Source organism: Oncorhynchus masou, unplaced genomic scaffold, assembly GCF_036934945.1.
Source record: "Oncorhynchus masou masou isolate Uvic2021 unplaced genomic scaffold, UVic_Omas_1.1 unplaced_scaffold_1713, whole genome shotgun sequence".
NCBI classification, from domain to species: domain Eukaryota; kingdom Metazoa; phylum Chordata; class Actinopteri; order Salmoniformes; family Salmonidae; genus Oncorhynchus; species Oncorhynchus masou.
The window spans coordinates 9,392-81,297 of NW_027007293.1; the positions used below are offsets into that span (position 1 = coordinate 9,392).

At 42.9% G+C, this 71,906-nt stretch overlaps 5 protein-coding genes and 1 pseudogene across 6 annotated transcripts in view; 4 read left to right on the plus strand and 2 right to left on the minus strand.

Annotated features, from left to right (window-relative positions):
• The window catches only part of LOC135532070 (zinc finger protein 852-like), a 10,299-nt gene extending 9,385 nt beyond the window's left edge, over nt 1-914 (minus strand). The window contains exons 1-2 of the mRNA XM_064959714.1: nt 548-914; nt 1-513 (exon numbers count right to left, since the gene is read on the minus strand). The exon at nt 1-513 is cut by the window's left edge and continues 111 nt beyond it. Of these exons, the coding sequence (XP_064815786.1) occupies nt 1-513; nt 548-914 (880 nt within the window). The remainder of the gene's footprint in view (nt 514-547) is intronic.
• Nucleotides 915-11,553: 10,639 nt separating this feature from the next.
• On the minus strand, nt 11,554-15,353 carry LOC135532071 (zinc finger protein 883-like). Of its 2 annotated transcripts, none has more exons than XM_064959716.1 (2): nt 15,190-15,353; nt 11,554-14,727 (listed from the first exon to the last, which is right to left on the minus strand). In XM_064959716.1, the coding sequence occupies exon 2, from the start codon at nt 14,621-14,623 to the stop codon at nt 12,785-12,787; it is 1,839 nt and encodes a 612-aa protein (XP_064815788.1). In that variant the 5' UTR covers nt 14,624-14,727; nt 15,190-15,353; the 3' UTR covers nt 11,554-12,784. The 2 variants fall into 2 exon arrangements, with proteins under 2 accessions (XP_064815788.1, XP_064815787.1); XM_064959715.1 differs by having other exon boundaries at nt 11,554-14,733.
• LOC135532073 (gastrula zinc finger protein XlCGF17.1-like) lies at nt 15,349-30,158 on the plus strand. The gene is made up of 4 exons (XM_064959717.1): nt 15,349-15,404; nt 16,666-16,852; nt 17,985-18,098; nt 27,620-30,158. Exons 2-4 carry the CDS (start codon nt 16,720-16,722, stop codon nt 28,486-28,488), a joined length of 1,116 nt encoding a protein of 371 aa, XP_064815789.1. The 5' UTR covers nt 15,349-15,404; nt 16,666-16,719; the 3' UTR covers nt 28,489-30,158.
• Nucleotides 30,159-33,515: 3,357 nt separating this feature from the next.
• Nucleotides 33,516-34,732, plus strand: LOC135532069 (large ribosomal subunit protein eL18-like; annotated as a pseudogene).
• A 13,254-nt stretch (nt 34,733-47,986) lies between these two features.
• LOC135532074 (zinc finger protein 658B-like) lies at nt 47,987-52,369 on the plus strand. The gene is made up of 2 exons (XM_064959718.1): nt 47,987-48,266; nt 50,131-52,369. The coding sequence occupies exon 2, from the start codon at nt 50,316-50,318 to the stop codon at nt 51,618-51,620; it is 1,305 nt and encodes a 434-aa protein (XP_064815790.1). The 5' UTR covers nt 47,987-48,266; nt 50,131-50,315; the 3' UTR covers nt 51,621-52,369.
• Nucleotides 52,370-61,174: 8,805 nt separating this feature from the next.
• Nucleotides 61,175-71,906, plus strand: part of palb2 (partner and localizer of BRCA2) — a 16,332-nt gene continuing 5,600 nt past the window's right edge. The window contains exons 1-8 of the mRNA XM_064959721.1: nt 61,175-61,527; nt 61,719-61,792; nt 61,911-61,970; nt 62,153-62,336; nt 62,470-63,100; nt 69,607-70,127; nt 70,245-71,546; nt 71,597-71,906. The exon at nt 71,597-71,906 is cut by the window's right edge and continues 178 nt beyond it. Coding sequence (XP_064815793.1) covers nt 61,745-61,792; nt 61,911-61,970; nt 62,153-62,336; nt 62,470-63,100; nt 69,607-70,127; nt 70,245-71,546; nt 71,597-71,906 — 3,056 coding nt within the window. The 5' untranslated portion in view covers nt 61,175-61,527; nt 61,719-61,744. The remainder of the gene's footprint in view (nt 61,528-61,718; nt 61,793-61,910; nt 61,971-62,152; nt 62,337-62,469; nt 63,101-69,606; nt 70,128-70,244; nt 71,547-71,596) is intronic.

The window sequence follows — 71,906 nt, forward strand, 5'->3', positions numbered from 1 at the left end:
ACCCTGGTTTTTTCCTGCAGTCGACCAGCCGCACAGACACTCTCTTCAGACCCAGCAGTAAGGCATTATCAGGAGAGGACAGAGAGGGGGACCCACTCACTCTCTTCAGACCCAGCAGTAAGGCATTATCAGGAGAGGACAGAGAGGGGGACCCACTCACTCTCTTCAGACCCTGTAGTAAGGCATTACCAGGAGAGGACAGAGAGGGGGACCCACTCACTCTCTTCAGACCCTGTAGTAAGGCATTATCAGGAGAGGACAGAGAGGGGGCCCCACTCACTCTCTTCAGACCCTGCAGTAAGGCATTATCAGGAGAGGACAGAGAGGGGGACCCACTCACTCTCTTCAGACCCTGTAGTAAGGCATTATCAGGAGAGGACAGAGAGGGGGCCCCACTCACTCTCTTCAGACCCTGTAGCAAGGCATTACCAGGAGAGGACAGAGAGGGGGACCCACTCACTCTCTTCAGACCCTGTAGTAAGGCATTACCAGGAGAGGACAGAGGGGGACCCACTCACTCTCTTCAGACCCTGCAGTAAGGCATTACCAGGAGAGGACAGAGAGGGGGCCCCACTCACTCTCTTCTCCCTCTGCTCTGGTGTGTCTCTCTCTGGTGCTGGTTCTGCCTCCAGCCCTTTGCTAGGCAACGAATCCCTGTCCTCCTCATCCCATTCTTCATTGCAGTCTGCAGCGTTGTCATCAAAGGATTGGCTGGGACTCATGGGTTCCCCCTCCAGCCTTTTGCTATATAACCAATCCATGTCCTTCTGGTTCTCGTCTTCATCACAGTCTACAGCGTCGTCATCAATGGATTGGCTGGGACTCAAAGGTGCACCGATACCCTCCTCCTGTATCTTCCTGATGTCCTCTTTCAGTTGGAGTAACCAAGACATTCCCTGCTCCTCCGATTCCATTGAATATACACTTTTCCCAAGTTCCTCCAGGATTTTACGGCACAATGAGTGATGGTGATTCTTTCCTTGAACATCGGAGCCATCCTTGCCACCTATTCCACTGCGTTCACACAGGCAGCGTAAATTGTCCTTGGTTAAAGTGTATAAACTCTGTTCCATTTCATCCATCAACGTTTCCCTCTCTCCACTCATATTGTCCTGCTTACGTCGCAACAGCAGCAATGAAGTCAATGTCAAGACTGATATAGTTCAGTTCGATGACCTGTAATGAAAATGAAAGATTAGAACACATTAACGATTGCGTCTGTCATTTCACCCTAAAATGTTGTTTCTTTTTACTTTGAGTGTTATATTGGTTTAGGAATATTCAGGCATGTTTAAATTTAAATATTCACATTGATATAGTCACAAAATGACATGAAAAGGTTATGCATGTCAAGATGACATGGTGGTTTACATCTATTGTGTTTTGTCTTAGTTTGATTAATTACTAGGAACTAAGATGACATCATATAGGGAGATCTGTGGAAGGGAGCCATTTCAATTACGGCAGGCATGGGGTCCCTACTTGAGGATCTTCACAGAGGAACCCAGGCAGTGGGAGAGCAGGGATACATGTTCCCTGGTTTCAGATACACCAGGGAGGCAGATGTCTGATGCAGTTTCAGTCTTCTCTGCTGTGTTGTTGGCACTAGTGTTGGGGTGGTGTTGGGCTAGTGTTGGGCTGGTGTTGGGGTGGTGTTGGGCTAGTGTTGGGCTAGTGTGTGGGGTAGTGTTGGGGTAGTGTTGGGCTGGTGTTGGGGTGGTGTTGGGGTAGTGTGGGGTAGTGTTGGGGTGGTGTTGGGGTGGTGTTGGGGTGGTGTTGGGTGGTGTTGGGCTGGTGTTGGGGTGGTGTTGGGCTGGTGTTGGGCTAGTGTTGGGCTGGTGTTGGGGTAGTGTTGGGGTGGTGTTGGGGTGGTGTTGGGGTGGTGTTGGGGTAGTGTTGGGGTGGTGTTCGGGTGGTGTTGGGGTAGTGTTGGGGTAGTGTTGGGGTAGTGTTGGGCTGGTGTTGAGGTAGTGTTGGGGTGGGTGGAAGACGTGGGGCCTAAAAGGGTTACTTTGTGTTCAGACTGCCGCTGCACTGGTCACGCTGAGAGAAGGGAAGTCTAGAGCACAACCAGACTTGTTAAATCGAGCTGTTGATGGCGCTTAATCGGGTGGAAAGCTTCTCTGTCAAATGGCACCTCCTGCTCTCTGTTACTGTGGATATTTGAAAGGTCCATTGGATTTACTCATATCTTTATCATGGACAACATGCAGCGTGTAGCTACAGCTTTCAATACCAGTGTTGTCCTGAATACAGCTGCTGGTATCAACGCAGCTCTGTCTTTTGTGGCTAAAGCAGTCTGGACTGGTTGAAGCCGAGTGGGAAGGATTCTTTTGGAAGTGTTTCAGTCTGCCGTGAATCATCATTATCCATACACCGGTAAGAGACTACAGTTAAAATGCCAAGACAGATACATAATTGTACATATGTTATTGTCTCAACTGAATCAAAACTGTTTTTTATTTTTTATTGTTAGCTATATAGCTAGCTAGATAGACAGTTGTATACAGATACTGCTTTGGCTAGCTAAGATGACCAGTTGCATTCTGCTGTTAATGTTGATTGTTGATGTGCTATGACATTATGATAATATTTTAAATGTCTGTCATGTTCAATGAGCTAGCTACCGAAAATAGCCACTGTGGTGCTAATCGATTATCAAGCTAATCAAACCCCATTTTAAGTGATTAGGTACACATGCGAAGTTGGCTAGTTAGCAAGCCACGATAAAAATGATAGCTAAATAGCTAGCTATTGGATTGTGGATTTCAAGTTTTTTTTTTCCATGTTCAACTAGCTGGCCAGCTCGATGAATACCACTTACATTTAGCCAGCTGGTAATTATGAAGCTAAATGTTTGCGAAAACTAGCTAGTAATCTTGTGTCTGCGTTGCCATTGTTGGACAGGAAGCAGGTTAAGTGTGTACAGGATGCTTTATTACAACTGTAGAGGTCAACAGGAAATAAAAATCTAAGAGATTAATTCATTGATGTTTCAACACCTTTTTCTGGAATTTGTCTTTCAGCATAAACCTTCTCTCCACCATCAGTACAAGGAGATGATCAAGGGTGAACAAGAAACACTTCAGGTATTTTGTCTTTGAGCTTATTTCTCTGACTTGGGGGGTCAATTAGTGTTATTTATGGTATGCAAGGTTTGAATGTCTTGTCTATTTTATAGTCTGCTTTCGTCCTTTACAGCTTTAATTGTCTGGAGCCTGGTGTTGTTGTGGCCAAGGAGCTTCCACTCAGATGGAACCAGGTTTCAGCTGCTGTGCAACGTTGACGTCCTTCCTACCAGAGATGTGAAAAAGTCCCCCTGGACTAGACACAACCCGGCAAACATATTGAGAAGATCAGGACTTTTGCAATGCAAATAGCATGGACACTACATGTCCTGCACCAAAAGGGCAGGACAGAAATATGCTCTCAGGCTAGATTGGTTCATGTTATGATATGGACAAAGCAAAGTTACTCAAGAGTTTATGATATAGGCCTAGGACTAGATAGTGTTTTTACCTTTGTGTTTTAAGTTTTTCCTAATTATAGACTATTAACTTCAAGTGCTACAGGTAGTAACGTATTTTATTGTTGAAATCTTTTCCGTTTTTTAAAGCACGACCTCCCTGCTTTAGCACATGGCCACAGTCACATGCTTCCAAATGAATTATTTAAGAGATGGGTGGGTCTAAGGCTTCAAATGCTAAATTGGTGCAAAACCAGGGGTGTCAAACAATCAGAACACGCCATATTAAAATAAAATAAAAATACAAAAAAATAGCTGTTTCTGCATCCCCAAATTTTGCACAAGGCAAAATAAATGGCTACACTTCAACTGCTTGTTCAGTGCATCAGCCTGCGGGTGTGTAGTGCTGCCAGAGCTCCGCCACTTCTCACAACGGTGCTCCTTTAGTAAAGTTAGATAACAGTGTGCGACCACAAGGCAGAATGTGCTTTGATTGAAACAAAATACAGGAAGGCTGTACAGTTTAACACCAGCTGTTCTAATTTGCTCACGAAACAGTCATTCAAGAAGATCTAAATGCATATGCAAATGCTGCCAAATGGTTTTATTCATGTTGTATTCACGACACCCCCAGGAAGAATGACACTTTGTTTTTTTTTCTTCACATTTGACAAGCGATCACTAAGATATGATCATTTTCCTGAATTCATAGAATGTTTGGGAACAATGTAGAACAGTGGTCCATAACCTTTTCAAGCCTAAGATCACATCCCAAGTCCAAATGTAAACCAAGATCTACCACTTGCAAAAAAAAACAAGGCCACAGTGAAGTTCCACTTTGACATTCTCTATTTTTTTTACCTGTCAATCACAGGCAAATTATTAATTTAATTATACAAATAGTATAATCAGAAGGGCAACTATCATTCAACATTTTATAACAGTCATATTACATTGTTCAATATTTCCACAGGCCTATTGCTCATTCACCATTCATATATAACCTCAATAATCAGTCAATTACAGGCCTAAGCCAATCATATATAACCTCAATAATCAGTCAATTACAGGCCTAAGCCAATCATATATAACCTCAATAATCAGTCAATTACAGGCCTAAGCCAATCATGTACAGTTCTGTTTCACTTTCTCCTTTTAAACATCATATTTCAAGACATTCAAAATAACAATTCAGTTTTTGTCCGAAATATAGAATAATTGAAACTGAAACGGTGCATTCCGAATGGATGCCGCAAACAATGTATCAGTCCAGCTGTGATTTACAACCAGATATCAATATTGTTTGGTATAGCAAGAATGTATTGATGAATTACATCGATCATGAATTGAATTGCATTCTTACTGTACGTCATTTAATTGAGTCAAATCGAACCTATTTATAAAACCTCTTATACAGTTGGTTTTGTAGCATACACTGGGAATTTGATATTTTAGACTGATATGATTGTTTGTTTCATATCTGCAAAGTAGTTAGAACGCTGTCGTTTACACTTTAGGGTTAAGCATGTTATTATCAAACCAAAGCCCTAAACAGTAGCTAATCGTTCACAGGGTTGGTGGTGTACAAAACATCAAACTGGCTCCAGTAGAAGTGCTAGTAACCTTTGCTACCTACCAGGTACAGTAGAAAGGCTAGCTAGGAAGCTAACAGGCCAGCGCGTATCTGTCCAACCTGAACAAGAAGTATACCTCGTGACTTTCGCTTGATGTTCCTTCGATAACGTTGTTCTGAGATCAGTTTTAAGCTGTATTTTGGAGATTGAATGTAGAAATTCCCACTATGTTGGAAGACTGATCTCGTTAGAACGAGCTGCTCATTCTTTGCTTGGATCCAACTTATGCTATGCCGTCATCACACAGAGACCAGACCAGTCGAGTATCAATATATCAATGGTAAACTTCTTCTTCGATGAGGTTTAACGGCGATTGGCATCCAATATGTTGCATTACCGCAATTTACTAGACTGGTCTACAACTCCTTTATACTTTGCTTGATTTTTTTGTTTTTTTTTTTAAATAAGATTTTCAAATACCATACCATCTAACACTACACTCACGAACAAATCTACAAATGAATAAAATATGCATATTTCTCTCGCACGGGATATTTCTGATCCCCAGCCCCATGGGGACACAATGAACACATTCACATACTTTCCCCAATGCTACCCATTCCTTTGTCTCATGCCCATCTGCACACTTCTCATACCTAGGAACCTCCCTCTTACACACACTGTAACAACATAATGTATTCGGTATAAAAGCTTGCACAGATTAATTTATATATCCTAACATTACTTTTGTCGGACAAAGACTCAACATCAAAACTCAAAAGAACAGACAATGACTCTTCTGTTTCACCACTCTCGCCACCCTGTCTGCCTCGCAGCAAACAACGAGCATCACAAACACCGGGAATCTTCCTCTTCAGTTGGTAAACTTTACATTTACTGCTACCCCAGTAATCACTCCTTTTAATGGCACCCTTATCTTGAGTGCAAAACAATTCCCATTTCTTGCCCCCCCCTCCCTGTTCGTTTAACGCCGAGCGCCTTCTCTCTCTGACCAGCAGAAACATAAACAATTATCACAAGACCACTTCTGGTTACCCTCACCGATTTCAAGGCACCCAGCTCCGTTTTCACCCACCCTGAAACCACAAATGGATCAGCAAAAAGGCAAGGGTCCACTTTCTCCAAAAACTTCACTCCTACTGTCATAGACTCATCTTCATCCTGACTCTGGGTTCAAGCCTCGGGCGCCTGAGAACTTCCCACACCCACCACCTCCGATACGTCAACCTCATTCACTTCCAATTCTGATCCTGTCTTCAGCTCCATCTGCTTACACGTTCTACAATTCTTCAATAAAAAACATCTCCCCTTTCCCGCCATTTTTAACCGACTCAAGCTCACCATCTTCCTCCCTCTCTCTTAGACCTCCTCTGCCTCTCTTTTCCCCTGCATTCCACCTCCTTATTCCAAGTATACGTCTCTTTATGATAATACTGCACTTCTCCTGACACATCTTGTTCTTGCTTTCTCAAGGGACGCCATTTAACCGGCTGTCTCAAGGGACGCCATTTAACCGGATGTCTCAAGGGACGCCATTTAACCGGCTGTCACAATCTCCGTACAATCAGCACAAATCCCTCAGGATGTAGTGCTCAACAGTGCGTCCCACTTATAATGCAGCTGCTTAGTCTTGAAGTTATTCTTTATCAAAAGCTACTGCGACATTTTTCCAATTTTGACTTCCTTCCACCAGCTCTGTACGTGATCCACCATTAGCTGGGACCGCTCTCTCTTTCTCCCCACCAATGGTAAATGTTACGGAGTCTAGTTGATAGGTAATCGACTAGCCGGACTGTTCCCCGGACTCCAGTTGTACGGATTTGTACAATGCACTAACAAGGCTATTGAACCTGACATTGGTGTCTGTCTTTATTCATTTATCCAACATATCATACCGAAACAGTAAACTCTATGGCTAGAGCAGATATGACTGATGATGCTTTGTGTAATCTCACTTCAGGAGACATTTTTGCTGCATTTAGGATGTTATCAAGCAAATATAAAGTATGAAAAAATGAATTTTGAAGTTCAGAGGAGCTTTTTCTGTTATTTTATTAACATTACGAGGCTTAGTTGTCTAAGGATTACAACGTACTTCTCAACATGAAAAAAGGCGTGCATTGGTAAAAATAAATAATCAAAACACTAACATATATTACTCAATTGAACTTTATAGCATACATCAATTACATAAACCCATACGGAAATATATTTAAATGAAATTGAATTAAACATAAAATGTCAATATATTATTTTTACATATGGGGAAATCTATGAAATAAGATCTTCAACGTGTCCTGTAAACCAGTGCAATTAATATTTATTTAGAGATCTGGAAACTCTTCACTAAGTGTTTTCTGTCAGGTGGATGGATTCACTTGGCAAAGGAGAAATGCTCACTAACAGCGATTTAAAAAAAAGTTGTGAACAACATTTTGGAGAAATAAGCTTTTTGTGCCTGGAACATTTCTGGGATCTTTTATTTCAGCTCATGAAACATGGGACCAACACTTTACATGTTGCGTTTATATTTCCATTCATTATACTTGCACCACAAAGTTCTTGTTGATAGTACGGATGTTTTCATTGGGTGAAGATTGGTGACCACAGGAAGTATTCAAATCTGATTGATTGGGTGCGTTGCTATAGTATCTCCTTCAGTGTGCAACCATTCTACTTCCCACAAATCTAAAAGCATTGGATTGGTGGAGACATGGGCTAGCGGGAGTTTATTTTTTTTATTTTAAATACCAATCATTACCTTTCAAATTAGCAGTGGCGATTTTAGCATGTACATCTTGGTGGGGCACTACACAATACAATACAACACTAAACAATACATTAATTGCACTATAACGGTGACAAATGGTGCCCACAAACTGTTAGGGCCTACATAAAGCTGTCCCAACAACAGAGTTCCAACACCTTACCACTGCTACACTTGGCTATCAACGGAGCCTTGTTTGGCAGCGAAACATTCAGCCTCATTTACTGCCTTTAAAAAAAACATAGCTGATATGGCTGACTTGCTTAAACAAATGTGGGTTATACTGCCAATTGAGATGTACAAACTATGGCAAAAGCGGACAACAAGTGGATAAGAGGCACTCCTTAATTTCAATTAAGACATTACTGAGTGAGCTAGGACAGACGTAGTCAATATAACTATTTGTTCAGCACTTTTGAAATGTACAGCGACAGAATTCAGAACATGGGACGTTCTTACAGTGTTCTCACTGTACACCAAGTCAGAACCATAGGATAAATAAAGGGGGCATATAAGCAGACAATGAAAGCTCTTACAATATTCAATAATACATTTCTCAAAAACAGGTTATAGGCTCCATGTGCACCACCAACTCAGCACAGTAGGCAAAATTAAGAGGTGACGATAAACCAAATTAGGGTGAGGCACATGGGCTACTAACAGCTTACTACACAACATGCAATAAGTATTACTTTCTTAGCTACAGTATACATATCTCCCTGGCATATTACATCATTTATGCAGCAGCATACAATACATATACCTTGTGTTGTGCTCACTTGAACAGGAAGGTGGCGCAGCGGTCCTTCGTGGGCAAATGTTTTCATCAAACTTTGTAATCAAAGTCTGCCATTCCCTGGGTTTATGGTGCTTTCAAGACAACTGGGAACTCGAAGAAAGAAAAAAAGGTTGAACCATGATGACGTCAGAGATCTTTAGGTCATAGTGCTTGAAAGAGCCCCGAGTTCCCAATTTAAAATTCCGAGTTGATGAAAGTTCAAAATGTATTTCCCCAGTCGTAGCTCGTTTTTCCCAGAGTTCCCAGTTGTCTTGAGCTAACTAAACTTAGATTTTGCATTCCTGAGTTAACAGTTGTTTTGAGTGTGGCACAAATCATGCTTCATTGACAGCATGGCCAATGCTGAATGTTTATAATTTTAAACTAGGAAAAGAGACCCTTAATCTTAGACTTGGGACCACACAGCCACTCCACTGAATAGCAGGCTAATGATTGCTTTGTAATGCTTGCAGTTAGCCATTGATTCCTTCCAAACCACTCATTGTTGAATTTGCGATTTCCAACTTGTTGTGTAATGTTTATGTCCAATAGCCGATGAGAACCGATACGTTTTATCTATAATTTCTCTTCATTATTTCTCTTCGTATGACAAGGATTTGCCAGTAGATTGTTGACTTGATACATGATGATGACTGCCAGCTAAGATTTCAAAAGTATGATGTTGACATGATCAGTACAATCAGAGCTATAGATATAATGTGATTCAACGTCATTATCTCTGTGGTCAATGACCTTGAGCCTTCTTGGATGGCCACTTCTAATCTAACTCTATGGCAGCCCCCAAGGGGCTTGAATTTGAGCTCTACCCTTAGAATTGGCGGTGACGTAGTGTCCCAATGAGTGACAGAACACTGAGCAACAGAACACTTGCGCCACCACCACAGAAAGCACTGAGCTTGGCTGAAACTTCTTCATTTTGGAGCTGCCTTACTCAAGAAAACAAAAAAGAGACCAAGTTTGTATGAGGTTTTATTAACTTAATTATATACAGTGGGGCAAAAAAAGTATTTAGTCAGCCACCAATTGTGCAATTTCTCCCACTTAAAAAGATGAGAGAGGCCTGTAATTTTCATCATAGGTACACTTCAACTTTGACAGACAAAATAAGAAAAAATCCAAATTATGAAAATCACCTACAAACAAAAGCACAACAAGTGGATAAGAGATTTTTTCAATGACTTACTGAGTGAGCTTGCAAATTATTTGTTCAGCACTTTTGAAATGTACATTCAGAAAATAAGTGTTCTCACTGTCACCAAGTCAGAACAGGATAAATAAAGGGGGCATATAAGCAGACAATGATTTCAATATTCAATAATACATTTCTCAAAAACAGGTTATAGGCTGGCTCTCACAGACCTGTAACTTCTTCTTTAAGAGGCTCCTCTGTCCTCCACTCGTTACCTGTATTAATGGCACCTGTTTGAACTTGTTATTAGTATAAAAGACACCTGTCCACAACCTCAAACCCCCTTTTCTCCCCAATTTCGTGGTATCCAATTGTTAGTAGTTACCATCTTGTCACATCGCTACAACTCCCATACGGGCTCGGGAGAGACGAAGGTCGAAAGCCATTCGTCCTCCGAAACACAACCCAACCAAGCTGCACTGCTTCTTAACACAGCGCGCATCCAACCCGTAAGGCAGCCGCACCAATGTGTGGAGGAAACACTGTGCACCTAGCGACCTGGTTAGCGTGCACTGCGCCCGGCCCACCACAGGAGTCGCTAATGCGCGATGAGACAAGGACATCCCTACTGGATCCCTGCGCCACCCGGGAGGCCCTTGGTCTGGTAATTTAATGTTAATTTCATTAGAATAATATCCAGCACGCTTCGAACATGCTTGTTTTTACTTTTACAGTTTGGTCATTCAGCAGGAGCTCTTATCCAGAGTGACATAGTCAGTGCATTCAACTAATGTAGATAAACACCATCACAGTTGGAAGAAGAAAAAAAATATTTCTTTAACCGTTACTGAGAATATTATTGAACACTGAACAAAAATATAAAACGTCTTCTGTAAAATTACCTCTCTACCATGGCTTATGGTTGAGAAATGAACATTCGATTATCTGGCAACAGCTCTGCCAATTGCACATTCCCTCAACATGAGACATCTGTGGCATTGTGTTGCGTGTGAAAACGGCACATTGTAGAGTGGCCTTTTATTGTCCCCACAGAACAAGGTGCAGGAGGTTTCTTTTCAGTCACTTTGTCTTGAGTCTCGGTTTTTCCTTTTCTATTCATACCATTTTTGATGTACGCATTTTGTTTAAATGTGTTAACTTTGATATTCAGCTGTATTATACTGATGTTTTGTATGTTCATGTCATTTATGTCAAAATAATTGCTCACAACAAAATGTACATTTGTATGCATTTTTCCTCTGCTCTACAATAAAACATATTTGAAACATTTTATACAGAACAGCATGCCTTCGATGTTGAAAAGCATTCAAACTCACCTGATCCATTGTGGAAGATATTGTTTCCTCAAGAGTTTATTCACATGAAAAATAAGTAAGTAGACTACATTTACCTTGTTAGTCGCAGCCTTCAGATAAAGATTAGGGGGTTGCTGGGAAATAATTCCAGGATCTCAAGTCCGATGAGCTCAAATACCAGACCAATCAAACGTTGATTTAGATATAAAAACTTGATTTAAGTAGTGACAAATAAGCGTATCGTGTAGGCAAATCTTACTTCGGAAAGATCCTGGATAAGATTTTACCGGATCTATAAATCAAGAACACGTTCAACAACAACAGCCCTTTCACTAAGAATCCTGTTATCTGCCATCGTCTACTTTTGCCTGACACCTACTTTGAACAGGAACCTCTCAGAGTCCTGATGTTTTTTCGGGTGAAGACAAAGCATGAAAAGTGCTTGACCTTGTATATTATTATGAGATGTATCCTTTATTCCAGTCGTTTCATAATTCTTTAATAACAATAATTATATTTTGTAGAGCACATTTCCCACACTCAATGCACTTATATTAAAACAGATTATATATTTAAGTGTACTAAACAATTAAGGAGATAAGCTGACTTGGTTGAGAAGATAATGGGTTGAATTTATTGATCAATTGAATACATGAATACATACCTACTATTGTTAAAACATTCTACATTATAACAATTGAATTGATAATGGGAGTACATGAAAGATACAACTCTCAACACCCCCCCCCCCCTCCAGTCACTCACCCAAACATCCCCCACTGCACACACACACAGTTCACTATGACATGTTCTATGACATTGAAACAGGTCAGTATGATGTTGTTTAGCCCATAGAGCCGGTTTCCAAGACAACACTTAATACTATTTCAGAGCAGGCCAGCCCCAGAAGAGACCCTTCTTATCAACTGTAAGCCAGAATGTCCTCTGTGTCGTCTTCACTGTGTTATTCTCCAACCCCATTGTCAGACCTCTGACAAGCAGAGCTTCTGTTGTCTTTACAGGTCTGTAGGTATGATATCTGATTGGAGGTCAGCTTTACAGTAATGCTATTGGTCAACAACTCAGATTTTGAATCCAAACAACAAGTCTGACATTATAAAAGGTCTTACATTCATTGCCTCTCTTTTTTGGTTCCTGAACTGCTGTGGTGAGATACTCTCTCAATTTCTTTCTCTCTCTCCCATGAGCCATGGTTTATTTGTGTCCCTCTTTCTCTCTCTGACCATGCCTAGAAGGATGTCTTGTAACACTAACTATAGTCTCTTGCATATTGCCATTAATCTTATGGAGTCAGATAATTAATTTAATGGGCTTTTTTTGCTGTCTTATTACGAGTAGCATGTAAGGTACACATGCACATATGATAAATATAACCCCACTACACTAGCCCTAAACTAAAAAACAAGCTCAATGGAGAATCTCTATTCAATTATTTTTTAAATGATAATCTGTGTCTGGGAAACCACCCCATATTGTCCATGGTGTTGAGCAGTGTTTCTCAAACCTCTCCTTGGACACCCCCAGACATTTCACAACTTTGTTGTATTCCTGAACTAGCTCACCAGGTTCACCTAGTCAAGGGCTTTACGATTATTTGACTAGTTGAACCAGGTGTATTAGTTCTGGAATAGATCAAAATACACGAAACGTCCCTGAGGAGAGGTTTGACAACCACTGGTGCAGAAAACAGGTCAATAAGGGGGTTTAGTAGCAGAAGGTGCTGTGTGTAGCGGGTAGCCAGTGTTCACATAGAACACTGGTGATGTGGTTTCAGAACTTGGTGTGGCTGAGGAGTCCGGCAGCTGAGTTTTGGACCATTTAGAACTTACAGAAGGTACCGGAACAGATGATGGAGAGGAGAGGGTTGGAAGAGGACACATTCCTCCTCTGGCGTGGGCTTTCTGGTGACTTTTTAGGTGCCCCGACTGAGCGAAGCTCTTCTCGCATAGATTACAACCGTAGGGCTTCTCTCCCGTGTGTGTTCGTTGATGATTGGCCAGGGTGGCTGATTGAGTGAATCTTTCACTACACTGATCGCAGCCATACGGCTTGGCTCCTGTGTGTGTGCGCTGGTGGCTCGTCAGTTGCCCAGACTGAACAAAACTCTTCCCGCACAGATCACAGCTGTAGGGTTTCTCTCCGGTGTGTGTTTTGCGGTGGCTCGCCAGGGCTCCGGCCCGAGTGAAGCTCTTGCCACATTCATCACAGAGGTGAGGCTTCTCTCCAGTGTGAGTCCTCTGGTGGCGTCTCAGGTGGCTAGAGGTAATGAACCTCTTCTCACACTGATCGCAGGCGTAGGGCTTCTCTCCTGTGTGTGTCCTCTGGTGGATTGTCAGAGATCCCGACTGAGCGAACCTCTCCCCACACTGATCACAGCTGTAAGGCTTCTCCCCAGTATGAGTTCTCTGATGATTTGACAGGGTGCCGGATTCAGAGAAGCACTTGCCACACTGCTCGCAACAGTAAGGCTTCTCACCGGTGTGGGATCTTTGATGGGAATTTAAGTGGGCCCAGTTAATGAAGCTCTTTCCACATTCGCAGATGAAAGGTTTCTCTCCGCTGTGGGTTTTCTGGTGGAGTCTCAGGGCGCTCGAGTGGGAGAAATTCTTTCCGCAGTCCGAGCAGTGGTAGGGCTTCTCTCCCGTGTGGACTCTCTGGTGGGATTTCAAGTGCGCCGACGTGACGAAACGTTTCGGACAATCCAAACAAGAGAATGGCAGCTCGCCGGTGTGCCTTCGCATGCGGTGTAGCTTCAGGGCGTTCGATTGGCCAAACCTCTTCCCACAGTCGGAGCAGCGGTAGGGCTTTTCACCAGTGTGCGTTCGCATGTGTGATATCAGATAAGATGAGCAGTAGAAACTGTTCTCGCACTGCGTACAGTGGTAAGGCTTCTCTCCGGTGTGCGTGTGCTGGTGGACAGTCAAATGACTTTTGTGACTGAAGCTTTTGCCACAGTCTGAGCAGCAGTGGGGTTTTTTCACTGTGCGTTTCGGCTGGCGTTTTTTAACACTCTTCTCTGCTGCCTCAATCAAATCTTCTTCTTCCTCCTCCTCCTCTTCTCCTCCTTTCACCGTTCCACTCAGCCCCGGTGTTTTCCTGCTTTCGAGTCCAAGTGAAGCACTACCCGGGGATTCTTGGAAGGGGGACAGGTGAGGGTTGTTCTGGTAACTATAAAGATTCCCTCCATCCTCTTTACGTTCTGCGTCGCAGCTTCCTTGTGCTCCGTCGTCCACATGCGCTGACGCTGATTGTCTGGAGGCCACACCCCCAGCATCCTGTATCCTTTTGATGTCCTCTTTCAGTTGGAGTAACCATGACATTCCCCGATCCTCAGATTTCATTAAATCCTCATTTTCCCATGTTTCCTCCATGATTTTACGCCGTAGTGCTCGTTGATTCTTTCCTTTAATTTCGGATCCATCCTTGCCACCTATTCCACTGCATTCACAAAGGGAGCGTAAATTGTCCTCTGTTAAAGTCCATAAACCTTCTTCAATTTCATCCATCAACGTTTCTCTTTCACGATTCATATTGTCCTGCTCACGAGGTATCAGAAATGATGAAGTTGTTGAACACCTGAAATTTGTTCGGTGCTCTCTAGTAAGCTACTCCAAGGTCTTTCACTCGTTGTCCTCTGTTCCTGAAGAATAAAATAATTTGATACTACTTTAATTACCATTAAATAAATACTTTGTCAAGGGCTCAACTGCAGGTGATTGTTAGACAAGATACCCCTTAGAAGTGTGTTGATCTTATAGGTGTTCGGCTGTAGCTAAGCAATATAGCCTAGTAGCTCAACTACTGTACTCCATCTCGCCCTTCGAAAGGCCAGGCTGGTGGAATTATTGCTGTATTGCAAACAGACTCCTATCCAATCCTCTCAGTTATAGCTACATAGCTAAGTGCATACGGAGCTGTGTGTTAATTCGGGATTCAGTATAGGGTTCGAGCTAGATATCGGTTATAAACGTTGGTAGCTATAGTTACCCGGACCCATTGTCGGTAGTTATAGCTAGCTAACGTTAGCTGGATAGCTAGCCAGCCTATCTAGCAATGATCTCTACGATTATATTGCGTGGCATTAAAATATTATCACCTGATTTTCGCTTTGTGGTTCTTCTGTGCGTCCAGATAAAGTTGTCTTGTTGCTCAAGTTTTTTCGTTTTACATTGTATATTTAGAGAAAAATACAGTTGCAGTCGTGGGGAATCAACGATAAGGCAACAACTTCCTGTTTGTCTGCGCTCTCAGGCCAGAGCAATCGAATGTCGACGTAGACCTCCAGTCATAACATCCGCTAGGGAAGTCGAGGTGAGTAACAGCTCGCTGGCTAGTTAACTCATTTTGTTTTAACGGGCAATTAAATGTACGCAGCTATATTGAAAAGGTGCTCACCCAAGCTAGCACTATATACCAGAACGCTAGGTGGCTAATGCTACGAAAAGGACGGGTCTGTTTCGGCGAGAGCTAGCTCAGCTAGCTAATATTGTGTAGCATCACCACTGTCCATCTTGTTTAGCGTCTCGTCTCTCCTTGTGTCTATGATAATACAATCACATGTAAACTAGAGTGTAACGGTCAAAAACCTGCATTTGTAACAAAATGAATATTTGAAGTGAGCCCATCTACGCCCCCTATTTAAAGAGGTGAGGTCATCTGGTAAATAACTAGCACTAAGCAATTGCACAAGTTCTCATCAGGGGTGGAGCATGAGAATTCAAAGATACGCTGCAGCAATTTATTTTCGTTTTTTGTTCATTCTCAAAATGCACAATAATGACCCCCAGCTTACAAATGCCTCATTCATCTCCTCTCCCCTGTAACTATTGCCCAGGTCGTTGCTGTAAATGAGAATGTGTTCAGTCAACCTACCTGGTTAAATAAAAATAGATTTTTGTAGTATGCCTATAAAGACAATGACCAAGGTTGGTGACAGTTGCTGACAATGTAAATTTGCTTTAAATCAACAAACAAGACATCCTAATGTGATTTATCACCTGCCTCTAACAGTGAAATGCTTACTTACAGGGCCCTATATAAATAGAAGTAGTGACACAAGGAATGAATACAGTGAATAACATATACAGGGAGTACCAATACCAAGTTGATGTGTAGGGATACCATGTAAAATGACTAGGCATCCAGATACATAATACTGAGCTGTAGCAGCAGCTTATGTGGTGAGTGTGTGTATAGTCGGTGAAAGAGTGTTAGTTAAAAAATAAATAAAAATGGGCAATGCAAGTAAGTCCTTATTAGCAGCCTTGACAGTGTCCACAGAAGACCGGTTCTTGGTGAAATAAGAGCATTGCTATAATATAAAAATGATTTAAATTACTACCATCAAGGGGAGCCCCTGACTGAACTCATGGCCAAACATTTATACCTGATGCCACGCCCTTAATTAACAATAAGGCACACCTGTGTTAACAGGCCATGAGCACATGCCTGTTAAACCAGGGTTTCCCAAACTGGGTCCTGGGCCCCCCCGGGTGCAGGTTTTGGTTCTGCCCTAGCACAAATACTTGAATCAGCCTCATATCATTGTGTGTATGTGTCACTGAACCCACAGATAACCATGGATCTACACTAGAATACACAATTACAAGCCCAAAAGGATTCAGAAATGGATTTTGTCGAGAACGCGGGGTCTGAGTCGGAATCAGACTACCTTCCTCGTCCCACTGCCCCAGAACCTGAACCCAATGTGACTGTGAAGGAAGAGGAAGAGGAGGGACATAGTGACATGGCTGACCCAGGTGAGTCCATGTTGCGTGAAGTTGGCCCTAGACGCTGATCTTGGGTCAGTTTTTCATTTCTCCCACCAATGAGAGAGGCTTGGGGGAGATTAGGCTAATCCTAGATCTGTACCTATGGGAGATAGAGGTCAGTAGTGTAAAAAATATAAAGCAGTGAACAAAAGGATTATGAATGGAATACTATGAAAAAAAGAGCTGATCAAAGATAACAGTAGAGGCAACTAGAGGTAAAGCTAAGGCACTGCATCTCAGTGCTAGAGGCGTCACTACAGACACCCTGGTTAGAATCCAGGCTGTATCACAACTGGCCGTGATTGGGAGTCCCATAGGGCGGCGCACAATTGACCCAGCTTTGTCTGGGTTTGGCCGGTGTAGGCCGTCGTTGTACATAAGAATTTGTTCTTAACTGACTTGCCTAGTTAAATAAATAAAAACATTATCAGAGCATTATGTTGACTTAGGGAGAATCCCAACTAGATGTAGGCCTAACCAGAGCATTATGTTGCCTTAGGGAGAATCCCAACTAGGGGTAGGCCTAACCAGAGCATTATGTTGCCTTAGGGAGAATCCCAACTAGAGGTAGGCCTAACCAGAGCATTATGTTGACTTAGGGAGAATCCCAACTAGATGTAGGCCTAACCTGAGCATTATGTTGACTTAGGGAGAATCCCAACTAGAGGTAGGTCTAACCAGAGCATTATGTTGACTTAGGGAGAATCCCAACTAGAGGTAGGCCTAACCAGAGCATTATGTTGACTTAGGGAGAATCCCAACGAGATGTAGGCTTAACCAGAGCATTATGTTGCCTTAGGGAGAATCCCAACTAGAGGTAGGCCTAACCAGAGCATTATGGTGACTTAGGGAGAATCTCAATTGCATTTCCTTGATTCCTCGCATCCTCTCTCCTTCTGAAAAATTATCGGATGTAAAGGTCAGAGGGGAGGGACCTCTGACCTCATCCAATGGGTTTTGAGAAAGAAGCAAGGAGAGAGGACAAGGAATCAAGCAAATTAAACTGAGATTCTCCCTTACTTATTCCCTTCAGTTCCTAGAGGAACATAGGGCCCCAACGGTGCATGTCCAGCATTACAGTATTAGCTGGCAATTAATTATATTGGTTTGGTTATTTCAGACCACCTCTCAGGTCTCACCGTGGCAGAAAGACCCATATTTAATATGATTATCAAAGAAGAGGAGGAGGAAGATGATGAAGCAGATGCAGAGGAAGATGAAATGGTTTACCCAGGTAAGTCCAGAGGCCTGTTCAGAGGATGTAAGTTCAGATCAGGTAGAAATCTATGGTGTCAAACAGAAATGATTGCCTCTCAGATTGAATAAGCAGGGCTATTCAACTCTTACCCTACGAGGACCGGAGCCTGCTGGTCTTCTGCTCTACCGGATAATTCAGCAGCCCTGGTTAGAGGTGAAAAATGAAAACAAGCAGTGGAACTGGCTTCGAGGTCCAGAGTTGACCTTGAGGGGGAATAGGGAATCACGTCAGCTCCTTTCATTCCATTTCTATCTGCAATGTTCAGATTGTGTCATGTCACTGAATCCACCCGTTGTAGGTGGGCCTGTGAGGTGTCGGGAGAAAGTTAGTGTCAGAATAATGTTGATATCACAACAACATCATGATCTGTCTGATACAGTGTGATTTGTGACAAAGGAAGGAAGGGTTGCTAGGATACACAATAGTAGGTGTTTGTAGATAGGTGCTCTTTGGTAGAGCGGTAAGATAGGTGCTCTTTGGTAGAGCGGTTCGATAGGTGCTCTTTGGTAGAGCGGTTCGATAGGTGCTCTTTGGTAGAGCGGTTCGATAGGTGCTCTTTGGTAGAGCGGTTAGATAGGTGCTCTTTGGTAGAGCGGTTCGATAGGTGCTCTTTGGTAGAGCGGTTTTGGATAGATAGGCTCTTTGGTAGAGCGGTTCTCTTTGATAGGTGCTGCTTTGGTAGAGCGGTTCGATAGGTGCTCTTTGGTAGAGCGGTAAGATAGGTGCTCTTTGGTAGAGCGGTTAGATAGGTGCTCTTTGGTAGAGCGGTTCGATAGTGCTCTTTGGTAGAGCGGTTCGATAGGTGCTCTTTGGTAGAGCGGTTCGATAGGTGCTCTTTGGTAGAGCGGTTCGATAGTTGCTCTTTGGTAGAGCGGTTCGATAGGTGCTCTTTGGTAGAGCGGTTCGATAGGTGCTCTTTGGTAGAGCGGTTAGATAGGTGCTCTTTGGTAGAGCGGTTAGATAGGTGCTCTTTGGTAGAGCGGTTAGATAGGTGCTCTTTGGTAGAGCGGTTCGATAGGTGCTCTTTGGTAGAGCAGTTAATAGTTCATCAAAGAAACAAGGACCAAGACACTCTTCATATCATTAAAATGCATTTATTGTTATGGCATGTTCAATAGAACAAAGATTTAATACCTCGGCGTGTTTCGGCAGCATGGCCATCGTCAGGGACTACGAAGATACAATGACAGCACAGGAGGTTGGTGCCACCTTAAGTGGGGAGGATGGGCTCGTGGTAATGGCTGGAGCAGAATTAGTGGGATGGTATCAAATACATCAAACACATGGTTTCCATGGTTTCTATGTGTTTGATGCCATTCCATTGGCTCCGTTCCAGCCATTATTATGAGCCGTCCTCCCCTCAGCAGCCTCCACTGAATGACAGTGTGATTTGTCAGTTGTATTTTCCCTTATATTTTCCATACAATTTTCATTGAAATACAAACAGCAAGGTGCTGTCTGCAATTTAAAAAAAAAACTGGTGGTAGGTTAAGAGTGTTGATCTAGGACCAGGTGCCTCCGGTCCACATAAACTTATTCATTATGATCTAAAAGTCAAAAATGATCCGAGATCAGCACTGGTACACTGAGACGCTTTGTGAATGCGGACGCTGGTCTGTGATTATCAGGCAGTTTGATGGATTTGGTTTTGGGCTGGAATCCTAACTGGATATCCGGCCATTTAACTAAAACTAGCTTGTAAATGATCAAGTTTAGTTACTTGAGCGAATTAATCTGCAGAAAAACTGGTGAAGACACAGAACGAGAGATTTGCTCTTCAGAAAAAGAGAGAAACTCCTGTGCAGAGCAGAGCAGAGCGTCGAGATCTAGGTGCTAATTTTGGCGGAAACAACTGGTATTCTAAATCAATTCTAAAACCACACAGTAAAACAAGACAGACATACCTGCCCTCTGTTCTAGTGTGGGATTGTTACACTTTTTTTTATAGAGATTTGTTCTCTCTCATTGTTAACCATGGCACTTTGACATAAACTTTTTTAGTTTGTCTTGTTTATTTTTTAGCCAGGCATGTGAATTTAGAACAAAGTCTTATTTACAATGACTGTCTGTGTGTTTGTCTGTAGCTGGAACGTAATAATCCCCTCTAGTGATGTCACAATGCCAGAATTTTGTATCATGATACTCAATACGGAAATGATACTCGATACTGAAACCACAGCAAAAACATTTTTTACAATATGTTTAACTGTTATTCGAAATTGAATTTATTAAAAAACAAACAAAGCACCATGTTTAATAACAGAATAATCTTTAATTTTCCTTCTGCAAAACCATATGAGACTCAGAGCATACTAAATGTAATTTCATACATATCAGGGTTATTTTGCTCATCTATGGTCATAATATTGGGTCAAATTACATTAATCAGCTAAATAATTGTATGTAATAGTTTAGTTCCGAAACAATATATAAAAACACTTTGACGCTCTTGTCTTGCCCTTGTCCACACACCGTAGAAATAGAATGGATTCTATGGTCCACACAGCATACTACGATTCCCAGAATGAATTTCACCTCCCATGATGCAATGCTCTGCCAAGGGCTGCTGGCTGGCTAGCAACACGACTAGCCGGCCCAGACAAGCTAGCTACGTAGCTAGTCAAAATATATAGCTGTCATAGCTAAGTTATGAGTGCATTGGTGGGCGATATAATATACTAGCCTTAACAATATAATACTGACAAAAGCACATACAATGCCATCAGAAAGTATTCAGACCCCTTGACTTTTCCCAAATTTTGTTAGGTTACAGCCTTATTCTAAAATGTATTAAACTGTTTTTCCCCTCATCAATCGACACACAATACCTCATAATGACAAAGCAAAAACAGTTTAAAATATTTAGAAATTAAAATAATATCACATTTACATAATTATTCAAACCCTTTACTCCGTACTTTGTTGGAGCACCTTTTGCAGCGATTTACAGCCTTACGTGTTCTTGGGTATGACGCGACAAGCACCCCTGTATTTGAGCAGTTTCTCCCATTCTTCTCTGCAGATCTTCTCAAGCTCTCAGGTTGGATGGGGAGCATTGCTGCACAGCTATTTTCAGGTCTCTCCAGAGTTGTTAGATCGGTTTTCAAGTCAGGACTCTGGGCCATTCAAGGACATTTAGAGACTTGTCCCGAAGCCACTCCTCTGTTGTCTTGGCTGTGTGCTTAGGGTCGTTGTCCTGTTGGAAGGTGAAACTTCGCCTCAGTTTGAGGTCCTGAGCACTCTGGAGCAGGTGTTCATTAACCTGTCTAGGACTGGGGAACTCTGTTCCCGCTAGCGGAACCCCTCGCCAACAGCCAATGAAATTGCAGGGCGACAAATACAAATCAACAGAAATCTCATAAATCTAATTTCTCAAACATACAAGTATTGTACACCATTTTAAAGATACAATTCTCGTTAATCCAGCCACAGTGTCTGATTTCAAAAATGCTTTAAAGCGAAAGCTCCACAAATGATTGTTAGGTCACCACCAAGCCACAGAAAAACCCAGCCATTTTTCCAGCCAAAGAGAGGTGTCACAAAAAGCACAAATAGAGATACAATTAATCACTAACCTTTGATGATCTTCATCAGATGACACTCATAGGATTGTATGTTTCATTATTGTGTAGGTTTTGTTCGATAACCTGCATATTTATATCAAACAATCTAATTTTACATTGGCGCGTTACGTTCAGTAGTTCTAAAACATGCGGTGATTGTGCAGAGAGCCACATGAATTCACAGAAATACTCATTATAAATGTTGATGAAAATTCAAGTGTTATGCCTGGAACTTTAGATACACTTCTCCTTAATGCAACCGCTGTGTCAGATTTCAAAAGAACTTTACGGAAAAAGCATAATCTGAGTACGGCACTCAGAAACCAAACCAGCCAAAAGAAATATCCGCCATGTTGCTCAGTCAACATTAGTCAAAAATAGCATTATAAATATTCACTTACCTTTGATGATCTTCATCAGAATGCACTCCCAGGAATCGCAGTTCCACAATAAATGTTTGTTTTGTTCGATAATGTCCATCATTTATGTCCAAATAGCTTCTTTTGTTAGAGCATTTGGTAAACAAATCCAAACGCCCGTTCAGGTCCAGTCGGACAAAAAGTTAAAAAAGTTATATTGCAGGTCGAAGAAACTTGTCAAACTAAGGACAAGTAAGGATGTTTTTATCATAAATGTTCAATAATGTTCCAACCAGAGAATTCCATTGTCTGTAGAAAAGCAATGGAATGAGAGATACCTCTCATGTGACTGAGAACGAGGTTGCTGCCAGACCCCTTAGTCAAACAACTCTCATCCGGCCCCCCTTCCCTGTAGAAGCCTGAAACAACGTTCTAAAGACGGTTGACATCTAGTGGAAGCCTTAGGAAGTGCAAAATAACCCATATCCCACTGTGTATTCGATAGGGGCTGAGATCAAAAACTTCCAACCTCAGATTTCCCACTTCTTGTTTGGATTTTTTCTCAGGTTTTTGCCTGCCATATGAGTTCTGTTATACTCACAGACATCAAACAGTTTTAGAAACTTCAGTGTTTTCTATCCAATACGAATAATAATGTGCATATATTAGCATCTGGGACTGAGTAGGAGGCAGTTTACTCTGGGCACGCTATTCATCCAAAAGTGAAAATGCTGCCCCCTATCCCAAAGAATTTAAGGATCTCTCTGTACTTAGCACCGTTCATCTTTACATCTATCCTGACTAGTCTCCCAGTCTCTGCCACTGAAAAACATCCCCATAGCATGATGCTGCCACCACCATGCTTCACCGTAGGGATGGTGCCAGGTTTCCTCCAGACGTGATGCTTGGCATTCAGGCCAAAGAGTTCAATCTTGGTTTCATCAGAACAGAGAATCTTGTTTCTCATGGCCTGAGAGTCTTTGTGCCTTTTGGCCAACTCCAAGCGAGCTGTCATGTGTCTTTTACTGAGGAGTGGCTTCTGTCTGGCCACTCTACCATAAAGGCCTGATTGGTGGAGTGCTGCAGAGATAGTTTTCCTTCTGGAAGGTTCCCCCATCCCCACAGAGGAACTATAGAACTCTGTCAGCGTGGCCCCTCCCCCCCGATTGCTCAGTTTGGCCAGGTGGCCGGCTCTAGGAAGAGTCTTGGTGGGTCCAAACTTCTTCCATTTAAGAATGATGGAGGCCACTGTGTTCTTGGGGACCTTTATTTCTGCAGACATTTTTTTGGTACCCTTCCCCGGATCTGTGCCTCGACACAACCCTGTCTCGGAGCTCTACGGACAATTCCGTTGACCTCATGGTTTGGTTTTTGCTCTGACATGCACTGTCTACTGTGGGACATTATATAGACCGGTGTGTGCCTTTCCAAATCATTTCCAATCAATCGAATTTACCACAGGTGGACTCCAATCAAGTTGTAGAAACATCTCAAGGTTGATCAATGGAAACAGGATGCACCTGAGCTCAATATCGAGTCTCATAGCAAAGGGTCTGAATACTTATGTAAATAATGTATCTGTTTTTTATTTTTAATACATTTGCAAAAATGTATAAAACTCTGTTTTCGCTTTGTCACTATGGGGCATTGTGTGTAGATTGCTGAGGTTTTTATTTATTTAATCAATTTTAGGATAAGGTTGTAACATAACAAAATGTGGAAAAAGTCAAGGGGTCTTGTTGCTACATTTGATGTGTTGTCTGTGCCCAATAATGTTTGTACCATGTTTTGTGCTGCTACTACATTGCGTTGTTGTCATGTTCTGTTGCTGCCATGCTGTGTTGTTGTCTTAGGTCTCTCTTTATGTAGTGTTCTGGTGTCATGATGTGTGTTTTGTCCTATATATATATTTAATCCCAGCCTAGGTCCTCGCAGGAGGCCTTTTGATAGGCTGTTTATGTAAATAAAAATTTGTTCTAAACTGACTTGCCTAGTTAAATAAAGGTAAAATAAAAATAAATAAATATTGATGACTTGAATGTACCCACCAAAAACATTCACTGGCACTCAGCCAACCAAGGAAGGTGAATATAATGTTACACCTGACCCTTGTTACATTTAGCCCCGGTCTAATCTATGGATTCAACTCCATTGGCGAGCGCTAACGTGCATAAATCATAACACTGCTAAAAACCATAGTTCTAAAAATGGTCCATTTTATGGCCTACTCATTTCTTGGCTTTGAGAAATTGTAGCCTAGTAACACTAGAAAGCTCAGTGATCCTCCTCTTAACAATGGCCATCAAAACTGCTTTCAAACATGTTTTCCCGTGACTGCATTAATAATGTTCTACACTAACCACGTTTCCCATACACATGTTTTATGCGCGTAAAGTCACATTCATACGGTATGAAAGTCAGTCATGACAGTTCTGATGGAAACTGGAAGTTTTGGTAAATTTGTATTTATGCAGACAGATCATTTGTTCGTTCGACATGGTGGGATCTTTTTGTGTCGGTAAAGTTAATTATGCGAGAAATGGTCGAAACGCGTTTTATGCGCAAATATTTATATAATAACCATCATATCGATTGTAAACTTTGAGTCACGTGGTGATATGGTGTGTGGTCCTCTCACTATGACTCGGGAAACCATGCAATTTATTACGCTAGGTAAGTTAGGAACAGGGTGGTGAAAGTGCACCGTGATGAGCTTGATGCTCCTTTCCGATAAATATAGAGGGTCTTATACTGGTGAATACTTGACTGCCGTTTGACAAATACAATACAACAAATACAATACTTATTCATAATAATGTATTATTGTAGAATACCCTACTCACACAGTTTATCCGCACCGTATCTAGCTGTTGGCTAGAGCGCACATGCCAATACCAGAGTAGACACATTTGCTATTTAACGCAACAGTCTTTGTTATTATCTATATTTTTCTCTCTTAAACAAGTGGATTATTTACAGTGCCCTCCACTAATATTGGCACTCTGGGTAAATATGAGCAAAAAGGGCTTTGAGAAACATCTATTTTCTGTTTATCCTCTTGGACTTTCATTCAAAATATTCACAAAAATCAAACCTTTAATTTAAGTAAAATAATAAAAATTCAAATGTGAAATTAATATTTTGCTCTGAAACGTGTGCCACAATTATTGGCACCTCTTAGATATTCTTATGAGTAAAATCTAACTGAAGGATATTCCCATGCATATGTTACATTTAAGTTAACCTGGGTGATTAGGAACACTTAAGTGGTAAGCCACGACTTCCTGTTTCACTGGAGTATAAATATGTGGTGACACACAGGCCAAGTTCCCATAGTCATCCACCACTATGTGAAAGATCCGAGAATACAGTAATGATGTGCGACAAAAGATTGTCATGCTAAACAAATCAGGAAATGGCTATAAGAAAATAGCTCAACGGTTGAAAAAGCCCATTTCCACTATCAGGGTCGATAATTAAGAAGTTTAAAGCAACTGGAGATGTATACAAATCGGCCTGGAAGAGGACGTGTTTCTATATTGACCTCACACACAGTGAGGAGGATGGTTCGAGTGGCCCAAAAATGTCCAAGGATCACAGCTGGAGAATTGCAGACCTTAATTGGGTCTTGGGGTCAGAAAGTCTCCAAAACTGTGATCAGACACCACCTACATAACCACAAGTTGTTTGGGAGAGTTGCCATAAAAAAAGCCTTTGCTGTCATCAAACAACAAACTCAAGCACCTACAATTTGCCAAAGTTACTGGAACTTTCAATGGGACTGAGTTCTATGGTCAGATGAGACCAAAATAGAGCTTTTTGGAAACAAACACCAGATGTGGGTTTGGTGTAGACAGAAAGATGTCCATGCAGAAAAGTACCTCATCCCCACTGTGAAGTATGTTGTGGGCTGTTTCTCTTCAAAAGGCCCAGGACAACTTGTTAGGATACATGATATCATGGACTCCATGTACCAGCGGATATTAAATCAGAACCTAACTGCCTCTGCTAGGAAGCTTAAACTGGGCCGTGGTTGGATCTTCCAGCAGGACAGTGATCCAAAGCTCAACTCAAAATCAACACAAATGGTTCACTGACAACAGAATCAAGGTCTTACCATGGCTATCCCAGTCTCCTGACCTAAACCCCATAGAAAACCTGTGGGATGAGCTGAAGAGGAGAGTCCACGAGTGTGGACTTCGACCCTGAAGGATCTGGAGAGATTCTAAATGGAGGAATGGTCTCAGATCCCTTGCCATGTGTTCTTAAACCTTATTACGCATTCAGGAGAAGACTCAGAGCTGTTATCTTTGCACAGGGAGGTTGCACAAAGTATTGATTGAAATGGTGGCAATAATTGTGGCACACATATTTGAGAATATTTGTTTGATGATAAGAATTGTATTTTTTCTTTCAATTATTTTACATTAAAAGGTTAGATTTTTGTGAGTATTTTGATTGAAAGACCAAGAGGATAAACAATAAAAACATTTTCACAGACCGTTTCTCATATTTACCAAGGGTGCCAATATTAGTGGAGGACACTGCATCTCAAGCCTTTCCTACTTGTATTTTATTTTATTTTAACAATTATAGATCAAACATTGGAATATATCTACAACTTCTTTTTAAATGTACAAAAATTATAACAACTTACCACAAAATCGTTTTTGTTTAAATATCTAAAAGTTGTGATGACAGAAGGCATTTTTTGTTGAGCAAGAGCAGTGGGAAAATAATTTGGTGGCATCTTATGGTCTTAATGTGAATTACAGGGGGCGGGGGCCAGTTACCCCAGGTGGCCAGTTGTCCCCTGGTACCCAAGGGTCTCAGCTCCAACTGGCTCTCATTTGGATCATCGGTGGGACCCAGCCCAATTCAACCCTGGGTCATTTTGGAACTAAACCTCCCTTGCACTGCGCTGTTTTGTAACACCTTTTGCTTAGATGTTTTGTTGGGCTGGCCCTCATCTGCTCTGTAAACAAAGTATTCTCATAGTTTGAGTCCTGTGTCAGTTTTGTCAACAATTTGTGGGCGTGGAGATACCGGTTTGATGTTTTTGTTAGAAGAAGCCATGCTGTTGCCATTCTCTCTCCTCCGCTTCTCAAAAGTGGCTTGCGTGGTGTTAGATGATCCCCCATCGCATGCGCAATTAGCCTAGCTAGCTTCTCACTGAGGCCGTGAGAAGATTCACACAAATTACTAGACTCAACCCTCTCAGTCAGAACACACGTGAGACACATGGCGGAAGTAGCGAAAGGTCCAAAAATTCTAGTACCAAACCATTTTTCATATAGTACAGAAGTTTCTGTACACCATACAACATTACCCCCCTCTGGGAACAATAAAGTAATAATCTGTGCATAGCCGTGTTTGAGTGTCAAATCTCCCAGGACCTTACATGTATGACTCCACACTGGAGACCAGGGTTTAATCCCCTTTCACTGTTCTCCACACTGGAGACCAGGGTTTAATCCCCTTTCACTGTTCTCCCCACTGGAGACCAGTGTTTAACTAGGGTCTTCAATAAAAATGAAGTATTAACCTATTTGTCTGTCTTATTCAATCTGTATAGGAGACAGGATAAAGTTGGACCCAGACTATCTTCCAGAAATGCCCGTGGCAACAGGGCAACCACAACACCAGAAGAAGAAGGCTGCGAAGAAGCTTCATCCATGTCCTGACTGTGGGAAGACATTTGACAGACCATCACACCTAGAGAGACATGAGAATACCCACACTAGAATCAAGAAGCTGGCCCCTGACTACACTTGTTCTTACTGTGGCAAGATCTTCGCTAAACCGTCAAAGCTGGCTCGGCACGAGCGAGGACACACCGGAGAGAAACCATACTCTTGCTGCAAGTGTGGGAAGTGCTTCGCTGAGCCGGGGCACCGGAAGAGTCACGAGCTGACGCACAATGAAGAGAGACCGTACACCTGCGCCGACTGCGGGATAGGCTTCTTCAACCAGTCCAAGCTGCAACGGCACCAACGCACACACACGGGTGAGAAACCGTACTGCTGCACCGAATGTGGGAAGACCTTTGCTCGTTCAGGAGGCCTAAAGACTCACTGGCTAAGCCACACGGGAGAGAGACCATACCTCTGCTCCGACTGTGGGAAAAGCTTCTTCAGCTCTGGGGACCTGAAAGTCCACCACTTGACCCATACCGGAGAGAAACCACACAGCTGCTCCGTGTGCGGGAAGGGTTTCGCTCAGAGGGGGAACATGAGGGCTCATGAACGGTCTCACTCCGGGGAAAGGCCTTACAGCTGTGCCGACTGCGGGGCCAACTTCGCCCATTCTAACTATTTAAAGATACACCGGCGCATTCACACGGGCGAGAGACCCTTCCCATGCCCTGTCTGCGGGAAGAGGTTTATTCTATCCGGGCACCTCGGGAGACACCAGAAAACACACATACCCAAAAACAACACTTAGGAGAACACACATATCCAAACACACACGGGACACACTCATGAGCTTACTGAAGTATATTTTATTTGCGTATAATCATGAACTACAATGAAACGGATGAAGAACAAAAAATAAAAGACATGGTAAAAATCCTGAGAGAGCGAGGGTAAGGGATGCTCCCCCGTGAAGCTCCGCCCTCAACACTTCTCATTCCATACTGTGTCCCAAATGACCCCGTTCCCTATATGGTGCACTACCGGGTCAACGGTCAAACCTATATAGAGCAGAGGGTGCCCATTGTCCTGTTCCACTGTTTTAATCTAAACATTGTGTAGAATTTATTTGGCAGGTTGTTGTGTGTGTGTGTGTGTGTGTATATATATATATTTATATATATATTGTGTGTCTTTGTCCTGAACTTTTTTGGTGGTTTTCATAATGTGAGAGCTCTGGTGAGTAAGGTTTCTATTGTAGTTAGTTACTTGTCTTACCCGACTTTTCCCACATTTTGTTACGTTACAGCCTTATTCTAAAATGTATTAAATTGTGCCCCCCCTCAATCTATACACAATACCCCATATTGACAAAGCAAAAAGGCCTGTCTCACAATCCCTGCTGCTGAAAAACATCCCCACAGCTTGATGCTGCCACCACCGTGCTTCACCGTAGAAATGGTGCCAGGTTTCCTCCAGATGTGACGCTTGGTTTCATCAGACCAGATAACCTTGTTTTTCATGGTTTGAGAGTCCTTTAGGAGCCTTTTGGCAAACGCCAAGTGGGCTGTCATGTAGCTTTAACTGAGGAGTGGCTTCTGTCTGGCCACTCTAACATAAAGGCCTGACTGATCTGCAGAGATAGTTGTCCTTCTGGAAGGTTCTGCACAGAACTTTGGAGCTCTGTCAAGAGTGATCATTGGGTTCTTGGTCACCTCCCTGACCAAAGCCCCTCTCCCCCTCAGTTTGCCTGGGAAGAGTCTTGGTGGTTCCAAACTTCTTCCATTTAAGGATGATGGAGGCCACTGTGTTCTTGGGGACGTTCAATGCTGCAGGCATGTTTTGGTACCCTTCCCTAGATCTGTGCCTCGACACAATCCTGTCTCGGAGCTCTATGTACAATTCCTAAAACCTCACGGTTTGGTTTTTGCTCTGACATACACTATCAACTGTGGGACATTATATAGACAGGTATGTGCCTTTCCAAATCATGTCCAATAATTTGAGTTTACCACAGGTGTACTCCAATCAAGTTGTAGAAACATCTCAAGGATGATCAATGGAAACAGGATTTACCTGTGCTCAATTTCAAGTCTCATAGCAAAGGGTCTGAATAAAGTATTTCAATTACTTTTTTTCAGATTTTGCAAAAATGTATCAACACTGTTTTTGCTTTGTCATTATGGGTGATTGTGTGTAGATTGGTGAGGGAAAACATGACATTGAATCCATTTTAGAATAAGGCTGTAACGTAACAGAATCTGTATAAAAGGAAAGGGTCTGAATACTTTCTGAATGCGCCGTACATTATGAAAGTAACGCATTGCTAACTATAGTTATTGTTACTCAAATACAAAGTGTAATTAGTTATGATACCTTGTTACTGATTCAAGTAATCATATTATTGTACCACATTATGTTACTGACAAGTTAACCCACGATCCTGGTGAAATGGACATCAATATGCCTGAATAAAACCTTTCCAAGAGGAGCTGGTTGTCTGGCTGGTTAAATTGCGACAATGGAAGTTTGGTTTAGAAAGTATTGATTTATGCAGATAGAAAGTGAATGGATTTCTGGAGGAATAAGACCATTTAATTCAAATGTGACCCTCGTCGTAATTCATATTATTTAGTACATTTTCATATTAGAATATAATAAAATGTACTTCAGGTTTCATGAAGAGGGGGAAAAAAATAGTCTGTCAACATTAGTTAGATACGCACATAATTGACCGGCTTGGCAACAAACACCATTATGAGATCAAGGTCTGTGTCCACAAGACATCTCAGAAAAGGTCCTAGGAATCCTGTTAAAACCTGTTAAGACTATTAAAACTCCCAGCTCAGGGGAAGTTTTGGGATGATGTTAGAACACTGCCCAGACAAACTGAGCCCAGAGTAAAATCAACTCATACAGTGGGGCAAAAAAGTATTTAGTTAGCCACCAATTGTGCAAGTTCTCCCACTTAAAAAGATGAGAGAGGCCTGTAATTTTCATCATAGGTACACTTGAACTATGTCAGACAAAATGAGAGAAAAAATCCAGAAAATAACATTGTAGGATTTTTAATTAATTAATTTGTAAATTATGGTGGAAAATAAGTATTTACAGGCCTCTCTCATATTTTTAAGTGGGAGAACTTGCACAATTGGTGGCTGACTAAATACTTTTTTGCCCCACTGTACATTTCTGCATATTGCGTCTTTAACATAAACCCTAGATGCCTTAAATTGCCCAATTTGTAGGCATATTTTTTTTTAAATCACATGATTGTGCTCCAAAGGGATTACTTGGAATAAATAACATGATGTAGGTTATTCAATAATCGAAAGAAAAACATGTTTAATTAGCCTAGTGGTCATAAATATTTTGGCATATCATGTGAAATTTACAAGAACAAAGAAATAGGCCTTGTGAAATCATTGTATAAAGAGCGAGAAATACTGTTGCATGTATTATTTCTGGATTGATCATAAAGAAATATCAAAACATTCTTTGAACAACTCCAAACCAATTGCATGTGGTGCAGGAACCACTGACCCACTGCCTTTTCCTATGACCAAGACACCTGCTGGCAACTCTTAACTGGTCAGGACAGCTCATGAGGTCTCCTAAATATCTGTCATCTCTTACTTAACTGGTCAGGACAGCTCATGAGGTCTCCTAAATATCTGGGAACTCTTAACTGGTCAGGACAGCTCATGAGGTCGTCTAAATACCTGTCCACGAGGTGGAACTCATGACTGAAGAGGCTTCATGCATGGATTAGATTTTTACCCATAAGAGTAGGAGTAAAATGTCTCTATTCTCAGCACTTACGACACATTTTCTACTCTGATACACATTGTGGATACGGTCCCAGGATTTGGCACTGCACTGTGTATTGCCTTTTGATGTTCTTTCAGTAATTTAAAACTCTTCCCACACCAAGAGCAGTTGTAAAGCTTCTCTGTTGAATTAGCTGATGTTTCTTTAGGTCTTCAGTATGACTGAAGCGCTCCCCACACTGGGAGCAGTGAAAAGGCTTCTCTCCTATGTGACTTATCTGGTGAGCCGTTAAAGACACGCTCCGGAACCTTGGCGACAACATAAGTATTTATTAAACCTCCCGCTATGGGCTGGATGTGTCAATGTGTAGTTCATACACGCGTAATCTATGAGCATAATTACTGTCCTAGTTTGAAGTGAACCGTTTTCTCCACATTTTCCCCCACGTGGGCCAGCCTCCTAGCAATTCAAGTTCCAGCTAATGCACTTCAGTCCCTCACCATTTGAGTAACAGCTAGCAAAATGCACACACAGCAAAGCGAGAGAGCGAAATTACTTGGCGCACATATGTGACGTAGTATGACATTTTTGGGGACCACTTTTGGCTCAAGAGCCACTTTCATAACTATTGGCTAAAAAGTTCCAGAACATGTCTAAGTTTCATACATCACTGAAACTGACCACATGCAGAGTGCAATGGTAAGGCTTGTCTCCTGTGCCAGCTAGCTGGTGAGTCTTTAGTTTATGGAGCAGGCTGAAGCTCTTCCAACACTGTCAGCAGTGGTAAGGCTTCTTTGTGACTAAGCTTGTGTCTATTTAAAGTTTGTAAAAGAGAAACTCATCCCACAAACGGCAGTGGAAAGGCTTCTCTCCTGTAAGAGTAAGTGTAAAGGATGTGAAACGGCAAGTTAGTCAGTGGTGGTGCGTGCTAAATAGCGTTTCAATCGCGGACGTCACTGCAAGGGTTGTGGCGTTTGTGGAGCGATGGGTAACGATGCTTCGTGGGTAACTGTTGTTGGGTGTGCAGAGGGTCCCTGGTTCGCTCCCGGGTATGGGCGAGGGGACGGTCTTAAGTTATACTGTTACATAAGCTTGTGTCTATTTCATTTTCTTGGTGTCTGAAAAATCTTCCCACATTGACCTCACGGTTAGGGTTGCCAACTGGCCCGTATTAGTCCCTTATATTGGGCTAAATTGGGTTGTCCCATACGGGACATCCCTTATCCCGTGTATTCATCCAATCACAGTATAGCGTAAACGCGCCAATTCCTGTAAGTAATTTATGTTGGTTGTTCGGTCGGTTTGGCATATCAAGGAAATATGGATAAACCTGCAAAAAAGAAAAGACTGTGCAGCTAAGCCCGTCAGTGGGGACTCGACGAAGGTTTTCTGTACTTTATGCCGTCGGGAATTCTCAATTGGCCGTGGAAGGGAGAATGACCGAACTCAGCATGCATCCACAGAAATGCAAAAGAAGGCCACACTAGCTAAAGGTGCTACAGTAGCGATATCGGTGCATTCTTCGTGGCGTCTACTGCGGAAAATGACAAAATCGCGGCAAGTGAAGCCTCTTTTGCATTTGAAAAGTTTTTTGTTGTTGTTTTTGCTGTAAAGGTTGAAATTGTGATTTCTTTGATCATTTATTTTGAGGTTTATTCACATACGTTTACATAATGATACAGTTTTAGTAAAGCTAGAGAATAAATGTAATATAAAAATGTTTTGCATTTCCAATTGAAAATAATATGAATATACACTGTCCCTTATTTGGTAGTGAGAATGTTGGCAACCCTTCTCACGGGTAAGTCTTCTTTCTTTCGAGACTGTTTTTGTGTGAATCACTGACAATTGACAATGAAAGTCATGCCTTTGGTCACCCTAACAAATAGTTAGAGACCATAAACTCACATTTAAAAGTTGAAAATAAAAGTCCTTATGGTCAGTTGTTTGACTGCGTAAAGGATACGCCAGGAAAAAACATCTGTAATATAAACTTCCTCCCGCATTCTCAAACCGGAAGTGACATCATTTGTGCGGCCATCAGTGAGATAACTATGTGAGTCTAAGATGGGAGTCGACATCCGACACAGCAAAGGTGCACCGAAAGGAGCCCAAGAGTCAGGATATCAACCTCAGGCAGGATCCTGTTCAAGCTTTACAGATTCCTGGCCCGTCGCTCCACTGCTCCCTTCAACAAGGTGGTCCTCAGGAGGCTCTTCATATGCAGGACCCACAGGCCTCCAATATCGGTGTCTCGCATGATCCGTAAAATGAAACTGCCTGGTCGTGAGAACCGAAACGCAGTTATCGTGGGAACCGTCACTGATGATGTCAGAATTCAGGATATCCCCAAGCTCAAGGTGTGCGCTCTGAAGGTGACTGACGGCGCTCGCCGCAGGATCCCAAAGGACAGGGCACCGTGCTGCTGTCAAGACCCCGTAAGGGCAGAGAGGTGTACAGGCATTTTGGAAAAGCCTGCGGAACCCCCCACAGTCACACCAAGCCCTACATTCGCTCCAAGGGCAGGAAGTTTGAGCGTGCTCGTGGGCGCAGATCCAGCCGTGGATACAAGGCTTTGTTTTCCCTGGAATCTGATACAAATAAAGATAGCGATACACAATTAGAAAAAATAAAAAAACTATGTAGCTAGCAACGCAACGTTTTACCAATAAATAAAATATATAAAGCAATTGAGAGTGATATATACTTGATACATTGTTCAGCCAAGCATTACTGCCACTACCAGAACGCTGGATAACAAAATGGCTTTACTCTATGAAAAGGACAGCTTTAAGTGTAGGTGTGGGGCTTTTGTTTTGCTTGCTGCGGTGCTAAACTAGTCTAGACACAGTGCAACAGCACGAACAGTGAGGGGATTTGATTAATGCCCAGGATGAACCAGGTTAGCGTTGAGTGCATTCGCTTTGGAACCGGGCTGTCTCCCGGGAGTGCGCCGGGTGCCCCGTTTTGGCCGAGGGTGAAGTCTGCTCAAAACATAAGTGCCGTAGGTTAAGCAAGTGGAGTAATGAGTAGGATTCTGGAGTTTCACTTGCAAAAGTGATTACTTTTGATACAAGGCTTTGTCTGCCTTCTCAATGAAAACTAGTTTGAAAATTCAAACACATTTAATGGAAAAACGATGTATGTTTCCGAACGATGCTTTGTTGACGACATGCGGCACAGATTACTTTTCAATTGAGGGTGCTCCCCTCATACCGCGTTTGCCCCACGGGCCATGCCATAGCTGTGCCAACTTTACTTAAATAAACAACATTCAAACACAACTCCAGAGCATGAGTTTGACTCTTCTTTCACCACCATCATTTTTATTTTATAATAGCTACAGTGTTAATAACATGATAGCAATTTTAAAAGGTTGTCATGCTATTCAATATACAATATTTAATTGAATATTTAATTCTTCTTTCACTACCACTTATTACCAGACATCCAGAGTTTATTACAGGATACTAAATGATTATAACATGTTTCTCTTGCATCTTCAAAGTATTTGGGGCTCTTTGTTGTGAGTTCCCTAGCGTTTCTTCAGAGCTGATGACTGCCTGAAACTCTCCTCACATTGGGAGCAATGGAAAAGCCTCTCTCCCGTGTGAAATAGCTGATGTATCTTCAGAGTTGATAACTGCCTAAAAGCATAGCCATACTGGGAGCATTGGTTGGCTGGCATTGTAAATAAGAATTTGTTCATAACTGACTTGCCTAGTTAAATAAAGGTTGGTATAGTTATTTCTTTTGTGTGTCTGTTGGTGTGATTTGAGGTGATTTTGAGATTTGAGGTTGGTGTGAATGTTCTATTGCCATACTGGCTGGAAAGGTTCTTATCCCTTGCTTGCTAGCTCGCCAACTTCGGCTAATTGACAGTCACGTCAAACAGTGCAGCTCAATCTTGCTTACTCACAGTACTAGGGCTAATTTGGGCTCCAAATGTCCAGCCTGTTAAGATTATGCACCTAATAAGTAAAAAATAAAATACAAATAAAAAAGTGTCTGAGCTTGACCAATATGTTTTTCTGAAAGTCAAACGTCCTTTTTCAGATAACACACACATACACATACATATATATATTCTATGACGTCCAAAAGGAACCATATGGGAGGAATGATCCGATGTATTGATTTCAACAGCATGTTGATTAGTGATTTTTGGGTAGTCAGTAGGATTTTATCCATATCAATTTTGGGATATTTATTTTCATCCAGTTTGTGGCAAAAACACACATTTTTGCATGTAGTTCGTCATGAAACCCGAAGAAGCTTTTAATCATGGTTATCGGTACTCGACTGCTCTGGTTTGTGTGTGATGAAGTTGGAAGTAACATTAGACAAGGAAGAGTTCGTCATCTAAATAAGTCTTCAAGCATAGCTGGATATTCTACTTTACTTTCAAACTACAACGGAAAACAAAGGAACATCAAACGAAAGTCAGGAGATATAACCTTACTTCTTTCCCACGCGGACAGAAACGTGCTAGCTAGCTACTGTAGCCTTTCACCTGAATCAGGTAGATAGCAAAGATTACGGTCACAGTCATACTAGAGCCGAGTTTATGTTTTTGTACACCACATTATTAACCCATTGTACGATTAGCTAATATTCAGGGCTTTCATTTGATAATAACTTAATTCCCGGTTTGTGAGGTGGCGACAAACACCCGAAAACTATTGTTGAACGTTGCTAGCTAACGTAGATAACTATCCAAGTAACTTTAGAAGAATGGAAAATTCTCTATTTAAACTTTTACGATGAACCGAATAACTTTCATTTTCATGTCAACATTACATTGTTGAACGCTATGTTATGAAATCTGCCAAAAGCAGACTGGTTACAGTCCGTCTATCGACATGTCTGTGTAGACCATTGCCGTAGCAACATCATGAACATTCTATTGTTGTCCGACATCAAACTTGTCAAACACAAAACGACAGCCCCAGCATGACATCATCAGCCCTGGGCTCCAAATAACATACTTTCTCTATTTTAACACCAATAAAACCATCCGTTTAAAAACACATTCAGTAAATGTCAGCCAGGTTCGTTACTTGCTTGCTGGATAGAAAGTTTAAATAATGACCAGAGTATATCCAAAGACTTGTATAACTAATTAAGTGATAATGCCAGAGAAGCCGGTGTTTGGAGAATATATTGGCACAGGTGTCATCGAGGGCTGGCAAATCATGCCAATACATCCTCCAAAAACTGGCTTTGTTGTACATTTTTTTAAATGGACTTTTCTTTGTATATATCCATAAAAATGATATCAGCTGATTCATGATTTCGACTGGCTGAGACAAGCTGTCTCCTCCAGACTCCCTACACATTGCAACATATTGAAACAATGTTGCAAATGTCAGAGAGACAGACAGCAGGGTTTATACAAATCTCTGCTGTTGAAAACTCGACGTTAGTCTAAAAGAAATGTGAGATAATGTCTAGATGCTTTTTGTAGTGGATTAAGTTTATAAATTGCCTGGCTGGGCTGATGAGACAGTGGATTGCACAGTCAGCTGGAACAGAGTAAATAGGCATTTTAACGGTATAAATTTAGACGGTGGTAAACTGTGGAATAGACACCGGCTGAACGGAGGTTTTAACCAATCAGCATTCAAGATTAGACCCACCCGTTGTATAAACCAAAGATAATGATTGGTTAAAACCGCTGTCCAGCCGGTGATTTTATTTGATTTATTATTTTATTTCACCTTTACTTAACCAGATAGGCTAGTTGAGAACAAGTTCTCATTTGCATCTGCGACCTGGCCAAGATAAAGCAAAGCAGTGTGACACAGACAACAACACAGAGTTACACATGGAGTAAACAATAAACAAGCCAATAACACAAACAAATCAATGACACAGTAGAAAAAATAAAGTATATATACAGTGTGTGCAAAAGGCATGAGGAGGTAGGCAATAAATAGGCCATAGGAGCGAATAGTTACAATTTAGCAGATTAACACTGGAGTGATAAATGAGCAGATGATGATGTGCAATTAGAGATACTGGTGTACAAAAGAGCATAAAAGTAAATAAATAAAAACAGTATGGGGATGAGGTAGATAGATTGGGTGGGCTATATAGACTCTCTTCTCTGTATACATCAATGAGGTCGCTCTTGCTGCTGGTGAGTCTCTGATCCACCTCTACGCAGACGACACCATTCTGTATACTTCTGGCCCTTCTTTGGACACTGTGTTAACAACCCTCCAGGCAAGCTTCAATGCCATACAACTCTCCTTCCGTGGCCTCCAATTGCTCTTAAATACAAGTAAAACTAAATGCATGCTCTTCAACCGATCGCTACCCGCACCTACCCGCCTGTCCAACATCACTACTCTGGATGGCTCTGATTTAGAATACGTGGACAACTACAAATACTTAGGTGTCTGGTTAGACTGTAAACTCTCCTTCCAGACCCATATCAAATATCTCCAATCCAAAGTTAAATCTAGAATTGGCTTCCTATTTCGCAACAAAGCATCCTTCACTCATGCTGCCAAACATACCCTTGTAAAACTGACCATCCTACCAATCCTCGACTTTGGCGATGTCATTTACAAAATAGCCTCCAATACCCTACTCAACAAATTGGATGCAGTCTATCACAGTGCAATCCGTTTTGTCACCAAAGCCCCATATACTACCCACCATTGCGACCTGTACGCTCTCGTTGGCTGGCCCTCGCTTCATACTCGTCACCAAACCCACTGGCTCCATGTCATCTACAAGACCCTGCTAGGTAAAGTCCCCCCTTATCTCAGCTCGCTGGTCACCATAGCATCTCCCACCTGTAGCACACGCTCCAGCAGGTATATCTCTCTAGTCACCCCCAAAACCAATTCTTTCTTTGGCCGCCTCTCCTTCCAGTTCTCTGCTGCCAATGACTGGAACGAACTACAAAAAGCACTGAAACTGGAAACACTTATCTCCCTCACTAGCTTTAAGCACCAACTGTCAGAGCAGCTCACAGATTACTGCACCTGTACATAGCCCACCTATATTTTAGCCCAAACAACTACCTCTTTCCCTACTGTATTTAATTTATTTATTTATTTTGCTCCTTTGCACCCCATTATTTTTATTTCTACTTTGCACATTCTTCCATTGCAAATCTACCATTCCAGTGTTTTACTTGCTATATTGTATTTACTTTGCCACCATGGCCTTTTTTTGCCTTTACCTCCCTTATCTCACCTCATTTGCTCACATCGTATATAGATTTGTTTATACTGTATTATTGACTGTATGTTTGTTTTGCTCCATGTGTAACTCTGTGTCGTTGTATGTGTCGAACTGCTTTGCTTTATCTTGGCCAGGTCGCAATTGTAAATGTGAACTTGTTCTCAACTTGCCTACCTGGTTAAATAAAGGTGAAATAAAATAAATAAATAAAATTTACAGATGGACTATGTACAGCTGCAGCGATCGGTTAGCTGCTCAGATAGTTAATGTTTAAAGTTGGTGAGGGAAATAAGTCTCCAACTATTGCACAGTTTACCACAGTCTTAAATCTATGCTGTTAAAATGCCTATTTACTCTGTTCCATTTGATTGTGAAATCTGCCATATTTTGCAGTGAGTGGAAATGCTAAGCGGATGCTTCAAATTTAAACATCTGGTGAAATATTTGTCTCATTGTTCTATCTGTAGTATAGCTGACAACATCCTAACTTGTAAGTAACCAATGTAAGTAACCTATTTTGTGTCCCGCTTACTGCCCTGAATGCCTCTGCTGATCCCACAGCTATTGTATGCAGTAATCATGTGCCTATGAACCAGAGTGATACTGTTAGCACTGAGGCGGTGTGTCCTAGTAGGAAGTCCACTGTGTGCAGCTCACCCTGCACTAACATAAATAACATGAGCATGTCTACCTCTGCTAAGCTTCCCAGTAAAGCAAAAAACAAACAAGCAAGCATCCCAGAAAAGTGCTAAATTTAGCCCACGTTAACATATGTAGCTTAAAAAACAGGGTTCATGAAATCAATAATTTGCTAGTAACAGATGACATTCATATTCTGACAATATCTGAAACTCACTTAAATACTTTTGATACGGTGGTAGCAAAACATGGTTATAAGATCTACAGAAATGCCAAAGGTGGAGCTGTAAAGCTTGTAGAGGATCTCATGTTAATTACTGTTGAAGTAATATGGCTACAGGTGCGTCTGCCTCACCTAAAGCCCATTCAGGTGGAAGTTGCGATAGACCACCAAGTGCTAACAGTCAGTATCTGGATAACGTGTGAAATGCTTGATCATATACAGTACCAGATCTCTAAATAAAGGTTCAATAGGAAACACAGAGTGAAGAGGTTCCAGATCTCTAAATAAAGGTTCAATAGAAAACATTTAGTGAAGAGGTTCCAGATCTCTAAATAAAGGTTCAATAGAAAACATTTAGTGAAGAGGTTCCAGATCTCTAAATAAAGGTTCAATAGAAAGCATTTAGTGAAGAGGTTCCAGATCTCTAAATAAAGGTTCAATAGAAAACACCTAGTGAAGAGGTTCCAGATACCTAAATGAATATGCAATGCACTGGTTTACAGGACACGTTGAAGCGGGTTGGTGCTCCTGATGGATTGTCTTATTTCATATACTTTCCCATATGTAAAAATAATATATTGACATTTTTATGTTTAATTCAATGTTATTTAAATATATTCCAATTTATAACTTTTCCGTATGGGTTTATCAATTGATGTATGCTATAAGGTAGAATTTAGTAATATATGTTAGTGTTTTGATTACATTTTTTACCAATGCACGCCTTTTTTCATGTTGAGAAGTACGTAGTAAGCCTTAGACAACTAAATCTCGTAATGTTAATAAAATCACAGAAAAAGCTCATCTGAACTTCAAAAATCATTTTTTTTCTCACAATTTACATTTGCCTGAGAACATTCTAAATGCATCAAAAATGTATCCTGAAGTGAGATTACGAGGAGCATCATCAGCCACAACTGCTCTCGCCATAGAGTTTACCATTGATCTATCGATACTCGATTGGTCTGGTCTGTGTGTGATGACGGCATAGCATACATTGGATCCAAGCAAAGAATGAGCAGCTAACCCTAACTAGATTAGTCTTCCAACATAGTGGGAATTTCTACATTCAAACTCCAAAATACAGTTTAAAACTGATCTCAGAACAACGTTATCGAAGGAACATCAAGCGAAAGTCACGAGGTATACTTCTTGTTCAGGTTGGACAGAGACGCGCCGGCCTGTTAGCTAGCTAACGTTAGCTTTTCTACTGTAACTGGTAGGTAGCAAATGTTCTGTAAATCACAGCTGGCCTGGGAAATTGTTTGCTGCCTATATTCGGAATGCACTATTTCAGTTTCAATTACTCGATATTTTGGACAAAAACGGACGAATGTAACTAAGGCTGGGAATGTCAATACAATCAAACTAGCAATGATCACAAGGCAGTTATAACGTGGCTAATAGGCTAGCGTATCTGTTTATGTGGCAAGTTTAAAGCCCGGAGCCTCATATTAGCTAGCTGCTGTGAGGATGTCATGTCATTGGAGGAGTGGTTGAGTGACCGATTTTTAACCCCTCATCGTTTTCGGTGGCTACAACTAGATCCAGGTGTCATTTGGTTAGCTAGCAAGAAATGTGATTAACTTTGCTAGCTAGCTATGCTGAACTTGAACGACTGCTATCCAGTAAGCATATCTCTAGCGGTCGTAGAAGTCGCTCTGGCTATCTACTCCGATTTCAGAGCAGTCTGGTCTGTGTGCGCCTGATGCAGAACAGTTGATGGATTTACCAACACGCAATACCAGCTGAATATATTGCTTAGGAATTTTCACAAATGCCTTATTCTACATTATTCCCAGACAATATATATATATTTTAATTTCACCTTTATTTAACCAGGTAAACTAGTTGAGAACAAGTTGTCATTTACAACTGCGACCTCGCCAAGATCAAACAAAGCAGTGCGACACAAACAACAGACTTACACATGGAATAAACAAGCGTACAGTCAATAACACAATATAAAAAAATAAAGTATATATACAGTGTGTGCAAATGGCGTGAGGAGGTAAGCCAATAAATAGGCCATAGTAGCGAAGTAATTATAATTTAGCAGATTAACACTGGAGTGTTGGATGAGCACATGATGACGTTCAAGTAGTGATACTGGTGTGCAAAAGAGCAGAATTGTAAATAAAAATAATATGGGGATGAGGTAGGTAGATTGGGTGGGCTATTTACAGATGGACTATGTACACCTGCAGCGATCGGTTAGCTGCTCAGATAGCTGATGTTTAAAGTTAGTGAGGGAAGTCTAAGTCTCCAGCTTCAGCGATTTTTGTAATTCATTCCAGTCACTGGCAGCAGAGAACTTGAAGGAAAGGCGGCCAAAGAGGTGCTGGCTTTGGGGACGACCAGTGAGCGCGTGCTACGGGTGGGTGTTGTTATCGTGACCAGTGAACTGAGATAAGGCTGAGCTTTACCTAGCATAGACTTATAGATGACCTGGAGCCAGTGGGTCTGTCGACGAATGTGTAGTGAGGGCCAGCCGACTGGAGCATACAGGTCGCAGTGGTGGGTGGTATAAAGGGCTTTGGTAACAAAACTGATCGCACTGTGATAGTCTAGCCAGACACCTAGATATTTGTCGGTGTCCACATATTCTAGGTCAGAACCGTCCAGAGTAGTGATGCTAGTCGGGCGGGCAGGTGCGGTCAGCGGACGGTTGAAAAGCATGCATTTGGTTTTTACTAGCATTTAAGAGCAGTTGGAGGCCACGGAAGGAGTGTTGTATGGCATTGAGGCTTGTCTGGAGGTTAGTTAAAAAGTGTCCAAAGAAGGGCCAGATGTATACAGAATGGTGTCTTCTGCGTAGAGGTGGATCAGGTAATCACCCGCAGCAAGAGCGACATCGTTGATATATACAGAGAAAAGAGTTGGGCTGAGAATTGAACCCTGTGGTACCCCCATAGAGACTGCCAGAGGTCCGGACAACAGGCCCTCCGATTTGACACACTGATCTGTCTGCGAAGTAGTTGGTGAAAGAAGGCTATGAAAATTATCATATCTAAGTGCTCGTTTGTCAGAATTGTAATTTAAACAGTGTCATTCTTCCTGGGGGGTGTACAGTCGTGGCCTAAAGTCTTGAGACAGAAAGTTTAAATGTTTCGGTTCCAACGAGTTATTGCTGTAGCCTACAGAAAAGGTAATGTTGGTTATCAAAAATTCACCCGCGGGTATAAATTACTACTAATTGGTTACCCAAGCGAGTATAAATGAGTCAACAGTTGAGTCATGTGCTTTATGAAATTACAGCCTGATCCGCTGTCACGAGAAATTTCAATCCTAATGATAGTAACTAACAATTATTTAAGCGCTGACTAATCCCCGAGGTTTGTAAGACCCTGAGTTTAATAATAATTAGGCAAAGACTCAGCTTATGCAAAAGGCCCGTAAAGTTTATTCACAAGAACGTTCTAAAGTCCACAATACAAAGACATTTTATAACTCACTCCCTACTTACGCACATACCTCCACACAAACAGCAGACAGCCTACGCACATACCTCCACACAAACAGCAGACAGCCTACGCACATACCTCCACACAAACAGTAGACAGCCTACGCACATACCTCCACACGAACAGTAGACAGCCTACGCACATACCTCCACACGAACAGTAGACAGCCTACGCACATACCTCCACACGAACAGTAGATAGCCTACGCACATACCTCCACACGAACAGTAGATAGCCTACGCACATACCTCCACACGAACAGTAGATAGCCTACGCACATACCTCCACACGCACATACCTCCACACGAACAGCAGATAGCCTACGCACATACCTCCACACGAACAGCAGACAGCCTACGCACATACCTCCACACGAACAGCAGACAGCCTACGCACATACCTCCACACAAACAGCAGACAGCCTACGCACATACCTCCACACAAACAGTAGATAGCCTACGCACATACCTCCACACGAACAGTAGGTGGAATGTATCCTTCCCCTGGTTCTCACCACTGTTTATCACTAGCAAACTGGCAGCTCCATTTCCCTGAGATTAGAGGAACCTTGACAGAACTCCCTGTCCTGCCGTAAGTTTCTCAGAGTTCTAGCCAGGTCAGGTCATACACAGTTTAATTGTTCTCGGGATCTTCTTAGTCACACACACATTTCTAGTTGTCTCGACCAAACCTTATCAGACTGAAGTTTATCATTCTAATTCAGTATACATGTTACAGAATCGAATGATTACTAATAGTTACGTTTGTCTAATTATTCATCATATCTGTTACATGATGTCATAATTACGTTTCAGGGTGGAATTGTTTAGTCATTACCTTTTTTTAAGCATATAAATTCCCTTATCATCCGTTCCCATCGATGAATTCAACTTCAATTGCTTTCATGTGCCTGTTTTACTGTGCGCAACAGAGCAAAACTGTACAGACACAGGCCTAAGGAGACCACATTTGAAAATACCCACATGCAGGACAACAAGATGATTTTTGCAGGCGAATCGTGGAACGGTGTAGCCGACATGAATAAAACCATTTGGCAGCATTTACATATGCATTTACATATATATTTACATATGCATTTACATATATATTTACATATGCATTTACATATATATTTGCATATGAATTCACATATGCATTTACATATGTATTTACATATGATATTCATTTACATATGCATTTACAGATATATTTACATATGCATTTACAGATATGCATTTACATATGCATTTACATATATATTTACATATGAATTTACATATGCATTTACATATATATTTACATATGCATTTACATATATATTTACATATGCATTTAGATCTTATAGAATTACTGTTTTGAACAGATGGTGTTAAACTATACATCCTCCTGTATTAACTTCAAGTACTAAAGGCAATGATATGGACAAAGGAATCTAGCCCGAGAGCATATTTCTGTCCTGCCCTTTTGGTGCAGGACATGCAATGTCCATGACATTTTCATTGCAAAAGTCCTGATCTTCTCAAAATATGTTTGCCAGGTTGTGTCCAGTCCAGGTGGGATGCTTTCACATCTCTGGGAGGAAGGACATCAACGTTGCACAGCAGCTGAAACCTGGTTCCATCTGAGTGAAAACTACTTGGCCACAACAACACCAGGCTCCAGACAATTAAAGGAGGAAAGCAGACTAAAATAGACAAATAGACCTTGCATACCAGAAATAACATTAATTAACTCATTATTGTTTTTATTTAACTAGGCAGGTCAGTTAAGAACAAATTCTTATTTACAATGACGGCCTACCAAAAGGCAAAAGACCTCCTGCGAGGACAGGGGCTGGGATTTAAAATAAATAACATATATATATATATATATATATATATATAGGACAAAACACATCACGTCAAGAGAGACAACACTACATAAAGAGACCTAAGACAACAACATTGCAAGGCAGCAACACATGACAACAACATGGTAGCAAAACAACATGACAACATAGCAAGGCAGCAACACATGACAACACAACATGGTAGCAAAACAACATAGCAGCACAAAACATGTTACAAACATTATTGGGCCCAGATAACAGCACAAAGGGCAAGAAGGTAGAGACAACAATACATCACGCAAAGCAGCCAGAAGTGTCAGTAAGAGGGTCAATGATTGAGTCTTTGAATGAAGACATTGAGATAAAACTGTCCAGTTTGAGTGTTTGTTGCAGCTCGTTCCAGTTGCTAGGTACGAACTGAAAAGAAGAGCGACCCAGGGGTGTGTGTGCTTTGGGGACCTTTAACAGAATGTGACTGGCAGAACGGGTGTTGTATGTGGAAGATGAGAGCTGCAATAGACATCTCAGATAGGGGGGGAGTCAGGCCTAAGAGGGCAGTTCAAAGACAAAATACCTGAAGTGTTTCTTATTCACCCTTGATCATCTCCCTGTACTGATGGTGGAGAGCACGTTCATGTTGAAAGACAAATTCCAGAAAAAGGGGTTTAAAACATGAATTAATCGTATAGATTGTTATTTCCTGTTGACCTCTACAGCTGTACTAAAACGCCCTGTGCACACTTAACCTGTTCCCAGTCCAACAATGGCAGTGCAGACAAGATTACTAGCTAGATTTAGCAAACATTTAGCTTCATAATTACCAGCTGCCTAGATGTAAGTGGTATTCATATAGCTAGTTGAACATGCAAGGAAAAACGACCTTGACATTTATTTTCCAATTAGTTAGCTAGCTATTTATTGATAATTTCATTGTGGCTCGCTAGCTAACCAACTTAGCATGTGTCCCTAATCACTTAAAATGGGGTTTGATTAGCATTCGCACCACAGTGGCTATTGTCAGTAGCTAGCTAGTTGAACATGACAAACATGAGAAAGAGGATCGTCATGCAGGGCTTAGCACATCAGCTATCAACCTTAACAGCAGAATGCGGCTGGCCAGCTCAGCTAGCTAGCTGGCTACAACTTTACCTGTACGCAACTGTCTATCTAACTAGCTATATAGCGAACAATAGCTAGCAATGAAAACAACTTTTTGATACAGTTGAGACAATAACGTATGTAGCCATCTTAGCATTTTAACCGTGGACTCTTACCGGTGTATGGATAATGATGATTCACGGCAGACTGAAACACTTCCAAAAGAATCCTTCCCACTCGGCTTCAACCAGTCCAGACTGCTTTAGCCACAAAAGACAGCTGCGTCGATATCAGCAGCTGTATTCAGGACAACACTGGTATTGAAAGCTGTAGCTACACGCTGCATGTTGTCCATGATAAAGATATGAGTAAATCCAATGGACCTTTCAAATATCCACAGTAACAGAGAGCAGGAGGTGCCATTTGACAGAGAAGCTTTCCACCCTATTAAGCGCCATCAACAGCTCGATTTAACAAGTCTGGTTGTGCTCTAGACTCCCCTTCTCTCAGCGTGACCAGGGCAGCGGCAGTCTGAACACAAAGTAACCCTTTTAGGCCCCACGTCTTCCAACCACCCCATCACTGGCCCAACACTACCCCAACACTGGCCCAACACTACCCCAACACCACCCGAATACTACCCCAACACCACCTGAATACTACCCCAACACTACCCAACACTACACCAGCCCAACACTAGCCCAACACTATCCCAACACCAGCCCAACACCAGCACTACCCCAACACTATCCCAACAGCCCAACACACTATCCCAACACCAGCCCAACACCAGCCCAACACCAGCCCAACACTATCCCAACACCAGCCCAACACCAGCCCAACACCAGCCCAACACTATCCCAACACCAGCCCAACACTATCCCAACACCAGCCCAACACCACCCCAACACTACCCCAACACTACCCCAACACTACCCCAACACTATCCCAACACTACCCCAACACCAGCCCAACACTACCCCAACACTACCCCAACACTAGCCCAACACCAGCCCAACACCAGCCCAACACTACCCCAACACTACCCCAACACTACTGCAGAGAAGACTGAAACTGCATCAGACATCTGCCTCCCCTGGTGTATCTGAAACCGGGGAACATGTATCCCTGCTCTCCCACTGCCTGGGTTCCCCTGTGAAGATCCTCAAGTAGGGACCCCATGCCTGCCGTAATTGAAATGGCTCCCTTCCACAGATCTCCCTATATGATGTCATCTTAGTTCCTAGGTATTAATCAAACTAAGGCAAAACACAATAGATGTAAACCACCATGTCATCTTGACATGCATAACCTTTTCATGTCATTTTGTGACTATACCAACGTGAATATTTAAATTTAAACATGCCTGAATATTCCTAAACCAATATAACACTCAAAGTAAAAAGAAACAACATTTTAGGGTGAAATGACAGATGCAATCGTTAATGTGTTCTAATCTTTCATTTTCATTACAGGTCATCTAACTGAACTATATCTGTCTTGACATTGACTTCATTGCTGCTGTTGCCACGTGAGCAGGACAATATGAGTGGAGAGAGGGAAACGTTGATGGATGAAATGGAACAGAGTTTATACACTTTAACCAAGGACAATTTACGCTGCCTGTGTGAACGCAGTGGAATAGGTGGCAAGGATGGCTCCGATGTTCAAGGAAAGAATCACCATCACTCATTGTGCCGTAAAATCCTGGAGGAACTTTGGGAAAATGCAGATTCAATGGAATCGGAGGAGCAGGGAATGTCTTGGTTACTCCAACTGAAAGAGGACATCAGGAAGATACAGGAGGAGGGTATCGGTGCACCTTTGAGTCCCAGCCAATCCATTGATGATGACGCTGTAGACTGTGATGAAGACGAGAACCAGAAGGATATGGATTGGTTACCTAGCAAAAGGCTGGAGGGGGAACACATGAGTCCCAGCCAATCCTTTGATGACGAGGATAATGTAGACTGCGACGAAGAATGTGTGGAAGACAGGGATTCGTTGCCTAGCAAAGGGCTGGAGGCAGAACCAGCACCAGAGAGACACACACCAGAGCAGAGGGAGAAGAGAGTGAGTGGGTCCTCCCTCTCTGTCCTCTCCTGGTAATGCCTTACTGCTGGGTCTGAAGAGAGTGAGTGGGTCCCCCTCTCTGTCCTCTCCTGGTAATGCCTTACTGCTGGGTCTGAAGAGGGTGTCTGTGCGGCTGGTCGACTGCAGGAAAACACCAGGGTTGAGAGGAACTGCTAGAAGAGGAGACGAGGAGGAGGAAGGAGATGACGAGGAGGAGGAAGGAGATGAGGAGGAGGAAGGAGACGTGGAGGAGGAAGGAGACGAGGAGGAGGAAGGAGACGTGATTCATCAAAGTAAGTGCAGCAGGATACCTTTTGTTTTGGTACCATTGTGAAGTTTAGTTTTCTAACATTACAGTGCAGTCCAGGGGCCTCTGATATCAATGTTTTGTTTTGGTTCTAAGTACCATTGTGAAGTGTTGTTGTCTAATTTACAGTGCAGTCTGATATCAACGTTTTGTAAGTTGCATCAATACATTTTTTCATTGTAGATTTATTAAACATAGAGCACAGTGACATGCAATGCACCCCTCTGCCCTCTCACATCACTCCATTACCTCTCTCTGCCTTTGCCCCATCTATGTCTATCCTCTATCTCTCACATCATTCCATTACCTAGCCTTAACAGGAAGTCAGTGTGGAGAGGCTATCACTGGAGTAATATGACAGTTATTGTTTTGGTTCTAGTCAAGATTCTAGCAGCCGTGGTGTTGCAGAATTCTATAGTAAGAGAGACTGCAGATTCTTAAAAAAAAAAAACAATTTAGTATAAGATTAGCAAAAATGAAGCAATCAACCATCACTAAGAGTAGTTAAGTGTTGAAAGCTCAACGAACAAAGTTATCTATCTCCTCTTAAAGTAAGTACATCCTTTTATCTTTGTGACAGTTAGCAGATGTGCAGAATCAGGCCCTGGGAACAGAGTTGTAAAAAGTAATTTAGCTTGTCTATGTGGATCAAGATAGCTGATATTGCCACCATTCTCTGTTCCTCCCTGCACTTCCCACATAGCTAAATTCCTGCCGATCGTAAAAATCTCCAAGTAAAGCAGCATAGTATGTCTAATTAAACAGTATAGTACATAATGAATATTACATTTCTACCACAGTGGTTAGCAGCCATAACTGAAGTGCATGTAGTGCTTATCTGGGTAGCAATGTTACAGAGATGGGGTCTAGGGTAACGCTGAGGTCCTACCGTTTTATTTGAGACGACTGTACAACCGTTAAGATTAATTGTCAGATCAAACAGCAGATCTCTTTGTTTCTTGGGACCTAGAACTAGCATCTTAATTTAGTCACAGTTTAAAAGTAAAACATTTGACGCCATCCGCTTCCAGGGTAAGCAATTTTGGTGCTTCAACATGTTTCATCAAAATTTACAGCAATGTGTTGTCCGCATAGAAGTGAAAGTTGCCATTGTGTTTCCGAATGACATCACCAAGAAGTAGAATAAATAATGGTCCTAAAACAGAACCTTGAGGAACACCCCAAAACTTACAATTGATTTGTCAGAGGACAAACCATCCACAGAGACAAAATAATATCTTTCTGACAACTAAGAAAGAACTTGTCCATGTTAGACCAATTAGGGTTTCCAATCTCTCCTAAATAATCTGGTGATCGATGGTGTCAAAAGCGGCAGTAAGGTTTAGGAGCACAAGGACAGATGCAGAGCCTTGTACACGCTCCCCATTTTTCACTCTGTTTTCTCCTATCACAGCCATTAGTCTTCAATTCCCGAGCAGTTTCCTTCCTCTCCGGCAACCGCGTTAGGAAAGACGCCTTTATATTTGTAGTGATTGGGTGTATTGATACACCATCCTTAGTGTATTTAATAACTTCAGCAGGCTCCAAGGGTTATTCAAGGTCTGTTTTATAAAAAATATTATACTCCTGAATTTATTTAGGTTTGTCATAACAAATGGGTTGACTGAAGATTTTTCATCTTTTCATTTTTTATTAATTTGTAAAAGTCTCTAAAAAGATAATTCCACCTTGATATTATGGGGTATATGTGTGTAAATTCAGGCTGTAACACAACCAACGTGGAAAAAAATCAAGGGGTGTGAATACTTGGAAGGGACTGTAATACCTCAGTATGATGTCACTTTCTTCTGTTGGACAAACTGTATTCACTGTTTGTCTCTTTCACACAGGAGAGAGACGTGGCAACCACGGATCTTCTGGGGAGCCTCAACAACAACCTCATGCTGACAACACAGGCTGGAGTCTCCCCACATCAAAACACCTCAATAAACAACCGCAGAGACATACAGGGAAGAAACCACACCACTGCTGCTCTGAGTGTGGGAAGACTTTCAGCTGTCCAGCGACACTCAAAATGCACAGAAGAATCCATACGAGAGAGAAACCTTACCGCTGCTCACAGTGTGGGGATACTTTCAGTCAAAAAATGACTCTTAAGATTCACCAGCAGACGCACACTGGGAAGAAACCTCACCACTGCTCTGACTGCGGAAAGAGTTTCAGTGTTTTATCAAGCTTGAAAATCCATCAAAGTACCCACACCAAAAATAAACTATTCCAATGCTCCAAGTGTGGGAAAGGTTTTGCAAACAACCACTATCGAAAAATACATGAGAAAACAGTACATGAGCCCCACGCAGAAAGGTCTTACCACTGCTCTGACTGCGGGAAGAGCTACAGTTTTTTATCAACCTTCAAAAACCATCAAAGGATACACACAGGAGAGAAACCATTCCAATGCTCCAAGTGCAAGAAAAGTTTTGCTCAGAAATCCACTCTAAAAGCCCACGAGCAAACACACATGCCTGCTGCAGAAAGGCCTTACCAATGCTCCTACTGCGAGAAGAAGTTTTGTATTTCGGCGTCCTTTCATTTCCATATGAGAATGCATACTGAAGAAAAACCATTCCAATGTTCCGTCTGCGGAATGCGGTTCATTCACGCCAGTTTACTGAAAGCACACAAGTTTAAACACAAGCCCTCTTCCGAAAGGCCCTTCCACTGCTCTAAATGTGGAGCGTGTTTTACTACAAAAGGTAATCTTAAATTTCACCAGCTGACCCATGACCGGGGAGAGAGGACTTACCGCTGCTCTGAGTGTGGGCATTGTTTCTCTCATCCGATTTATCTGAAGAAACACCAGAAAAGGCACAGCAAAGAGAAGTCCATTGTCTGCGACCTGTGCGGGAAGACCTTCAACCATCCAAGCAACTTCAGAACACACATGAAGATACACCAAGGAGTGAAACCATACCACTGCACCGACTGTGGCAGGAGCTTCATATTCCGCCAAGGTTTAACAACACACCAGCGTGTGCACACCGGCGAGCTGCCTTACGTCTGTGATCAATGTGGAAAGAGATTTTCTCAGTACAATTCTTTGGTGATTCACCAACGAACCCACACCGGGGAGAAACCTTACCCATGCTTTGTCTGTGGGAAGAGCTTCAGTCGGTCACAAAACCTGGCTGCACATAAGAGAACTCATACCGGAGAGAAGCCTCACGCCTGTGATCAGTGTGGGAAGAGGTTTTCCCGAACCGACGCACTGGCTGTACACAAGCGCACCCACACCGGAGAGAAGCCTTACAGCTGTGATATATGCAGGGAGACATTCACCTATTTAGTAGCCATGTTGAAACATAAGAAAAGACATTGACATCCTGCAGGTGATGTACTCTGTGCTGAATGTCCTCAAGACAATTCCAGCTCTGTCTATGAATAGAGAAGAATTTTGTTTAACCTACAGAAGACATCAATTTGTTGTTTTACTTACAATCTAACCCCAGAGAGAGAGAGAGGCACAAACACTCACACACGCAGACAAACCCAGAGGGCGGCAGGTAGCCTAGCGGTTAAGTGCGTTTGACCGGTAACAAAAAGATCGCTGGTTTGAATCCCTGAGTCGGCAAAGGTTAGGAAAAAAATCTGCTGTTCTGCCCTGGAGCTAGCCAGTTAGTACCCAACAACAACTGCTCCCTGGGCACACATGACGTGGATTAAGGCAGCCCGCCGCGCCTCTGTGATTCAGAGGGTTTAGATGCGGAAGGTTGAAGGCATTTAGTTGTGCAACTGGCTAGTTATCCCTCATTTCCTTTCCACCCAGAGGAATTGGGAGCACAGAGTGGTTTTTGAGAGTGGTTACTGTGAGTTTTGAGAGTGGTTACTGTGGTTTTTGAGAGTGGTTACTGTGAGTTTTTGAGAGTGGTTACTACGGTTTTTGAGAGTGGTTACTGTGAGTTTTGAGAGTGGTTACTGTGAGTTTTGAGAGTGGTTACTGTGGTTTTTGAGAGTGGTTACTGTGGGTTTTGAGAGTGGTTACTGTGGGTTTTGAGAGTGGTTACTGTGGTTTTTGAGAGTGGTTACTGTGGGTTTTGAGAGTGGTTACTGTGAGTTTTGAGAGTGGTTACTGTGAGTTTTGTTTTGAGTTTTGAGTGGTTACTGTGAGTTTTGAGAGTGGTTACTGTGGGTTTTGAGAGTGGTTACTGTGGGTTTTGAGAGTGGTTACTGTGGGTTTTGAGAGTGGTTACTGTGGGTTTTGAGAGTGGTTACTGTGGTTTTGAGAGTGGTTACTGTGGGTTTTGGTTACTGTGAGTTTTGAGTGGTTACTGTGTGGTTACTGGTTTTGAGAGTGGTTACTGTGAGTTTTGAGAGTGGTTACTGTGGGTTTTGAGAGTGGTTACTACGGTTTTTGAGAGTGGTTACTGTGGGTGGTTACTGTGAGTTTTGAGAGTGGTTACTGTGAGTTTTGAGAGATTGGTTACTGTGAGTTTTGAGAGTGGTTACTGTGAGTTTTGAGAGATTGGTTACTGTGAGTTTTGAGAGTGGTTACTGTGAGTTTTGAGAGTGGTTACTGTGGTTTTTGAGAGTGGTTACTGTGAGTTTTGAGAGTGGTTACTGTGGGTTTTGAGAGTGGTTACTGTGAGTTTTGAGAGTGGTTACTGTGGGTTTTGAGAGTGGTTACTGTGGGTTTTGAGAGTGGTTACTGTGAGTTTTGAGAGTGGTTACTGTGAGTTTTGAGAGATTGGTTACTGTGAGTTTTGAGAGTGGTTACTGTGAGTTTTGAGAGTGGTTACTGTGGGTTTTGAGAGTGGTTACTGTGAGTTTTGAGAGTGGTTACTGTGAGTTTTGAGAGTGGTTACTGTGAGTTTTGAGAGTGGTTACTGTGAGTTTTGAGAGTGGTTACTGTGAGTTTTGAGAGTGGTTACTGTGGTTTTTGAGAGTGGTTACTGTGAGTTTTGAGAGTGGTTACTGTGAGTTTTGAGAGTGGTTACTACGGTTTTTGAGGGTGGTTATGTTTCCTCCGCATTGGACTGAATCACAAAACAAGGATTTGTGGCTTTAAATTGTCTGAAATATCACAGTGTTGTGTTTTATACATGCACACCTGACAGGTGTAGGACCAGGTTCTCCTCCCCAAATCCTATTATTAAGCATTATTGGTGAAAATGCTACAAGATCAGCATCTCGGGGCAACTTCACCCAACACTTGCCCCTTCCCTGGGGGCTGTTCCAGATGGCAGATTCATTGAGGTACTGTCCTAAATATTCTGAAGTATCTTGATTGTTTTTTTTTTTTTGGATAAATTTAGACTTGAAATTGGCATGGAGTCATTAACTTGAAACCAGCAACACATATTCATGTTTAGGTTTCAAAATAAACCCCTGATTTAAGAGATCAAATGGTTTCAGTTGAGGATCCTGGTCTCTGGAACACCCCACCCCACTGCTCCCAGTCAGAGTAAAGCAGGAGTCAATTCCACCGTGCCAATTTCAACTCCTTATATTCCTTTACCAATATGGTTATTTCAGAATATTTAGGACTAAATATGTTTCCATGGTAACTTAAATCTTCATGCAGATCTCATGTGAGCATTTGAGATAAAGATGTATGTCTCGCAATAAAATGAATTTATCAATGAAACTAACCAGGATAAAATGTGAAGTTTTAAAGGCGTAATTAATCTGAAATCTGTTTTTATAGGTCACAAGTGAAATGATGTTATAGGTAATGTTATAATGTTATAGGTAATGTTATAGGTAACCTGTGTAGCCTAGGTCTAGGCCATGTTAAAGCCCTAGGCTACAGTCAGTTCTATATGTTTGTATAAATATGTTGTTATATACATTGTTTATGTAAGTAGAGAACAGTAGTAGTACATATACAGGTATAATAGAGGAAGCACCAGCATGAAGCTTTGCGGCCACCAGAACATCTTCACTGCTCCTTGGCACAGATTCTACAAATGTCTGGAACTCTATTGGAGGGACGCGACACCGTTCTTCCACGAGGCATTACACCATTTGTGTTCTGTTGATGTTTGTGGGAAAACGCTCTCTCAGGCGCCACTCCAGAATCTCCCATAAGTGTTCAGTTCTGTTGTGATCTGATGACTGACACACACACTTTAACCCCCCCCCCATGCTCCTTGGAGACCCCTCTATCAAAGTCAAAGAGATCTCTTGTAGCCAAAATAATGGTCATTTTTATATGATGTTAATTAACTCAGAAAAACCACACCTGCGGAAGCACCTGCTTTCTATATACCTTGCCAAATTCAGTGTTTCCTTTTGTTTTGGCAGTTACCTGTATATATCAGAGAACATGCACAAATTGCACCACACATGCATGTACACGCAACTACACACACGAACATGCATGTCTGCACATACACACATACATGAAGACACAATTAAAGAATGAAAGCACATGGCAAAAGACAGCTCATAATTACTGATAACAATTCTGTGATGAACAAGCTTTTATTTGTATTTTACATTGTTTAAACATACTTAGTATTACGTTGTTAACATTGTGTACATTGTGACTGAAATCATTTCAAATACTTTATCTGGGCTTGATTGAGTTTGACTGGCGTGAACTCCGGACTGACATTGTGTATTTGTATACATTTCAGCAGGCTTACATTAAATAAGACGAGGACTGTAAGTGATTTATGGATGTGTACGTACCTAGTGGCCCCCTTCACCCCCAAATCATTACAAAATTCACGTGTTTTTTTTATGGTGTCTATGGCAACCTTATGTCTTCTCTCTTGTGTGCGCTGGTGTATTTTAAGATGGGTTGATTGAGCAAAGCATTTCCCCACAGACAGAGCAGAGGTAAGGCTTACAATTTACATTTAAGTCATTTAACAAACGCTCTTATCCAAAGTGACTTAGTAGTGAGTGCATACATTTTCACAATATTTCATACTGGTCCCCGGTGGGAATCGAGACTCTTCTCTGCCTTGTCAGCTTCATGATGTTGTTGAGGCTCCCCAGAGGATCCACAATAGTCAATACAGGTCATATCTGCATACAGTCGATATCAATGAAACATTTGTACAGATTTTGTTTTCTTTTTCACTTGTACTGCTGTGGAAAAGACATTAGTAACAATTTATATGAGCCATCAGATAGTGATAACACACAATTACAATCAACAAAGTTGTAGTTTAAAAAAAGGTTAGTTAGTTAGTTACCCTAATAACAAAATGACATACTGGTTTCCTTACACTGTAAGCAGTTTATGGACAAGATAACACTAAAACACACACAACAATCAACACAGATAGTTAATAGAATACACATCAATAATGGGAAAGGACTTTGGTGTCAGTCTAGAGAGAGGGAGGGAGGGGTGTCAGTCTAGAGAGGGAGGGAGGGGTGTCAGTCTAGAGAGGGAGGGAGGGGTGTCAGTCTAGAGGGAGGGAGGGGTGTCAGTCTAGGGAGGGAGGGGTGTCAGTCGAGAGAGGGAGGGGTGTCAGTCTAGAGGGAGAGTGAGGGAGGGGTGTCAGTCTAGGGAGTGAGAGTAAGGGGTGTCAGTCTAGAGAGGGAGAGGAAGGGGTGTCAGTCTAGAAAGGGAGGGAGGGGTGTCAGTCTAGGGAGAGAGAGAGGGAGGGGGGGTGTCAGTCTAGAGAGTGGGGGAGGGGGAAGAGTGAGGGTAATATAAAGGAAGAGAGCGGAAGAAAGAGAAAGATATGAAAGGAGCACCACAATTCAGTTACCAATTTCATTCATCCCCTCACTGACAGCCGCTTATTCAATAATGCGTCCAGAATGGCTCCCTATTCCCTGCACTACTTTAGACAGAAGCTCTATAGGCCCTGGTGAAAATTAAGGCACTAAATACAGTCAGGTCCAACGTTATTGGCAAAGATGAGCAAAAAAGACTACAAAATAAATCAATCAATACAAATATTGAGCTATATTGTATGCTTAAAAAAAGGAAATTATTTTATACCAATACAAACACTCAGAGAAAGAGATATTGTTTAACAAGTAATATTTGAATACAATTCCCTCAGGCTTTCAAGCTGATCATGTCACTGTTCAGACAGCATAGCTGTACTAGAAATCAAATCAAATTTATTTATAATGCCCTTCTTACATCAGCTGATATCTATAAGATTTCAAAAACTTGAAGATTTGTTCTATTTCAATTTCATTCAACTTAAATTATCCATTTCATGAGTGAATTGAAGATTTGAATTGGAATTCCAAATTAAATTGGAATTGACACCAACCTTGGTACATAGCCTACCTGAACCTGAAATTGGTACATAGCCTACCTGAACCTGAAATTGGTACATAGCCTACCTGAACCTGAAATTGGTACAGAGCCTACCTGAACCTGAAATTGGTACAAGGGAGTGGGCGCTGGAAGTGGGCGTTCTGTGTCACGCAACTTGGGTCAAGATCTGTTTCTTGCCTTGCTCTTAGGAACAGGACACCATTTTTATGGGGTAGGGTTATGTGTGGAGATGGAGCAATTGAAGTTGAAGATTCCTGGTGTGTGTTCCGCCTGCCGTTTGGTGCGTCACAGACCTGGCGGTGAGCGTGGTGAAACAGGAGTCACTGTCAGTTCTTCTGAGTTTTGAGTCAGTCTCTACCAGATAAAGCCATGTTAGGATACATCCGTTATCCTGTTAGAGCTTGACTGCCAAATCCACTGCTCTGTTTCCGGGTTAACGTTTATGGTCATGTTGCAGCAGTGTGTAGGAGGGAGATTCCAAGATGTGGCAAGTGTGCAGGAAGGCATGGGACAGAGAATTGTGTAGTTTCGGTGGATAAAGTTGTGTGTGTGAACTGTAGGGGTACCAAAGTTGCTGGTGATCGGAAGTGTCAGGTGTGAGAGAGGCAGGTGGCTGGAGTCCGATTTGTCCAAGAAAGTAGAGGAGGATGGGGCAAGGTGGAGGGATCCTGAGAGGATCGGAGTGAGTAGTAGATTTGTGCCAGCAAATAGCAGATAGGCCAACAAGTGATTTTTGCTTCAGTAAGGTTAGTCAAATCAACTAAATGCAGATATGCTTGGTGTTGATTGTGTTCCTAGCTTCAACAGTGCAGTAATATCTAACTAAATGCTTGTGTTCCTAGCTCCAACAGTGCAGTAATATCTAACTAAATGCTTGTGTTTCTAGCTCCAACAGTGCAGTAATATCTAACTAAATGCTTGTGTTCCTAGCTCCAACAGTGCAGTAATATCTAACTAAATGCTTGTGTTCCTAGCTCCAACAGTGCAGTAATATCTAACTAAATGCTTGTGTTCCTAGCTCCAACAGTGCAGTAATATCTAACTAAATGCTTGTGTTCCTAGCTCCAACAGTGCAGTAGTATCTAACTAAATGCTTGTGTTCCTTGCTCCAACAGTACAGTAGTATCTAACTAAATGCTTGTGTTCCTAGCTCCAACAGTGCAGTAATATCTAACTAAATGCTTGTGTTCCTAGCTTCAACAGTGCAGTAATATCTAACTAAATGCTTGTGTTCCTAGCTTCAACAGTGCAGTAATATCTAACTAAATGATTGTGTTCCTAGCTCCAACAGTGCAGTAGTATCTAACTAAATGCTTGTGTTTCTAGCTCCAACAGTGCAGTAGTATCTAACTAAATGCTTGTGTTCCTAGCTCCAACAGTGCAGTAGTATCTAACTAAATGCTTGTGTTTCTAGCTCCAACAGTGCAGTAGTATCTAACTAAATGCTTGTGTTCCTAGCTCCAACAGTGCAGTAGTATCTAACTAAATGCTTGTGTTCCTAGCTCCAACAGTGCAGTAATATCTAACTAAATGCTTGTGTTCCTAGCTCCAACAGTGCAGTAGTATCTAACTAAATGCTTGTGTTCCTAGCTCCAACAGTGCAGTAGTATCTAACTAAATGCTTGTGTTCCTAGCTCCAACAGTGCAGTAGTATCTAACTAAATGCTTGTGTTCCAAGCTCCAACAGTGCAGTAATATCTAACTAAATGCTTGTGTTTCTAGCTCCAACAGTGCAGTAGTATCTAACGATTCACAACATCTAAAAGTAAAAGAATGGAATTAAGAAATATATAAATATTAGGGTGAGCAATGTCAGAGTGGCATTGACTAAAATACAGTAGAATAGAATACAGTATATACATATGAGATGCGTAAAGCAGTATGTAAACATTATTAAAGTGACCAGTGATTCCATGTCAATGTATATAGAGCAGCAGCCCCTAAGGTGCAGGGTTGAGTAACTGGGTGGCAGCCGACTAGTGATGGCTATTGAACAGTCTGATGGTCTTGAGATAGAAGCTGTTTTTCAGTCTCTCGGAACCAGCTCTGATGCACCTATACTGACCTCATCTTCTGGATTGTAGCGGGGTGAACAGGCCGTGGCTCGGGTAGTTGATGTCCTTGATGATCTTTTTGGCCTTCCTGTGACATCCGGTACTGTGGTGTCCTGGAGGGCAGGCAGTGTGCCCCCGGTGATGCATTGGGCAGACAGCACCACCCTCTGGAGAGCCCTGCAGTTACTGGCAGTGCAGTTGCCGTACCAGGCGGTGATATAGCCTGACATGCTCTCAATTGTGCATCTGTAAAGGTTTGTGATGGTCTTAGGGGCCAAGACACATTTCTTCAGCCGCCTGAGGCCGCCTTCACCACACTGTCTGTGTGGGTGGAACATTTCAGATTTTCAGTGATGTGTCCACCGAGGAACTTGAAGCTTTTCACTTTCTCCACTGTGGTCCCGTGGATGTGGATAGGGGGTGTGCTCCCTCTGCTGTTTCCTGAAGTCCACGATCAGCTCCTTCATTGTGTTGACGTTGAGGTAGAGGTTATTGTCCTGGCACCACTCCACCAGGGCCCTCACCTCCTCCCTGTTGGCTGTCTCGTCATTGTTGGTAATCAGGCCTACGACTGTTCTGTCGTCTGCAAACTTGGTTGAGTTGGAGGCCTGCGTTGCCACGCAGTTTAGTTGCACAGGGCGGGGTTCAGACCCAGGGCCTCACGCTTAATGATGAGCTTGGAGAGTACTATGGTGTTGAAGGCTGAGCTGTAGTCAATGAACAGCATTCTTACATAGATATTCCTCTTGTCCAGATGGGATAGGGCAGTGTGCAGTGCGATGGCAATTGCATCGTCTGTTGATCTATTGAGGCTGTATGCAAATTGAAGAGGGTCTACAGTGTCAGGTAAGGTAGAGGTGATATGATCCTTAACTTGCTTCTCAAAGTACTTCATGATGGCAGAAGTGAGTGCTGCTGGGCGATAGTCATTTAGTTCAGCTACCTTTGCTTTCTTGGGTACAGGAACAATGGTGGACATCTTGAAGCAGTAGGGACAGCAGACTGGGATAGGGAGAGATTGAGTTAGTAAACACTAGCGTTCATAGTAATGGTTATCAACTGTATCACAGAAATGGAATGTAAAGCACAGAAAATAGATGTTGTGGTGGCAGCTGCAGAGAAGATTTGACTTCCAAAGAGTTACAGGGTCTGTTGAGAGGTAGTGTCCCGTCCTCCCAGGCTGTTGGCATTGTGCAGGAGCAGATATTGGCAAAGTAGTGGAATGGGCCAGTAGGTCTTTAATGAGTGTAAGTGGAAGCTGCAGATAATTACATGGGTGTATGACATTTTACTAAAGAAGAGTTATATGTTAATGAGATTTATATGAAATAGTGGGATACCAGTGGAGGCTGGTGGGAGGAGCTATAGGAGGACAGGCTCATTGTAATGGCTGGACTGGAAGAAATGGAACGGAGTCAAACGTGAGCTTTGTTCGAATACTCATACTAACCATACTATTTGCGATGTAAATTGAGTATGTAGTATGTTTTTTTGTCATAGTATGGATATAGTTAGTATGCTGAAAGTTCCAAGATGTCGTACTAACTTCGCCAAAATACAAAGTATACAAGCAGTGGACACCATTTCCGTGCTTTTTGGGCCCATAATGCAATTCTTCCAAAAATGGGCGTGGCTTCACAATGTTTTCAGATTTGAAGAAAATTAAATAAAATATGCAGCCGAAGTCCGATGAGAGTGGATACAAATTCATTGCTTTAACCAATTATGACAAATGTTAAGAAAATGTTGAGAAATGTAATAAAGTAATGACTTGTCAAATAAGTTACTCGTTATGTTGGCTGACAATTTGTTAGCTACGCTATCCTTACGAACCGCATGGCATTACATCAGTATGTACCGGTATGTTAGCTAGTTACCTAAAGTTAGTTGGCTACTAATACATCAAATACATAATTCTGTCTATCTACTCCGATTTCAGAGCACTCTCGTTTGAGTGTGCCGCTCAACACCTATTAAATATATGGCCGGTGTTAGTAAAAGTAGGCCCCAAAAAAGTGTTAAATGGTCAGAGTGAGGTGTTCTCTCATTTGTGTTTGGAGCTAGCAGGCTAGCCAGTTAGCTCGGGTGCTTGACTGCCATTGTGAGGTCAGAACTCGTGAGGTACTCCTGATTTACAAAAAGGCCCAGAGTTCACTCTGGCACTCCAGATTGAATTTACAAACACACCGAAAATCCTAAAATTTCAGCTAGTTATTTGTTATGCCAACAAGCTAGCAAGAAGTTGCATAGCAACAGCATCAACATCCGGTAGAAAGGTGAAGCGCTAGTACTCTCAACTGAAAGGATACCATTCGTTTACAGTATACTAAAATGAACTAATAGTATGTACTCATTGTGTAGTATTCAAACACAGCTATGGTTTCTATATGTTTGATAACGTCCCATGTATTCCATTCCAGCCATTACAATGAGCCGTCCTCCTATAGCTCCTCCAACCAGCCTCCTCTGTGGTATACAGGTGTCGGGCTGGTTGGTGGCCAATTTTTTTCTCCCTCTGTTTGTATCATAAATGTAACGTGATTGAACACACACTATCGCACAGTAGGTGGCAGCATCCACAAACAAAATGTGTGAACGCCATGATACCAAAGAAGAAGATATACCCCCACCCTCGCCAGCCTTCCTTCTGAAAAGCTGTCAGTCAACCGGCTGTTGCATTTTCGGTTATCGATTGGTCTTGTCTGGACCGTGAAGTCGCGGGAGAGTTTGGACAGAAATGGTGGATAACTAAATAGAGTTCACGAAGGCCGTTTAAAAAAAGTATCAATTTACGGTCTGCTAAACAGGGTGGCGCTCCCATAGACACCAATGCGATAGCAGCTGGGTCTGGTCTGCTTTGTTCATTGATTGAACCAGAAAAAACTGCGACTGGATTGGAATCCTTTCCTGCCCCCTTCAAAAAAAACGTGACTAGCTAGCATATTGACGCCGATAAATACAGAAACAAATGAATGGTACGTTTTATCAAATAATTAGCTACGAGCTACTATTCGGAAAATGTGAGGTAACGTTAGTTAACGGTGCAGTAGTTTGTCAGCTAACACTAGTTAGCTAACTAGCTAGTTTGTCAGCTAACGCTAGCTATGATTCTTGTTCACTTGCTAAATCTAGTTTTTTTTTTTAAACCTCTCGCTAACTGTCAAAGGTGACCGTTAGGATCGCGTGACGAGAATGGAAGATAATTTGGAGCGCGTGCTCCATTGCGATGACAAGGAGGAGGTAGGTGTATTGTTTACATATAGTAGGGCCTTGTGTAAGCGGTCTTAAAATGTCATGTAGCTAGGCCTACCTTCCTTCTCAAGTAGCATGATAAGTGTGTGTGTGTGTCTCTCCCCAGTTGAGGCGGAAACTGGCCCTGCTACAGAGAGAGTACTCCAGGACAGTTCAGAGATTACAGGTGAGAGATATGGTGTGTAAAGGCGGTAGCAGGTATGCGTGTGGGGGGGGGGGGGGTGTATGCACTGGTGGGTTAGTCTTGTGTGTAGTAAGCACCACAACCATGACTGATACCTGTGTTGTGTAGTACTGCACGTGTTTGACAACATTGATGTACATTATCCCCCCCCTATACACACACAGCGAGCTGAGCGTTCAGATGCCGTGCGGAAGCATGTGAGGAGTCGGATCTCTGAGCAGAACCTCCAGGACCAGACAGACCCAGTCCCAGCCAGCACCTTTCCCAACCCAGCTCTACCTCCCCTCTCTCTTGGTAGCCCTGCTAGGACAGCCCCAGGTTCGGCCTCACCACCAGGCCCCGCTGGAGGTCAGTCTGCCCGTATTAGAAACTTAAGTGCTGTAGAAAGTTTTGTGACGTTAGCATATTTGAGCTTACCACTATTATATTATTAAGGTTGTAGTGTGTGTTGGAAATTACATTGTACTGTGTGTGTGTGCAGACTCGACTGTGGCGGCATCGTGTCCGGTGGAATCTGAGAACCCCAGGCAGAGGAGTCCGTCCATCCGCTTCCTCCTCCCCGTCGATGACTCTTGCCCTCGGACACCTGACCTTAACCCTCACAGACGAAGCCACTCCCTCCGGCTGAGGTCACGGAGAAGCCGGCTGCGCTGGGAGCGGAGGGGCGAGGGGGCAGGGGGGAGGTACGACACGGAGACCAGCGAGGATGGGCAGGAGCTGGAAGCACAAACAGAGAAAGAAGAGGACGGAGAGAAGAGAAATATGGAGGAAGAGAAGGAGGGTGTGAAGAAAGAGCTAGAGAGGGAGGAGAATGAGAGGGAAATTCCAGATAAAGAGGCAATGAAACAGAGCGATGGAGAGGAGAGAGAAGAACAGAGGACATATGGACAGAAGGAGATAGGTTCACCCCTTCCTTCTCTGAGGAGAGATGGAGAGAATGAGAGAGAAGAGGGAAGTGATTCAGTAGCTGTGGGAGACGCCATGTTAGGGGCTGTTGGGTTGTGTAACACTGGGGGAGTCCTGGACTCGTGCACTCTGGTGGAAGGTCTGCCGTTCCCTGTAGAATACTACATCAGAACCACAAGACGCATGGCCTCTTCACAGAGCCGCAGGTTAGTGGTCACCTTTAATAACGGTTGTTTTTATACTTGATTGTATTGTACTCTATTGTTGAGTACTAATTCAGAACCACAAGACGCATGGCCTCTTCACAGAGCCCCAGGTTAGTGGTCACCTTTAATAACGGTTGTTTTTATACTTGATTGTATTGTACTCTATTGTTGAGTACTAATTCAGAACCACGAGACGGCGACGCATGCCTTCGTCTCAGATCCACAGGTTGCCTGGGTGATTCCACGCCAGGGTAGGACGAATATATACATTTTGGTATCTCTGCTTGTTCTGGCGATTCTCACACATACATTTAATTGGGAGGAAGAATGTTTGTATTTGTATCACAAACCATTTCATGATAAAATTGGCTGTTTTAGCTCCTTTTAGACCAATAATCAAATAAAAGTTTGAAAGCCCTTCCCAATGATGCACAGTTAAAAGTAATAAGATAAGAAAAATACAAATAGTAACACAAAGAATAAAATACAGAATAATTAAGCTATATACAGGGAGTACCAGTACCAGATCACGGTGCAGCTATATACAGGGAGTACCAGTACCAGATCACGGTGCAGGTATATACAGGGAGTACCAGTACCAGATCACGGTGCAGCTATATACAGGGAGTACCAGTACCAGATCACGGTGCAGCTGTATACAGGGAGTACCAGTACCAGATACCAGTACCAGATCACGGTGCAGCTATATACAGGGAGTACCAGTACCAGATCACGGTGCAGCTATATACAGGGAGTACCAGTACCAGATCACGGTGCAGCTATATACAGGGAGTACCAGTACCAGATCACGGTGCAGGTATATACAGGGAGTACCAGTACCAGATCACTGTGCAGAGGTACGAGGTAGATACTGTATGTACACGAAGGCAGGGTAAAGTGACTAGGCATCAGGATAGATCATAATAAGATTAAATTAAAGAACACACTAGAAGCGGCATATGATGTGTGTGTTTAACTATTCGTGTGGGGTCCAGAAGAGCTAAAACCAAGCCATGAGGTCGAACTAATTGCCTGTGCAGCTTCTGTGACAGATTTGTGTTGAGGCACAGATCTGGGGAAGGGTACCAAAACATTCTGCAGCATTGATGGTCCCCAAGATCACAGTGCCCTCCATCATTCTTAAATGGAAGAAGTTTGGAACCACCAAGGCTCTTTCTATAGCTGGCCGCTCGGCCAATCAGAGCAATCGGGTGGAAGGGCCATGGTCAGGGTGGTCACCAAGCTTTGACAATGCTCCAGAGTTCCTCTGTGGAGATGGGAGAACCTTCCAGAAGGAAAACCATCTCTGCAGCACTCCACCAATCAGGCCTTTATAGTAGAGTGTCAGACGGAAGCCACTCCTCAGTAAAAGGCACATGACAGCCTGCTAGGAGTTTTCCGAAAGGCACCTAAAAGGACTCAGACCATGAGAAACAAGAATTTCTGGTCTTATGAAACCAATATTCAACTATTTAGCCTGAATGCCAAGCGTCACGTCTGGAGGAAACCTGGCATCATCCCTATGGTGAAGCATGGTGGTGGCAGCATCATGTTGAAGGGATGTTTTTCATCTGCAGGGACTGGGAGACTAGTCAGGATGGAGGGAAAGATGAACGGTGCAACATACAGAGATTCTTGATTAAAAACCTGCTCCAGAGCACTGAGGACCTCAGCCTGGGGTGAAGCTTCACCTTCCAACAGGACAAAGTACACAGCCCAGACAACACAGGAGTGGCTTTGGGAAAAGTCTCTGAATGTCCTTGGAGTGGCCCAGCCAGAGCCTGGACTTGAATCCGATCGAACATCCCTGGAGTGACCTGAAGATAGCTGTGCAGCAATGCTCCCCATCCAACCTGACAGAGCTTGAGAGGGTCTGCAGAGAAGAACGGCAGAAACTCCCCAATACAGATGTGCCATGAAGACTCGAGGCTGTAATCGCTGCCACAGAAGCTTCAACAAAGTAATGAGTAAAGGGTCTGAATACTTATATAAAAGTGATATAACACTTTTTTTTTTGTAATTTTTTAATAGAAATGTAGAAAAATGTCTAACCCAGTTTTTGCTTTTGTCTTTATGGGATATTGTGTGTAGATTGAGGGTGGGGGGGGGAAACTATTTAATCAATTTTAAAATAAGGCTGTAACTAGGGATGAAATGGTTACCGGTTTCATGATTTAACCACGGTAAAATTCCCGATGATTAGTATTATCGTTTCAAATGTATAATCTCATTAAAACCGTGTTTGATTACCGCGGCTTGCAGTAGTCTGATGCAGCATGCAACGTGGGTTTGGTTTTGTGTGAAAACATGGCGGAAGGCTGTGACGGCGCTCTGTAGATTTTTCAGCCTTCTAAGAGGACCAAATCTGAACTGTGGTTGTATTTTGGGTTTTCCCCCTGAGTGCGGAGGGAAACTTAATCGAAGATGGTCACCCTGTCTGCAGAACATGCAACAAAATAATTGCTGCGAAAGGGGGGCTCCACTTCAAATCTCTCGAGTCATCTTCGTGACCATCACCCACTACTTTATAGCGAATGCAAGGTAAGTTAACTTTTAGCTCAATGCATGTTGTGGGGACTTTGGGATTGGGGGAAATGTCATGGTTTGTCTAACTTGCTAATAGCTTGTCAATAATGTAAACTGAAGCTTTCAGTGTTACCTACTCCTGTAAAAACACTACGCGTTGATCTGCTGCTGTATGTGTCGTGTGTCTGCAGACTATTCTCCCATTGCACACGATAACACGTTCTGTAGTTTAGTCACCCAAACAACATGTTTTGTTCATTTAAAATCAGTCAGTCGACGACTTGGTTGTTAAAGTGTTATAACAGGTTAAACACTATAGACTCCAATACAACTCCTGTATTTATGTCAATTGTTGGGCTCACTGCAATTACTATCACGGTCTTCTTAAGACTCATTTGTATTTATGTCATTTGTGCATGGGGTCATTCAATATACTCAAATGCAACACAGAAGATCGACTGTGTGAGTTTATAATTATAATCTAACAACACTAATAATAATAATAAATTTGCTATTCCCTTGTTACAGAGGGTCGTGCAGCAAACCCAGAGACGCTACTGGTCCCTCCTCATCTACGGTTGTGACACACTCCAGCAAGCATTTAAAAGGCAGGCTGCTTATGCACCCACATCAAAACATGCGCAAGACCTCACTGCAGCCCTCTCATATTACATTGCAAAGGACATGATGCCATTTCATATTGTTGAGAGGCCTGGATTTCTGTGGCTGGTGAAGGTTGCTTTGCCCCACGACAAAGTGCCATCACCAACATTATTTTCCAAGACTGCCATCCCAAACCTGTACAACCAGGTTAAAGCTGATGTTGGAAAATTTTTGGCTCAAGGCACATGGTTTGCTGCAACTACTGACCTCTGGACCAGTGAAAGCTGGGGGTGGTTTAACCCTACATCAGCTTCACTATCCATTACCTCACCCCAGACATGCAACTGGAATCAAACTGCCTGGCAACACAGTTCTTCACTATCCATTACCTCACCCCAGACTGGCAACTGGAATCAAACTGCCTGGCAACACAGTTCTTCACTATCCATTACCTCACCCCAGACTGGCAACTGGAATCAAACTGCCTGGCAACACAGTTCTTCACTATCCATTACCTCACCCCAGACTGGCAACTGGAATCAAACTGCCTGGAAACACAGTTCTTCACTATCCATTACCTCACCCCAGACTGGCAACTGGAATCAAACTGCCTGGAAACACAGTTCTTCACTATCCATTACCTCACCCCAGACTGGCAACTGGAATCAAACTGCCTGGAAACACAGTTCTTCACTATCCATTACCTCACCCCAGACTGGCAACTGGAATCAAACTGCCTGGCAACACAGTTCTTCACTATCCATTACCTCACCCCAGACTGGCAACTGGAATCAAACTGCCTGGAAACACAGTTCTTCACTATCCATTACCTCACCCCAGACTGGCAACTGGAATCAAACTGCCTGGCAACACAGTTCTTCACTATCCATTACCTCACCCCAGACAGGCAACTGGAATCAAACTGCCTGGAAACCCGTTCTTCAGATCCATTACCTCACCCCAGACTGGCAACTGGAATCAAACTGCCTGGAAACATGCACATGTTCTTCACTATCGACTATTACCTTAACAACATACACAGAGAAGGCAAAGAGAGTCTCACCCCAGACTGGCAACTGGAATCAAGCTGCCTCAGGAAGAACCACAAAGTTCTTCACTATCCATTACCTCACCACAGACTGGAACAGGAATCAAACTGCCTGGGTTGCACAGTTCTTCCCAAGAAGATCAAGAGGGTCAGCTCCCAAAGATCAGAGTTTTTTTGAGAATATGTCCTGGACCCATCCATTCCAGTGATGTTCCACTGGTGTGGTGGAGGGCCGTCCCTGACTAAGGAGATGAAAAGGGTAATGTTCAGAGCCAAGACACATTGTCTCCCTTTGCAGATACACAGAAACCTGCAAAGAAAGTCATGCACATTTGTTTCATTGAACAAAGATGCATTGTTAGGCAAAGCACCTTGTTTCTATATGAGCCTGAGGCTGACAAACGTTGACACTGACAGCTGTGTCCAGAAGAGAGAACAGACAGGATGACAGCTGCACAAGTTTCAGGGAAGAACCACAAAGTTACCAGCAGCACCTCCACCATGAAGCGGCATCGGAGGGGAAAGGCCTGGCTGGGTTGCTGAGAAGGAGAGAATTACCTCATGTTAGGCAGCAGCACCTTGTTTCTATATGAAGGAGGAACAGATCAGGATGTTAGACCAGCCCCTTGAAGACCGAGAGAAAGAAGATATCAAGGTCTAGGCTCAGCAGCATCCATTCCATATGAAGGAGGATCCACTGGTGTGGTGGAGGGTCTTGTTTCAGGAGCTGAACAGACAGCCAGGGTTGCCAGGAAGCACCTTGTTTCATCCCAGCAACCAGCGTGCCGTCAGTGTTCAGTGCCAGCGAGCACATTGTCTCCCTTTGCAGATCACTATTTAAACCGGACAAAGTAAATATGTTGACGTTTTTTACATTTCAGTTTCAAGTGAACAAAGATGCATGATGTTAGGCCAGCAGCACCTTGTTTCTATATGAAGGAGAGAACAGACATACAGGATGTTAGGCCAGCAGCACCTTGTTTCTATATGAAGGAGAGAACAGACATACAGGATGTTAGGCCAGCAGCACCTTGTTTCTATATGAAGGAGAGAACAGACAGGATGTTAGGCCAGCAGCACCTTGTTTCTATATGAAGGAGAGAACAGACATACAGGATGTTAGGCCAGCAGCACCTTGTTTCTATATGAAGGAGAGAACAGACATACAGGATGTTAGGCCAGCAGCAACTTGTTTCTATATGAAGGAGAGAACGGACATACAGTATGTTAGGCCAGCAGCATCTTGTTTCTATATAAAGGAGAGAACAGACAGGATGTTAGGCCAGCAGCACCTTGTTTCTATATGAAGGAGAGAACAGATATACAATCAGTGCTGTTCGTTTGATGTGTTTACATGTTATGTTAATGTCATCACCTGCACATTGGATGTGTTTACATATGGTTGTATTGTTCTTACATGCACATGGCTTTACTTGTGTTGCTTAAGGTTGTGTTCATTAAAACCTGCACTAAGGAAACTTAGTGCATGGCCACATGGCGCCATCTTTAATGTTAAGGATATTATTTTAAAAAGTGCATAGTGCTGATAATTGTATTTGTTGTTTACTGGTTTTCAGTATAAAACTTCATGAAATGATTTCAGTGTATCAGTACTTTTTCAACATTTCCAGCACATCTTAACCGTACCGCGATAACACTGATAACCGCGATAATACTGACAACACAACTAATACAGATAACACTGATAACTGCGATAATACTGACAACACAACTAATACAGATAACACTGATAACCGCGATAATACTGACAATACAACTAATACAGATAACACTGATAACCGCGATAATACTGACAACACAAATAATACAGATAACACTGATAACCGTGATAATACTGACAATACAACTAATACAGATAACACTGATAACCGCGATAATACTGACAATACAAAATACAGATAACACTGATAATACTGATAACCATTTTTGGTCACTATAATGGTGATATGAAATGTTCACACAGTTTCAACTCTGGCTGTAACGTAACACAAAGTGTTAGAAAAAGTCAAGGGGACTGAATACTTGATGAATGCACTGTATATTAGGTAAAACAAAGGAAACGCCTATATAAAGCTTTGTAGCCACCAGAATAGCGTCTTGGTAAAGATTCTTTAAGTGTCTGGAACTCTATTGGAGGGATGCATAACCATTCATCCACGTGAAATTCCATCATTTAGCGTTTTCCACCACCATCAACAAAACGCCGTCTCAGTAATTTGAATGTGAGGGTGTTCCGTGTGTGAGCCTGCTCCGTCTCGTCTGTGGTTCACAAATCTAATGTAAGGTGTTTTGTTAATGCTATTTTCAGAGACCTGCAGGCTGTCATTCTGAACCAACTCAACAGGGGGCGCCACAGAAGGAGCAGGGGCCGGATGTCTAACACACACACACTCTCAACTTCACACTCCGACTCACTAGCACAACCCTCCAATCACCGCCCGTGCTCAAGTCAACTGACCTCAAACTCACCGAACAATCCCACACCGGTCGAGGAGCCATCAGCCAATCAGGTGCTTACCGCTGAGTCAGGGACCAATCAGAGTGAGCGTTTACCTTCCAGAGCCTGCAGTGTTCGGCCTATCAGAGGCCGGAGGAGGAGAGGAAGGAGGCCGAGACTGGGCCACTCTCTAAGTTTGGACTCGGATCCCCCAGCACCAGTCCCAGACAACACCCAGACCCCGGCCGCTATTCGCCCAGCCTCACAGCCTCTCCCTGGGGGTGGATGTCCGGAGCGCTGGCCTCTCTCTGGAGGTGTGGAGGAACAGCTTTATCCCATCTTCAGAAGGAGCTGTGTCTCTCCCCTCATTCACACAGCAAAGCAGAGCAAAGGTGGGACTGAGCAGTGTGGTGTATCTGAAGGCTGTTATGTTTCACTGTGACTTCAATTATCAGCTAACATTTTCATCCTTTCACTCTTGTTCTGTGTGTGTGTGTGTGTGTGTGTAGAGAGTGTGTGGTCTCTCCTCCTGCCCTCCTCCCTCTCCCCTGGAGGACCAGCAGTGCACCCTGGGAGTCTGGGCCGCGTCATCTCAACCTTTGACCTCCAGGATTTCCATCTCCCCGACGACCAGTTCGGACAACTAAAGCTCCAGAAGCTTCGCGCCTCGTCTGCCGTTGCCGTCCCAGAACCCTTCTACCCTTACAACATGCGTCGTCGCCGCAACAGAGGCTCGGTCCACGGTCTCCACGGCTACACAGGCGGTCAGACGTCTAAAGCGCCTGAGCCCCTCCCTCTCAGCCTCACCCCTCCTGTCACAGACTGCGTCACTTCAGTAGAACAGTCTATAGACAGATCTATAGGCCAGCATCTTATAGACCACCCTATAGGCCAGCAGTCTACAGACGCACTAGACCATTCTACAGACCTCCATTCGGAGTACCATTCGGAGTACCATTCAGTTTGCCAGTTTACAGACCACTTTGTAGACCAGCCTACTGGCCATCAGTCTACAGACCAACCCGTAGACCAGCCTACTGGCCATCAGTCTACAGACCAACCCGTAGACCAGCCTACTGGCCATCAGTCTACAGAACACCTTGTAGACCAGCCTACTGGCCATCAGTCTACAGACCAACCCGTAGACCAGCCTACTGGCCATCAGTCTACAGACCAACCCGTAGACCAGCCTACTGGCCATCAGTCTACAGACCAACCCGTAGACCAGCCTACTGGCCATCACTCTACAGACCAACCCGTAGACCTGCTTATTGGCCATCAGCTTACCGTTTTAGTAGGCCAGTCTATAGACTTTCCTTCAGTAGACCAGCAGACAGGCCTACTCACTACTGAGTGCCCTTCCCTTCAAACTGAAACCGAGACCGAGTGCCCTCCCGAGTGTCCATCCTTCCACATAAAGACTAAGTGCATTTCTCCGTGCCCTACGGAGTTCTCTGTCGAGTGCCTTACAAAATGTCCTTCCGTGTGCACTACTGAGTGCCCTTCCCTCCGGACGGAGACATATGCAGAGTGTGCTGTCCCCCCCAGCCCTTCCCTGCTCCTCCTTAGCCCCTCCCCAACCAGCCACACCCCTCACGGACACACCCTCTCCCTTTCCCTCTCCTCCATTCCCCCCTTACCTTCCTTAGGGATGACCCCTTGCCCCTTGACCCCTAACCCCAACACACCCCTCTCCCTCCCTGACAGCCCCCCATTACCTTCTTTAGAGGCGGTGACTCACATCCTTCCCTGCCCCCCCGCTCTGACCCTCCCCCTCTCCTGCCCCCCCACTCTGACTCTCCCCCTCTCCTGCCCCCCACTCCTCTCCCCCTCTCCTGCCCTCCCTGCCCCCTGCTCTGACCCTCCCCCTCTCCTGCCCCCCACTCTGACTCTCCCCCTCTCCTGCCCTCCCTGCCCCCCTCTCTGACCCTCCCCCTCTCCTGCTCTCCCTGTCCCCCTACTCTGACCCTCCCCTTCCCCTCTAGTCCCTCCACCCAAGCCCTCTCTCCTCCCTCCCTCTCTCCCTGCCCCTCTCCAATCATCCCTCTCTCCTCCTCCCCTCCCTCCCTCGCTCTCTGCCACCCCAGCCTTGTTGATTCCCTGCCCCAACTTTTGCTCCCTCCCACTCCTCTACTACTGCCTCAATCTCTCCCTCCAACTCCAAATACACC

Excerpts from the sequence above, each read along its gene's own strand:
- LOC135532071 (XM_064959716.1), bottom strand. The coding sequence starts at position 14,623 with ATGAATCGTGAAAGAGAAACGTTGATGGATGAAATTGAAGAAGGTTTA.
- LOC135532074 (XM_064959718.1), top strand. The coding sequence starts at position 50,316 with ATGCACAGAAGAATCCATACGAGAGAGAAACCTTACCGCTGCTCACAG.
- LOC135532073 (XM_064959717.1), top strand. The coding sequence starts at position 16,720 with ATGGATTTTGTCGAGAACGCGGGGTCTGAGTCGGAATCAGACTACCTT. Across the intron at positions 16,853-17,984 it reads TAGTGACATGGCTGACCCAG|ACCACCTCTCAGGTCTCACC; the intron begins GTGAGTCCATGT and ends TGGTTATTTCAG. Across the intron at positions 18,099-27,619 it reads AGATGAAATGGTTTACCCAG|GAGACAGGATAAAGTTGGAC; the intron begins GTAAGTCCAGAG and ends CAATCTGTATAG.